At 32.4% G+C, this 72,089-nt stretch overlaps 1 protein-coding gene and 1 long non-coding RNA gene across 4 annotated transcripts in view; one reads left to right on the top strand and one right to left on the bottom strand.

The window, feature by feature from the left end:
• Window positions 1-755, top strand: part of LOC126744002 (uncharacterized) — a 1,778-nt gene extending 1,023 nt beyond the window's left edge. The window contains exons 3-5 of one of the 2 annotated variants that reach the window (XR_007663037.1): window positions 1-198; window positions 264-388; window positions 444-755. The exon at window positions 1-198 is cut by the window's left edge and continues 127 nt beyond it. This is a non-coding gene — a long non-coding RNA (uncharacterized LOC126744002). Of the gene's footprint in view, window positions 203-263; window positions 389-443 lie in introns of both variants that reach the window. The other variant, XR_007663038.1, reaches the window with a different exon arrangement.
• A 15,133-nt stretch (window positions 756-15,888) lies between these two features.
• On the bottom strand, window positions 15,889-66,912 carry LOC126743871 (ornithine decarboxylase 1-like). Of its 2 annotated transcripts, none has more exons than XM_050451110.1 (6): window positions 66,649-66,912; window positions 46,970-47,161; window positions 29,366-29,615; window positions 29,009-29,306; window positions 28,480-28,955; window positions 15,889-24,637 (listed from the first exon to the last, which is right to left on the bottom strand). In XM_050451110.1, exons 1-6 carry the CDS (start codon window positions 66,665-66,667, stop codon window positions 24,526-24,528), a joined length of 1,347 nt encoding a protein of 448 aa, XP_050307067.1. In that variant the 5' UTR covers window positions 66,668-66,912; the 3' UTR covers window positions 15,889-24,525. The 2 variants fall into 2 exon arrangements, with proteins under 2 accessions (XP_050307067.1, XP_050307068.1); XM_050451111.1 differs by having other exon boundaries at window positions 66,658-66,911.
• Window positions 66,913-72,089: the final 5,177 nt, after the last annotated feature.

Below are 72,089 nucleotides of genomic sequence, written 5' to 3'. Positions count from 1 at the left end.
GGGAAAATTAACGACAAACATTTTCTCCTTATCATTTCAAATGCTTGAGTGCCAGTAAATCCAACTCTTAGACGAGATAAACGATCGAAGAGATGCTCCATCAAAATAAGGACATGTGTGGTGATAATGAGACCAACTGAAGAACGAAGAACAGCAAATAACTGAGCAAAAAAGGAATGGGATTCGCAGAAAGAATCTGTGGGTAAAACAACAGACATTACTGGGTAATATCCTGACCATGTTCTATTTTGTTGATGTTCTAGCTAAAAAAAAAAGCAGTCTGCGCAGCAAAGTTCGCCAAAAGGAAGCGCAGCAAAGGAAGGACCAGATCCTCCTCACCAAAATTCTTCATGAAAAAGATGAGCAACTAATAGTGGTAAACCCAAAAGTAATAATTTAAAAAATAAATCTTCCTTTTTTAATTAATCTCCTCACTCTTTTAGATATCAAACATCAAACATATCACCAAAGACATTTCGGAACCGAGAGAAATGCTCATGAAAGAGTTGTTTTTTAGTGATAACCTCCGTAGTGGATTTTCATCAGAGGCAAATAATATGGAAAAAACATCCATGTACTCCTCTTGTTCCAACTGCTGCAGGAAATCGGAGTGTTACAGGATAAGTCACATATCGGCGAAATGTGATAATTATTATGATAGTTATCACGGGCGTGGGAATATCCAAAAAATTCAAGAGGAGCCTAGTAAGGATATGTGATGAATATTTTTGTAAATAGATGTTATTTTGTTTATATTATTGGTGTTTTCTGATTTATGTTTAAAGAGGTAAGTTTTTAAGAATTTCGATTGGAATTTTGAAATTATTCGAAAATTTTTCGTTTTTTTTTTTTAGTTAAAATTAAAATCTGCTCAAGAGAATTCCGGTATTGATATACGCGATTGATGTCGATTTCATATTATTTTTCAATAATTATTGATGAATTTCAAGTTTAATGGACTAATGGAATACTCCCTTTTTTCAAAATATCAAATTCTATAGTTTGATGGAGTGTTGATAAAGATGATAAACACAACAAAAATCTAAAAATAATCTAAATTTTCGATAATTTCTAGTTTAGAAGGGCTATTAATATAATAAAAAACCCTGGATTACAGCAATAATTTTAAAGATTTAAAAAAAAATCAAAAATTTATTTTTTAAAGTTGAAATATATTGTTACAATAGAAACTGTTTTTGCAAAATACATTAGTGGTTCAATCATACAGTAAATATTAAAAAAACTATAAATACAATTTTTTTACAGCATGGAAGGTAGAAAGTTACAATCAATAATACTTATAAATATACATACTTAAATATTTTCTTAAATATAAAGCATCATCCAAAGTAACATGAGGCAAAACACACGAATATTGTATTATGCAGGGTGTCAATCTGAAAAGGTACCACTCTCTATATTTATGCCCCTGTATAAAATTTAAAAATATCTAAAAACACGTCAAATTTATTTTTGAGGGGGACATTTTTTAGGTTAGTTCACGATCAAATTGCAGCGGCTCTCTGGCGGGGGTGGATATGACATCTAAAAGGCAGGTCGATTTTTACCTCCTTTTAAAGGTTTTTTTAATTACCCTTTCAAAGATATCACATACTTTATCTTTTTGTTTAACTAATATAATAATACTACTTTATAAAAAACAAATTAAAACCGTCAAGATATTTATTTTTTTAAGTAATAACCATTGTCATGAAACAGAACATAAAAAAGTAATAAAAGGTAACTTAATTTATATGTTCAAAAACTTCTGCGTGTATTTCTCTACACGCACCTGTGATTTTTCTTTTTAAATTTTCCAAATTACTAGGTTGTATTTTAAAAACTGTTGTCAAAAATAATAGTCCGGCAAAACTAACTATTTTACAAGGGCTATTTCTAGGGAGTTGAGTTTGTTCGACAGTCTTGATTTTAAGGTTTTAAACAACAATAACAACTCCCTAAATCTGATAAGGTTCCAGAAACCCTGTTAAATGAAATGATTAGAAAAAACCAGGCCGCATTCGTGGGTTCTCTGTATGGTCTCTCAGTCACACTCACTCACTCAGTAGTAAAACACATTAAATCAATTTAAATAGGGGGTTTATTAAAGTTTATGTTAATTGATCAGAGACAATAGAATTAATGAAAGTTAACAAAAAAAAGCAAAAAAAAAATTTATATATACATATATATATACTATATATATTTTATATATATCTATATGAATTTTAAATATATGAATTTATTTACCAAATTAAGTGGATAGGAATTATTCAACATTATGCCTTTTAATTGAGTTAGTGCTAAGTCTCTATACATCGGATGTGATAATTTACGTGCTCTAGATTTCATACCTACTAATAGGTTTATTTTTTGGTTTTTGTAGGATGGTACGAGTGAAAACTGATAAATCTGTTAGAGCAGTAAGGCTTTCCATACCATTTTGTTTTAAGCATGTTATTACTCGTTCTAATCACCAACATATCAAGAAAAGGAACAGAATTTTTGGTTTCCATTTCGACGGTGAATTGTATATGTTCATTAAATGAATTAAACATTTCTAGGGCTGTGTTTAATTGCCCTTGCGGAACGCTTAGGATTGTGTCAAGGTTTCAAAACTGTTAAAAAAATTAAATTACCAATTTGTTCAAGTGTCGAACGTTAAGACGTCATAAAGTTAGCATCCATCTTGTTGTAAAATTTTCAAATAAAACTTAACCAGTTCAAGCAGTGTATAATTTTACATGCTTTGAACCAGATAGTACATACGTCAGACGTTTGCGCACTTCGGTACCTATAAAACACTTGTGTCTTACATTTCTCTCATGCAGCATGATTTCACATATTTTTTCCGTCACATGAACGATTTCTATCGAATATCTGATCTCCAATGAAAATAACCGAGAAAAGTTAGCGTCTATTTATTTTTAAGCCCGCAAAAACAGTACGAAAGTATGTATTGGTGTGTAATCATGTAGCATTTGATGAAAAAACTTCCTATTTTTTGGTTGAGAATTTGATATGTTGTTGCGTAATGAAGTTTTGTTTATGATATAAACCCACATTGGTGAGTTCTCCTTTAAATCTTAACAAATAATTTAGCAAAAACAAAAAAAAAAGCCTTAATCTGTACCCATTGGCACTAACTTTAGGTTTTTAAATTGTTTGTAGTGAGTCCTGAAGAAGAGTGCAATGCTACTCGAAAGCTTGACAATACAATAAAGGGTTAAACCTTATCCAGGCATTTTAATTTACTGCATCCCCACTAAACTAAATTCTGTTTCTTAACGAGCCAGTCGAGACTACCTTCTCTTTAACTATAAAATTATATATACCTACATGAGTATTATCGTTTTCTCGACCGTACTGCGACACAAGTAGTTATTCTTAGGAATCGGTCTGTTTAAATTTATAAATAAAAATCCTTTATTCTAATTAAGGAACCTCTATATTTCGCTACTAATTTATCTTCTTTTCTATCTCTTTTATTCTTCTTATTTATTTAGCTTCTTCAGGAGGAAAGCAAAATACAAAGAAAAAATAATACAAACTATTAAAATGTCCAAATATATATACGTTTGTTATTCGTTCTAACGATAACAAAATTTTATTAAATTGGTATCAAAAACCAACAGTATCGGGTAGATATATTAATTTCCATTCGAATCATCCTACTAATCAAAAGATCAATATGATTAAGGCGATGGTGCATAAAGTCACACACATTTCCGATGAAACATTTATTAAAGAAAATCTCAGTAAGTTGTATAAATTATATAAAGTAAGTTGTTGTATAAAAGTAATGGTTACCCTACGCACATGCTAAAAAAACTTATTTATTCATTAACGTTTTTCGATGGCCCTACTGATGATGGTGCTCCTACAATAATTAAATATAAGAAACTCCCTTACATCAATGGTTTAAAAAATAACTTAATTAATACTCAATAGTCAATACCAAATATTAAGATTGCCAAATACAACACAACCACTTCAAGGGGCATTTTCTCTAAAACGAAGGATAGAACACCTATTTTACAAAGGTCTAATCTAACAATTTGCAACTTTCCTTGTACAGGTTGTGACTTGTGAGCGTTGCTATATTGGACAAACTACCCAAACACTGAAATAGAGAATTACGCAACATGAGAGTGATTGTCGCATAGCTAAAAAATCTTGTGCCTTGGCGGTTCATTTTTTAAATACGAACCACCATTTTGATTATGATAATGTAACTATATTGCATTCTGAGAGTAACTACCGGAAACGCTTGTTTATGGAAATGGTTCATATCAACAGTGAGAAGAAATCGATTAATTCTAGATCTGATTAGACCAACTGAGTGTGATATATTGCAATTTATTAAAATAATAATAATAATACTTATTTTTGTTTCATAGTATACCTTTTATAACTAACCTCGTATCTAATATTCTTATTGTTATCGGCGAAAACACAGTTCCTATTGGTCCCTAAAGTTGTGAAGTTTCGTTTTATTTTATTATAATTGTAACCGTTAAGATGTAAATGTAACCGTTAACTTCCAATAGTTCTTTTTTTTAATGTATATAATATATCTCTCTCCACATTGTAAGTATTTTATGACTTTAAATTATTTTCGTTTTAATTGTGATGTTATTTTAATTCTTAAACCATTTGGAAATTTTAATAGTGTGTATTATTTTTCCTTTGTATTTTAGCTTTCCTCCTGAAGAAGCTACAAATTAGTAGCGAAATGTAGAGATTCCTTAAATAGACTAAAGGATTTTTATTTATAAATTTAAACAGACCGATTCCCAAGAATAACCAAACTACTTGTATTTATATGTTTATAACCCAAGATACCGCATTACATAATAAAGCGTAACATTGAATTGTTTTAATTGATATAATTATAACATGAATATAATTTAAGGTTGAAAGAAAATAATTTATACCATAATATTAAGATGATGAGGTGATAAAATAATAATTAAATAATGTTAAATCATAATACAAATAAATTAAGCAATATAGTTAAGATTAATTAAAGAAAAAAATGACTAGTGGGATTACTGGTCAAGTTCCTTGATGTTCTTCTTTTGGGGAGGGCCCGCGATGGGCTATTTCTCACCACATAGGGCTTAAGGCATGGTGTAGGTTGACGGGGCTAAGGGCGGCGCAATTATGTGCTTTTTGGCTTCAGGGCGAAATCCCTACCACTGCTGGGTCATGACTGGCGGTTTACAACTTCATATTTAGAGAGATTTCTTAATGGAAACACGGAACACCAAATAAAATGTCACCAACGGTAAAAACTACTTACGAAGGTTCGAGAGGCATAGAACCACTATATACCACTATATTTCGGAAACTATCTTTTTTTGGATTAGATAACATTATATAAACTTAACCTTATTTTTAATTATCTTTATGAAAAAATTATAAAAATAAGGGGTTTCCATTTAAAAAAAAATGACGTTTAATGATTTTTTGATTTTAATTTTTATTGCAAGTTTTTGACCCCCCTGTATCGTTTTTTTAGTTAAATATTAAAATAGTTTTTTAAAGTGGTCCTTCCTCTCAAATAAAACCAAAACTAACCAATAAATAAAGGCTACTAAAAGGGAGTAATCGGTAATTATGTTAGGGCTTATAAACATAGGTTTTCACATGAAATTAAAAATATGTCAAAAACGGTTACACTTAGGTATAGGACATTATACATAAAATATACCTAGAATTTCACGTGGAAGCCAAAAATGTAAAAATATACAGGGTGTTCCATTTAAAATAAGAAAGTTGACACCTACTTCCGGTGTAACCGGAAACGTCACAACTGTCAAAATATTTTAGTTGTGTGGCCTCCATCGACTGTGCCATGTTGCCAAATTTTCAAAATTTTTGAAAAATTAGTTTCCGAGATATTGATCGCGTCTATTCGTCGTGAGACACCCTGTATATATTTTATATTTATTTATAATATATATATATATTATATTATATTATATTATATATTATATATATAAATATATATTATTTATAATATGCTGCATGAGAGAAATGTAAGACACAAGTGTTTTATAGAACGTCTGACGTATGTACTATCTGGTTCAAAGCATGTAAAATTATACACTGCTTGAATTGGTTAAGTTTTATTTGAAAATTTTACAACAAGATGGATGCTAACCTTATGACGTCTTAACGTTCGACACCCTGTATATATTATATATTTATTTATATATATTATAGTATATATATTTAGATATATATATATATATATATATATATATATATATATATATATATATATATATATATATATATATAATATGCATTTTATGCATTTTATGCATAAAAGACGTTTTTTTTTAAGGAACGATTACACCCAAACGGTAAGATTTACGGCAAAAGTCATGAAGGAATTTTTTGTTTATAATTGATTGGTAATTAAGATAAAATCATAATTTTTTTGCGTAAGTCAATGGCGTAGTATTTTTTTCGTAAAATTGTATTAAAAATTCATCATAGCTACGCCACTGGTTGCTAAAAAAAAGTAGGTGATCATCAATAAAACTTTAACACCCTGTATCTTAAAAACTAAGCATTTTAGGACCCGTGTTTATATGAACTTTTCGACTTAAAATTGGTCCAGGAATGTCCCTTTTACATTATGAATTACCTTTAAGTAACACCCTGTTATATATATATATATAACATATGCTGTAACATAACATGATATAACATATAGCACTATTATAGTGAATTTTCGTTTTAGGTGTTAATTTAATTTATTTATTTATTTAAGTACAAGGCTCTCCTGGAGATAGACTATGCAATCCAATAACAGGAAAGCACAAAATATCTTATGAATTTAAATACAAGTAAGCGCTTTGCCAAACATTAAATTTTCACCAAACCTAAGAAATATACCAAGCAATATAAACCTCTTACTTATTTAATAGTATCTCTTATAAACAACAAAAAAAAGCATATATACATATGGATAATGACAATAGGAAAAATAGGACAATATTTATCGTTCTTTGCGAAATTAGGTAGAATTTCTTCTTCTTTCTTCGTAGAAGTATCGCTTTAATGAAGCCATACTGGAGAAAAATATATCAATATATCATTATTCAAATTAGTTTCCTAATATTATTATTAAATTTTACTAAAAAGATGCTGGCGGAGAGAGATGATAATACATTTATTTCACGACTTAACCTCTCTACGTCACAGCAGACAGCACGTTTGACTTTCGCAGGACTTTCGACGGACGCAGGACCTGGAAAGACACCTCAGATGCGTCGCGGGACTGCTTAAATAGTAGCCTAAAAGATGTCCGGACGCAAGACCGGAGATTGAAGAACTTCTTTCATTACATCATGGGTTTAGCCATCATGGACCCAACCAAAACCCATACATAGATCACGAATAAGCAAACCATAGAGTGCCTGGTAGAAAATACAAATGCGGGACAAATCGGAATAATTCGACACGCGGCGCCACTGGTGTCCGCTTTAGTAAACTGGTTGACCAATTCACTTGCTGTGAAATCTTCTCCATGCACAGCATATTGTAAACGATAACAAAGAAGTAAAGCGGTGATAACATTGATAGTGGTTCAATGAAAAATATTGGCGAATTCCATTAAAAATCGAAGGCATTAGTAATTAAGGTGGGTGTCTCAGTTAGCAGTCTCGTACTTATGAAGTTTTGAAAGAAAATATTATAACAATGTAATTTTTAAATATCTTAATCAAATGAATAAAAGTTAGGATTCTCCAGATCCCGTTTAAAGTATAATTAATCCTTTAACAAAACAATTGATTTTAAATGCTAAAAATCTAAAGGTGATAAATCGGGTGATCGTGGTGGCCATTCAATTGCTCCCTGTTGACCAATCCATCTGCCAGGAAATCTGTCAAGAATCATTTAACCACTCTCTAATATCAGAAGAAAATAGGATGGTGGAACTCCATCTTGTTGAAAGTGTATTAAATTTTCTTGAAAAATCATATTACCTGCTGCATCAGTTTGATTTTCTAAGCTAGATGTTATTAAGAGGTCTATTGTGTCTTCCAGCAGATGAAGGTAGAGTTCACCGGTTAGATTTCTTCAATAACTAATTGTCAGCGACAATTTTGTTTGTTGACATTTCCATGTAAAAAAAAATTAACACTCGTCAGTAAAGGCAGTTTTGGTTTTCGTTTATGATATTAGTCATTATTTCACAAAACTCAATTCGTTTATCAAAAAGATCATCAAAAAACTGTTAAAGTATTTGCATTAATTAGAAATTGATGTTATCTTTAGTGCTTTTTTTACTGTTTCGTGAGAGACGATTACTTCTTTTTTTTGTTAGCAACTGAACCAGTTTCCATAAACTTAGCAATTCATTTTAAAATATATTTATGAATTAATTAGGATATCTTTCGTTAAACAATGCTGCCGTTCTTCTTTTACATCTTTGATTTTCCCCGTAAATAAGAATAATTTCCGTTCTTTGCTCAAGATTAAACACCATTTTTTAAAAAAATACTTAAAAGCGCACAACGTTTGACTTTTTTGAGTTTTGTTGACAACTTTTTAACTAATTTGTTAATTGTTACTAAAGTGATTACCACGCAAGTACTAGTTGAGGAAATATATCATGTTTGCTTGGTTTTTCGCAAATTTATGAATCAAAAGGTCGACTATATATAGGGTATTTTTGAAAAGGTTATTAAAATACCTTTAAAATGAGGTATCACTCAACCTCGCTTTCCATTTTAGATTTTAGAGGTTGTGTTTTTAAATTTTATACAGGGGCAGAAATATAGAGGGTGGTAGCTTTTTAAATGGATACCCTGTATAAACGAGCTTAAAAATGTTACTAAAATATATACATCAAAAAGAGTCACGGTAAAACTTCAAAAGGCTGTATACTTGAAAGGCCAATACTCTCTTTTACTGAAGATACTTCCTTAACCTAACCAGATTAAAGAATGTGGATTCCATGACTAACGTGGGAATAGTCTGATATTATGCGTTTTCTATTATACAGTTATGGGGATTTTTGTGACATACATAGTATTATTGTATATAGCCATAAAGCGTTAACCAAATAAGGCTTCAAAACATGAATTAAGGTATCTGGAGCCAAAAAGGTAAACTATTTAAACAAATATAGATTGAAAAAGAAAATTGATGCTAAATAATATCGATATTAATTATAAATAATTTTCAGTTATTTGCCACTTCTTGATCTCTTCTATCCCCAAATTAATCAAAGGAAATATATGATTCTAATAAATCAAGTTGGTTTGCTATTGCAGACATAGTACGCGTTAATATTCGCTCCTGTTTTTTCGGCATTTTTCTTTCGCGGTAAATGAGATAGTAATAAATATTGTTCTGTGTCAATACATATAGTTTTTTATCGTCTATCTTACGTGATACGTATTATAAGAATTGCATTTTTAAATTAATTGTGCATAGGGATTTTTGTGTCAACATAAGTAATATTCAGAACTTTTAATTGTAATATTGTTGCCACTGTGATAACAAAATTGCACAAATGCAAAATGTATACCAAATCGTTCCAAAATAACTGCTCTTTTAAGAAATTTAAAGGACAGACGATTGGATTGATTATTTTAATAGCCTTTTACACTTGTTCCTATTAAACTTGTTCTAACTAATTCCCCAATTTTGACTTATCAGATAGAAACAGATGCATCTAAAGATGGGCTGGGAGCATCTCTTTTGCAAAAAGACAAGCCTCTAGCATTTGCATCACGTAATTTAACCAAATGGAGCAAGCCTATGCTCAAATTGAAAAAAAGACATTGGCTGTTCTGTTTGCGGTGAAGAAATTTCACTATTTAATTTATGGTAAGCCTACTAAAATTTCCAGGGATCACAAACCCTTGGCGTCAATTTAAAAAAATACATTACAGTCAGCTTCTCCAAGAATTTTAAGAATGAGGCTGAAACTATTAAAATATAATTTAGATATTTGCTATAAGCCTGGAAGGTACATGTACATTTCAGATACTCTCTCTCGTGCTTCTCTAAAGAAAAAAATGCTGAAAAATCAGAAAATGAAATAATTAAATCTTAAATCTTAAACTCAAAAAAACAATTTACTCCTAAAACAATTAACGACTCTCAACAAAGTACTGTTATTAAGTTTATTAAGAACGGTGACCAAATCAAAAGTGTAAAATGCCAGAAAACATTTGACATATTTAAGGGAAATTATAAATTAAAGGAAAAGTGATTTGTATCTAAAAATTTGTTATTTTTAGAAGTCTTCGCAAGATTTGGACCCCCTGACATTCTTATTAATGTACTGTACCATATAATAGCGACAAATTTTTTAGAGTTTGCAAAAAATTGGAATTTTACTCTTATAACACGGAGCTCAGAATATCTACAATCGAACGGGCTGGTTGAAAAAGCCATACCAATAGCAAAGAACCTTCTTAAAAAAATCATTAGAGGAGGGAAAAGAAGCTTTAAATGGTATACCCTGTTGAATTATAGAAATTCTACCTTAAAAGGGACGAGCTAGTCTCCATCACAATTATTAAATAGTAGAAACTGTGACTAAAATTACAATTGTGTGGTGTTCAAAGCCTCTTAACAAAGGCTCATCGGTGTATTAAATCACAAAAATAAAATTTGACAATTAGCTAGAATTGAAGATTTACATGAAAGTCCAAGATCTTCTGTATTGCAGGATTGCAGAGGCAACGTTAGAAGAACACCAAATCATGGTCACAATCCAAAAACCAGTTGTCACATGAAAATAATATAAAAGTTTAAACCACTCGATCTGGACGAATTATTAAAAAACCAGAAAAATTTAACTTGTGAGGGGAGATGTACAATATGGTATTTTTAAGGTAATAATATTATTAACCTTTGTGTTTACGTGACTCACAACACACATAATGTTATGCGTGTTGCCTAAGAGAGTAATACATTGACAATAGTATTATCGATTACTACCCTAATCCCTCGTGTTAGTTAAGTACTATACATGTTTTTTATGGTTAAGTACCTCATGTTGTTGTAATGAGGCCGGGTTAATTTACTAATTTTTATAGAATAATCAAATGCAATTGTAAAGATAATGCTAGTGTTTTATTTTATAACTACCAACTCGACCAAGTTATACACTGTCTGTTTAAACATATCCTTTATGGCAACCTTCATGTGAGCAGGTTGTAGTACCTTCCAAATAGCTTCCACCATTTCGCTTACAATAAGCGACACAGTAGTTCTAAGTGTAGTTAAGTTCTAATTTATGTTTATAGTTATGCAGCCATTCCAAATGCGAAACTGAGACATTTAAGAGATGATGCGGTGACCAAATACCTGAAAAAAAATAGATTTTTTGTACCTTCCACTTCAACGAAAGGTTTATCAGCAAATAGTATTTCTTTTGTTACTCTGACTAATTTCTTAATTTAGTGTTATTGTTTTGCAGGAGATGTTGGTAGACCCAAATGGAAAACCCTGAGAGACACGTTCTAAAAAGAATTAGAAAAGAATCCAATTCCAGGTTCTGGAGATGTTTCTACTTGGAAATCATCTTCGTGGTATTTTGAAAGTCTACTTTTTGAAGAACCAGTTTACTGCTCGACCAAGTTTTTAAAATTTGCCAGATTTTGAACGTCCTAATATTGTAAATGAAGATACCAGTCAGCAGAAACGCAATTTACAGAAATTTCTGATAATAAATAGCATCATGTTGATAAACCACCGGTCAGCGAGAGAAACTTCACAGAAGAACAAAAGACTGAAGTTAATGAACAAATAAAACCTACTTCCACAACAGCTAAAGGAGGTATTAAACGAAAACAATAAAACAAGGGAGAAAACTCAAACTCAGGGAGAAACTTCAGAATTGAAGAAAATAAACTAGAAATGCTGCAAGAAGAGCAGAGAAAGTCGCTGGATGAAAATGAAATATTTTTTTAAAATCTTCCACCACATATACAATAGATTCACGGCACACATTATAAAACAAAAGCAAATTTATTATGCAGTAAATACAATAAAAATAATAAACTAGTACTAAGGCGTTAATGTCGATCCTCACAGGAATCTCCCGAGATCCCAAGCTACTCGTTAGCATCCGTATTTCGCAAAATTATAGTACGATATCGGGAGACTAACACCAACCAAAGAAGACCTGGACAGGGATGTAATCGGTTTACAACCGATAATCAAGACTGATTTTTGCGATTGCAGGTGTTACGAACTTGATTTGTTTCAAGCAATTCACTCCAGCAGGCATTTTTCCATAGGTATAATTTCCATATTAGTCGAGATACAATGCTAAGAAAGTTAAAAGAAGGCGAAATTACTCCCTATCGTGCTGCAACTGGTCCCCTTCTAACCGCAGACCATCGAAGACAGCGTTTTCACTTTGCCCGAGGTCATTTAAACTGGGGAGTTATGGAGCGTGAATGGAGCAATGTCTTGTTTTGTGATGAGTCAATATTTTGTCTTTTTAGTGATGTCCGCCGAAGAAGAGCATATCGACGTTGGAACCATGTTACACTGGGCATATCGCTAAATAGAGGTTTTTTTTTGACATGGAATCAAACCCAGGGGCGTATATCTAATACCAATTTTAAACCTTTTATTCCCTGATAATGGACACCGTCCGAAACATGTCGAGAGTTTTGAATAACTGAATGTTTAATAAATCAGTGGAGGGAGACTGCAGGATTTTCATTTTAGCTTAGCAACCTACGACTCCACTGCAAGTATGGACTATGGTTGGAACCGTTAGTTATGGTATAGGGTGGCATTAGTTTGGAGGCCCACACGGAATTAGTCATAATTGATAGAGGTCGTCTGACAACTGATCGATACATTTAAGACATTTTAGAACCGCTTGTAGTACCATACGCCCCGTTTGTTGGGCAGGATTTTTTATTTATGCACGATAATGCACGTCCACACGTGGCGAGAATGGTACAAAATTATCTCCAGGAAGTAGAAATTGCAACTTTAGCTTGGCCAGCAACAAGTCCTGACCTTAATACCATCGAGCATTTATAGGACAATATGGGTCGAAGTGTTCGAGCTTTACAGCCTCCACCGCGAGGCTTAAATGATCTGTCATTAAGGCTGTTTGAAATATGGGATCAGAAAGATCAGGATGCGATCAGAAACCTGATCTTAGGTATGCCAAGAAGATGTAAGGCAGTTATCAGGGCTAGAGGAGGCAATACACGTTATTAAAAACATTAAAACTGTTTTTAACAAAAAAACAAACATTTTTTTTTAATAAAATTTTAAAAAAATCCATACTTTTTATTTAAAAAAAAATGATTTTACTAATTTGGTGTCCCAAAATATTAAGAGATTAAAAAAATCCAATGGTACTCTAAGATCCATTGGCGTCATTTAAAACAAATTATATGGCCAATTTTTAAAAATTTTAAGTTATGCGTTAATTTTGCGGTGCAGTGTATACAGGGTGATTGATGGTTGATTGTACCTTAGACGTTTACGAAAAACGAAAAATAGATTTTTTTTGAAAATTTGGCATCAAGGTTTCAGCTAGTGATCTAACGATTAAAAATATTTTTAGCGATGCAGCGTTGCCGCTTATACCAAAAAGTAGTAGCAACTTTGTTATTTTAAATGGAATACCCTTATATTATTTTATTTTTTGATCCTGTCGCTTATGATTGTTTGTGTATAAGGTGTTCCTATACTTATTTCTAGTGGTTTTCGAGAAATTAAGTATTTTCTTAATTTTTTGACCAAAACATAGCTCCAAATAAATTTTTATTACTACGGCACTGGAACGCGCAGAAAATTAAAATTATTAGCGTAATTGACAGAAGTATTGTATACTTCTTATATTCATTCATATATACACTTCACTATAAAAATTTGTTTTACATTATACAAGGTTGGTCAAAATTAGTGATTTTACCGCTAGACAAAAATTGTGAAAAATGCATTTTTTTTAATGGAACACCCTGTATATTATAAGATATTCTAAAAGAAAATTGAAATCCCTTTCTAATGAGGTATCATGTTCCTATATCTAAGTAGTTTCTGAAATAAAAGCAAGTTTCTCTTTAATCGGAATATTTTGACATATTTGGCTTACGCGGCCATGAAAGGTCATGACCAAATAATGCTATGCTATTGACGTTTGACAGTTACAGCTAGTTGATCAATAATAGTAATACACGTGGGTGTTTCTTTAAACTAGTTAACTAAAAATTAATTGAAATTGAAATAAATAGTTATTCAAATGAAGTTTTGATGAATCGATTTATTATGGACAATGTGACAAAATTGTAGCAAGAACATGCCGAAAGTTCAACGAAATGCACCTTAAGTTACAAAAAATGGATAAAAGAAAATTTGTGCAAATACAAAATAACTTTATACAATTTGTTTCATAACTTAAGAATGATTTAATTAGTTATCCTAAGATTATAAGTAATTAACAATACATTTTCAAAATGATGCCATGATGATTGACTTCTAAGCACCTTAAAATCCTGCGTTGTATAGTATGTGTTATACAAATTGTATAAAGTTAGTTTGTATTCGCACAAATTTCTGCATATTCTTGCTACAATTTTGTCACATTGTTCATGAATAATAAATATGTATATTCTTAAAAACTTCATTTGAATAACTATTTCTTTCCATTTTAATGAATTTCTAGGTCACTATTAAATAAGCACCCAAGCGTATTTACTATTAATCAATAGCATTGTTGCGTCATGACCTTTCATAGCCACCTGAAGCAAATATGTTAAAATTTCCGATAATATTCTACTTAGATATAGGAACATGATACCTCGTTACAAAGGGATTTTAATTTCCTTTTAGAATATGTTATACAATGTGTTCCATTTAAAAAAATGCAATTATCACAATTTTGTATCTAGCGGTAAAATCACTAATGTTGAGCAACCCTGTATAACGTAGAACAAATTTTTATAGTGAAAAATAATGTACAATACTTCGGCAAATTATATTTAAAATTTCAATTTTCTGCTCGTTCCAGTGCCGTAGTAATAAAAATTTATTTGGAGCTATGTTTTGGTCAAAAAATAAAGAAAATAATTAGTTTCTCAAAAACCACTAAAGATGGGTATATGAACAACTTATACAAAAACAATCATAAAGTGAAGCGGATCGGAAAATAAAATAATATATAGAGTATTCTATTTAAAATAACAAAGTTGCTACTATTTTTTGGTATAAGCGGCAACACTGATTCACTAAAAATATTTTGAAGTTTCAAATAGAGACAACTTCATGTTAGCACGTTTTTCCGGATATGAACGGTGACCACTGTTTTATCAAAGCGACATCCAATCGCCACTTTGCTCTCTGCATTGATTCCAGTGAAATGTATTCAGCCTCACATTTGCTACGTGATTATTTATAAACTACAAATTTCAAACTCAGAAAATAGAAATTTCGTTTAATTATGAAATTCATTTATTCATTTCATTTATTAGCTTATAATTAATTAAGTATAGCGGGTTGGGAAGAGCGGGATCGGTTAAGAGTTATGAATTTCGATGAGTTTACTCGTCATCATCAGACTCTAACACTACATAGCTGTGATGTTTACACGAAAAACAATAATGAGAAAAGTTTTCCCGCTCTTCCCAATCCGCTATATTATAGCCACTCCACTGCAAGAATAGACTTCTACTTACAAAAAAAATTAATTATTTAAAGCAAAATCATTCTATTTGACCTGCCTTTGGTTGTAAAGGGAGCAAAATGCCGGCTCGTGGGTTTGCGCAACTGGTTTATAAGGGCGGTAAAAACCAGAAACCTATGTCGTTCATAAGGTCAAACAAAAGAACTCTCAGAAAAAGCACAGAAGAACTCGCAAAAGAACAGAAGAAATATATCAAATATTGTAATTTTAATCAGCTTTACCGTTAATTAACATTAATTTACAAGAATCTAATACTAAGATTTTTAAAACATTACTAAGCTATTACATGTTGTACATACATTGCCAGTATTCTAACCTTTTGTTTCATAAACCGTAATTTATTATTTGAGTAAATTGAGAAAAATGGGCAAGGAAGAACAATGAAATACTTAAACTTACGAAAAAAAATTAAAGAAAAGTTCGTACGAACATGGCTCCGGAAATGCTTTCTCAGAGAGCTACAGCTCTTTGAAGATAGCCTTTAAAAACTAGGTTTCGTTTTATAGCTTTGGAACTACTTTAGCAACCGCAATCAATTTTGAGACATAAATTATTGTTAGTACGTTTATCCTTTTTAATCTATTAAACAAAAATTATTTTAACCAGAGGCGTGCAAACCAAGGGGGGTATTGTCCATTTCTCTAAGCATTCAATTTCTGCCCGTTTGGGCATCAATTATGAACTTATGCATTTTGGATAAAAAAGGTGCTCTTAGTAAATATCGCTAAATATCAGCATTCTTATGAAAATTGGCTAAAAGCAAGTAATAAAATACAAAAAGCAATTATACTTAGAAAATTAAATCTGTGCCGTAAATAAAAAAGAACTGTCTTAGAAAAGTTAAAGTAGCACTTGATTAATTTGGTAATAAATTAACTTACTTAAATTATTTTAAGTGTAATAAAAAAAACAACAAATCAACAATTTTATAAACATAAACAAATTCTTACAATTGGAATTAAAAAAAACTTAAAGTAATATTGCTCAAAATGCTGGCCTCAATGCTTGATACGTTTACCTACCTACGCAGCAGATTAAGATTAAGCTTGACGTAGTTAAAAACATCAGGCATGGTTTGTATTACTCCAACAGCTGCGGAAATTCAAGCCACTAAATCTTCCTCTGATTCCCCTAGAGCTTCATAAACGACACTTTTCATATGCCCCCAAAGAACAAAATCTAAGGGTGTTAAATCAAAGGAGCGCGTTGGCCAGGTGACAGGGCCTCCGCAGCCAATTCAGCGCCATCCAAAATTTTCATTTATAAACTCGCGAACGACAAGTGAAAAATGAGCTGGCGCTCCATCATGTTGTAGCCATAAATTTTGTCGTATGATTAGAGGCAAATCATCTTCTGTCCTGGCAGTACGTGTCTTAAAAAAATTAGATAATTGTTACCGCTAGACGAGCAGTCAACATAATTGGACCAAATAATCGTTCTCGAGAACCTATGTTCATATCCCCTTAAATGTATAATACCATGTAGGTATTCCTCGGCCCATAAATGATTATATTTCAAAATTAAAAATGCCTTCTTTCGTAAATATAGTTTCTTCAATCAAAATGACATATATTGGAAATTGAGTTTCTTCTTTACACCGGTCAAGAAACAACTGGCAAAAATTTACGGGGGGGCATGAAATCATTTGGTCCCAATAATTGAACTTTTTGCAGGAGGTAGGGCCGAAAAAGCTGTTCATGAGCTACGTTCCATACTCTAACATGATTTACACCCATGGCATCAGCTACTGATTGTGTACTACAGATGGATTATCCTCAAATCCTTCAAGTACTTCTTCAGGGTTCGGATATTCCTTTGCGATCATTATCTGGCCGTTTTACTTTTACGGGGCCAGTCTCCCTGAGCCGTCGATTGACCCTTTCAAAAAGTGTGCGAGCTGGAAAGCGCTCTTCATATAATCGAGAAGCAGCTCTACCATTGCATCCAAATTCCCCATTACTTAATAGTATAACGGCATATTCAGCAAAAGTATATTACTTAACTTCCATTACTTAACCATGATAAAAAAGGGAATTAAGACCATGTAGAAATAAAATGTTATTCCACTTGCCGAAAAACGATAGTAATAGGATGCGTCCTAAAATATAAATCTTTTTACGGGTTGTGGCTTGTTTCTACTCTAGGATTATATTATTAAAATTGAATTGAAGCTTTATATGGGTAATTTTATTTAATTTAAACATGAAATTTTATAGAGGTTAAAAGATTTTTTTGAAATGGTAGATATAAATGTATGTAATTTTTAAATTACTTGATTGCACAGTGTTGTGGGACGTCCAGCAGAAAGTTTGAGTTCAGTCCTGATTAATTCTCAAACCTTGTTAACATGCACTATCGCTTTTGGGCAAATCAACTTAAAAAAGCATTATTAATAAAAAAAGCTGTATCTTAATTTACTTTTAGTCAATACTTGCAAAAACGGTGATATATAGCAATTTTTGTTGAGAATACCTTTTTTTGCAAAAGGCATAAGAGCATAATAATCTGACACAATTGAGCAGAAATTTTAAAGAAATGGGGTTAAATTTACCAAATATCCCTCTGGTTTCACGCCACTGGTTAAAATTATTTTTGTTTAGTAGATTCAAAAGAATAAACGTTCTAACAATAATTTATGTCCCAAAAGTGGTTGTGGTAGCTAAAGTAGTTCCGAAGCTATAAAACGAAAACTAGTTTTTAAAGGTTATCTTCAAAGAGCTCTAGCTCCCTGAGGAAGCATTTTCGAACCCATGTTCATATGAACTTTTCTTTTTTTTGACGCTTTCTATCTACCCTAAAAGTTTGTAACTTTATACCGGGTGACTCAGGAAAAAGAGAACACTTAATAACTATTTTACCTTCAAGATAATTAAATAAAATTTGATATATTAATGGAACTGCTATAAGAGCATCTTTTGACATTTTCAGTTGTTTTCCATAATTTCCTGTTTAACCGGAAGTGACACTAACTTTCTTATTTTGAATGAGACACTTGGTATATTATTATGAATTTGTTAGAAAATTTTATTCTGAGAACAATAATACTACATTTGCTACTTTTTGTTTTATACTTAAGTATAGAAAAAAATCACAATGAATATTATTTTTCCGTGATTACTTGATCAAAAATTAAAATTTTCAACGCATTTATGGCACCTTATTTCAAAATTTAAAAAATTGATTTTTTCTATGAGTATAAAATAAAAAGTAGCAAATGCGATATCATTATTTTCTATCAAAATACGAAATAATATACCAGTTTTCAATAAAAAAGTTTGTGTCACTTCCTGTTAAACCCGGAAGTAACAAAAAATACCAAAATATGTCAAAAAATGCTCTTATGACTATTCTACCTATATACCAAATTTCATTGTTTGAAAAGTTTTCATCTTGAAAAGTAAAAAAGTTATTAAGTGTCCCCTTTTCCTGTGTCACCCGTTATAGTTGATACTATTAAACGGTCAATTAAGAAAGTGGTTAATTAATGTGGTGCTTGCACGTTCCTGCACTCCGTACTGCATTCCAGGTTGGCCTTGGTGGTAATAGACAGAGGAGTAATATAGCCATATTACCATTATACTAGTATATATAGCTATTATCAGGCTTGGGGAAAATGCCAGTTACATAGAGACTTTCCTGGAGCTGGTTCTAAGCCTCTGGAGTAGGATTACTAAGTTGGGAGAAGCTTGACACCACAAAAGACTGCGGAAAATCGAAAACTAGATAAAAAAGCCCTTAAGAAAAGTAAGCTTAAGTAAGGCCTGGGAGTGAAAGTTTATTTTTAGCTCTAATGGACGAGAGTTTTAAGCCTATGGTTTAGTTATTAAGATTAAGACCTGTTTTCAGGCAGAGACAATATTTTCAGCAATAAGTTCTTTTGGACTAGATATAATAAAATTTAAGACAAGTTAATATACAGCCTTCAAGAGATAATGTCATTAAAAAATGGGTAAATTTCACTTACGTAGGGAATAAATTGAGTCTCGCCAAGTGGAATGAGTTATGGCCAATATCACAAATGCTCAACAGCAACAAACCTTATACCCCATTAACAAAATTAAAATCCCACTCAGGGTGGTTAATTAACCTTAAAATACCTTAATTTTGCTTTACCACGCGTATCGATAGAAGTTAACCAACAAACGTCTTTCAAAATGGCTGGTGAAAAGAGACAAACGATGATTGGTTGTGCGATCTAAACAGAAATACGGTAGTACAGTGATACTTTGCTCATATGATTTTATGATACCGATTGATTTTACTGTACAACATTTATAGGTACTTAAATAGATGACTTGAATTTTACTATTTGATTTAATCTTTTCTAACAATGAATTGATAGATGATAGTGGAATACGAGATATAAATATATCGGAGCATATGTTAGTTTATTGCTCTTTTAGGTTGGAGGCACCCAAGCCAATTCAATGTAATTTCACTTACAGAAATTTAAATAACATCGAAAATAATCGATTTCAGATCGATATGATGTCTATTCCTTGGCATTTAATGTATAATATGGAACATGTAAATGACAAGGTGGATTTTCTGGTTCAATCTGTTTCTGGTTCATTTCAGGTTAGGAACTTGCACGCACCTTTGAGGACCGTAACTGGAAAAAATAAACCTTATAGTCCTTCGATTACTCCCAACATTAGACTTCGTAACATGGCTTTAAATAAATTTAGAAACTCGAAAGAACAAGGAGACTAGCAATATCGCAATTTTACTACCAGTGCAATTATAGCAGAAAAAAAACGTATTTGACCTACAGATTCGAGAACTCTACTAACAAAGAAGCCTGGAAAGAATTTAAAAAAAATAACATTTCTCATAAAAAAATAAACAATTGCCTATATCCTTACAAAATGTGGATGAATTAAATAAATTTTTTTCCAGCATAAACAATAACAATGCAAATAGTCCAAATGAGGAGTTTATCAGGTTCTTTAAAGAGCATAGAATTACATTAAACGAGTTTCAATTTAAGTTAATAACACAAGATACCTTTATAAGTATCTTAAACAAAATAAAAAGTAAAGCATTTGGAGCTGACCATCTAAATATAAATCTTATTATGCTATTCTAGATCCACTAACTCATATTATTAATGTATGTTTGAAAAAAAGCTATTTCCCTAATTTAATTAAAGTTTAATCAAATTCGTTCTATATCCATTCTTCTAGTATTCTCAAAGGTACTGAAGAAGATTGTGGAAAGCCAAATATTGGAATATTTGAACCAAAATAGTCTGTTACCCAAGAATCAATCTGGATTCCGTAGAGGTTATAGTTGTGCCACTGCTTTGTCATAAGTAACTGACGATATATTTAAGGCCCTTGACAATAATCAGGCTACAGTTATGGTTCTCATACACTTCACAAAGGCTTTTAACATGGTAAATCATGAGACGTTATTGGGTATATTGGCATATATCGGATTTGGTAATTCAGCTTTAGCATTGGTCGCATCTTTTTTATCTAACCGTAAGCAAAGGGTTATACTTGATGGTAGAGTATCTGATGTACTTGCTGTCACATTGGGCGTGCCTCAAGGTAGCGTTTTGGGCCTGTTATTATATATCCTTTATACATCACAAATCACTAATAATTTAACACACTGCAAACATCATTGCTATGCAGATGACACGCAGCTTCACTTTTCATTCAAAAGTTCTGAGGTAGTTAATGCTAATCAATGTATTAATGAAAATTTAAATATGCTATATCTTGAGGTCCAAAAGCTGCTCTTAAAAATTAACCCTACTAAATCAATTGCCATTCTTTTCTGTAGTGATAATCACCGAGCATATATCTTGAAAAATTAAAATTTGCGTTTAAGCAAGAACATGTCACTTTTAAGTTAAGAAATGGATATTCTGCTCTAAAGTCTATATTTTTTCTCAGGCATTCTTTAAGCCCTAAAATTAAAAAACTGCTACGTGATTCGTTGATTTTATCACCATTAAACTTTTGTGACACCATCTATGGCCCCTGTCTAGATTATTCTGATGCCAGAATTCAGAAGCTTCAAAACTGTTGCCTAAGGCTTATTTATGGTGTAAGGAGGAGATACCACATATCTCATAAGTTAACTGAAGCGAACTGGTTAAGTATGCACTGCCGACGAAACTTACATGTTTTTATTCTGTTTTTTTTATAAAATTCTTAAATTTAAAACACCTCTATATTTATTTAAAACAGTCAAATTTCGTACGGATGTGCATAATCTTAATATTAGACGGAAGGATCTTCTAACTATTCCGTCGCACAATAAAGAATTATTTAAAAGGTCTTTTTCATATTTTATTACTCATTATATAATCATATTTCATTAAGAAAGAAATCACCCTTAACGGTTAAGCAGAGATTTGGTTCCCCAAACATAGATTTTTTGTCTTCAATTTAAATTTTAAATGTAAAAGATCTGTATCATGACGCCCAGGTTTTCAAGACTTTGCAGTAGATGCTATTAGCATTTGTTGGTCAGACTTTTTCTTTTATGGTTGCCCTCCATTCTCCCTTATTCCAAGAACATATATAGGGTAGTTTCAGATAAAGCAGAGGGTATTATGGTGGTACCAAATTGGGAAACTCAACCATGGTACCCTTATTTGTTTAAAAGCCTTTTAGTGAGCGAACCTATATTCTTCAATTCTGAAAAGGTTCTAATCCTTTTTTCCAGGAGCAATTTACCCACTGGACTCTCCTTGGTGGTAGGGCACTTATCAAGAAAGGGGATGCCAGCATGCAGCATTTTGAAAGCTATGGAATCCCTTTCATCATCTACAGTAAAGAAATATGAAGTGCCTTGGTGGTAATGCTACTTGAAAAAACAATTACCAATGTTTGAGATGGAACTAAGTAACGTAATTGAATTTCTTCAATCGATTTTAGAATCACAAAGCATTTCCGACGGATCGTTTAACTTATTTAGAAGTGCTATTTTTTTGATTTCTATTGACAGTATAGGCAACCACAAATTAAAGGATTCTTAAAGGGAATCTCCCGTATTCGACCCCAAAGAAGAACGTATAATTTCACTGGGAACCCAGAGCTAGTTTTAAATTTCCTAGAGCATCTGAGGGAAAATGAAAACTTGACATTAAGGATTCTAACATCGAAACTAGCCACCCTACTTGCACTAGCAAATACTTTAGCCAAACAGACGACAGATTTTAGCCAAAATTAGAGTGCAAAACATTTATTTTACTACAGAAAGAGTCTTTATATCGGACGATATCAAAACTACGCGGGTGGGAAGGACACAGCCGTGTATTGAATTGCCTTATTTCAATCAGAGACCTACTATGTGCGTCGCATCAACCTTATGTTCTTATAAGTAGTAGAAGTACAGAAGAAGTATTAAGAAGTACAGAACAGAAATTCCTGCTGCTTGGGACTAAAAACCCGTACCTTACAGCTACAACGAGGTAGGAATAAATACTAAAGTATTTTCTTCCTACTCAGTAAAACATGCGCCTACTTCAGCCGAGGAAACGAATTTTGTTAAACACATTAAGAAAAACTGCCGGCTGAAATCCGTATTCTCAGATATTTGCTAAGTACTACCAGTGTCCTTTAGAAGCAAAATCGTTCCAGGATTTTGCTCTTTTAATTTTAGATTCATAATCCTTTTTAAACAAATGTTTTTAATAATCATGATCTGTATTTCGTATTTTAATTTGGATGTAGACCAACCTTATCTTTGTGGATTTACCTAAGTGAGAATAGGTTATATCAATGTTAGAATACTAACTTTTAATTCTAAGTTTTTACTTATGTTTGGTTCCTTTAATAAAGTCAAGAACGAAACATCTTCCTAAAATTGCATTTTTATGTAATTTTTCAAACTGCTACATAGTTCCCTAATTTAGTGATCTCGAGAACGAAGCGTAAAATATATTTATTCGATCAAACGAACTTATCTGTGAAGTTCGATCGTATAATATGAGGTGCTTCTTTCGAAGAGATCACTCCCCACCCCTACCCTAATAAGGTTCTGAGTAAAGGTATGCTTATTCTTACATCGGAATGAAAAGAACATAGGTACTAACGACCTTATTAACACTTTTAAAGACCATATTACAAAATACATCTTTAAGAGTGCCCCTCGTATTCAACCGACGACGTTGTTATACGAGGTTAGAACTTTAAGATATGAAATTGGCATGTTACAGAATGTAGATAGATCAGCGGATAGACACTACCAGAAACATTTTGGTTAGTCTATGAAAACTTGTGGCCTCGAAACTTGTAGCGTACGAAAGCCGTACTACACAGTTCTCTAACTGAGTGATTTCTTCGAACAAAGCGCCTCATATATAATTACGATTGAACTTCATAGGTAAGTTCGTCTAATCGAATAATATCTTGCGTGCCTTGACACAAGCCATTGTTGGTCTTCCTCTAAAGAAAGCATTTCATGCTGAGCTTTAACTTCCTGGAAAAGAAATTTCTTCCAGGCAGTGAAAATCTCAAAAAGCAAATTTGTTTTCAGACCTCCACTGTCGACGAGAACAAAATTATATCTTCTAGTCAGAAAAATTCATGGAGTCAGTGTAATTTCATTAAACGTATTGTAAAAGTTTTAATTTTCTTCATATTTAGTCGGTCTTAAGATCACAATATTAACGAAAAACCTTAAAACTAGAATTACAAACGTTTTCACCAATTTTAGTTTTGTTTATCAAACGTTAACCCCAATAGATAAATAATAAATAAAACAGTTTAACAGTCAACAAAATGGACAAAAGCATCAGCCCAGCTTCAGCTCACATCTTAAACAGCCACATCGACCAACATTTCTATGATGTTTCCACTGTTTTAGATCCGACATTTGTCGTAAGCAGATTCAAATGTTTCCAATTTTGGCTCTTTCTCATTGACGATTATCAGTTTTGCTTTTGGCAGAGAGAGGGTGTCTTTAACATTTAGCCTGGAAGAAAAAAAATATGTTTAATAAATATTAAATAGGCACGTAAAAAGTTGTGTATGGATTCATTGTTCAAATTCCCCTGATTGTAGCGTTATTTAATTTGGAAGATACCCTTACCCGTCTATTGCCTGAATACGACTATGATTTTTTTGGTACAGATTGTAATAAAGTTTTGCTCGATGAAAATAATTTTTATTTTCTTGTTTTAATAAATTTGATTGATAAATATGGACTCTTCCAGTTTTCTTTTATATTTTCTCGTAGCAATAATGTAGCAATACTTTACTCGTTTCCCTTGCAACTACTTTAGATATTGACGAGATATCGAACCACACGTTGGTGTCATGAAGATAAGACTTTGTAAAACTAAACGTGAACCTATTCCTAAAACTTATCGTAATCTTAACACTTTTAACTATAACTGCTTTCTGTATGATCTAAGCGTTAATTGAGAACAGATATTTCTTTTAATAATACTAATAATATGATTGCAATTTTTAATTCTGACTAAGACGTTCCCTTTAAAACTTTAAAAATTACAAAACAACCGTCACCATGGATAACAGAAAATTGATTTGAATTTGATTGAATTAACGCATCTGCTAATGCCTTCAATGATTCTTTTTTAATTCCATTCCACGGTGTGCCTATTTGTTCTATTTAACAATCCGGAAAAAAAAATTTTGTCACATGTTCAGGAATATTTGCAAATCTCGAAAATGATAAAAAAAAACTATTGAGAAAAACAGAACCACTAAAAGTAGGCAGTTCATTTTCTGATATGTCGTAGTTTATTAAACTCTGCACGAAAAATGTCTATTATTTTTTTGCTACACCGCGTAGTTTAACTGCAATTTCAAGGGAAAGTAATTTGTACAATCGAAAGGAGGAGCTAACATAAGGTGAGGGAGGGGAGCCTAGCTGCTTCTGTTAATCCTCCCCTTCCGACCTCGGTCTCATCATTCTAAAAATATTCTGTCGTCTGTCCTTAAAAGCTTTGGCGATTTACGAAACACTAAAACGCTTCTACTCTCCTCGAAATTTAGGTGGCGCTAAGAATACAAGACAATTTACCGCTTTTACCGAGGGTGCACGGACTACCAAGCATCAAATTATGTCATATAAAATGCGGGTATTTTCCATAGTTCTCTAGCCTGCACAGGCTCTCTTTTTACTTCTACCGAAAAACTAACTTTCGGTTATCAAATTTTCTGAAAAATCTTAACAAAATTGATCCGTTCTCATATTTCGCACAAAATTTTTCCAGTTGTTTAGTTCAGTGTTTTATGTGTCAGCTGTGAATGATTTTCATTTGGGTGTGCTGACACCTGGAATACAGGAAATTTCTAAAAAAGCAGCTAATTATATTGTTGTAAAAGAACTGAGAAATAAACAGCAAAAACTATGAATATACTATAGACATTGAATTTGCATAAATAGGTAGTTATTGCATTACATTTTTTTTTGTGAAAAGTGCAAAAGTAAACAACAAAAGGGAGAAATGAATTCTAAGAAGAAGATGTTGTGTTAAACCTACAGACAGCAAAAGATACAGATTGTCCGTTTTTTTTAACAGGTCCAATTTGTTTAATCCTTGATACGTATGGAAAGTTTCAAGTTTGTCAGACTTTTAGAAACCAGTGAAAATTAAAACTCAAAGATTTCGATACATACATACCTAAGATACAATCCAACCTAATAAAAGCCTGTTTAAAAACAAATTTCTAGTTTCAAAGTGTCAAGCAAATAACCCTCTTTTTTAATAAAGGTATTGTAATAGAAACTTTGGTCCGAAGCAAAACTATTTAAATGTTCAAAATCTTTCCTTGTACTTCCATAACTCTTCGAATTTCTTTTCAATTTCTTGTGTAATTTGGCTAGTTTCATTTGTCATGCATTGTTTTAAGTCATCTATATATGCATTTTTAGTGACAAATATTCTATTTTTCAAATAGCCCCAAAAAAGTATTCTAAAGAAGAGAGATCTGAGAACCTAGCTGGCCATTCTATGGTAAGCACTTCCCGCATCCAATGTGGTTTTTCAGTGGTCCAGTACCTGCAATTTCGGCGGTTTAAATTGCCATGAAGCATTAACGTAGCTTCATCGGAAAACACAATGTTATTAAATAAGTTCAGCTCTTGGTCTAGTTTTGCCCTGATAGTGTTACAAAATTCGATCCTCCGGTCAAAATCATCTTCTCGCAACAAGTGAATTTTATAAGGACGGAATTAATTTTGTTTTAAAATTAAAAAATTCAAAGCCAATTTCTTGAGCAATGAACCCTGGGAATTTTCACTGAAACATTGTAAAATTACCAAACTTCTTTAATCATTTGTTGAAAATTTTGGCCGACCAGATGTAGTCCTTTCTTTAATGCTGCCAGTTTCAGAACAGAGACGGCCACTGTATGTCTTAGAGATGGAAATTAATCCACAAAATGAAGAAGGATTTCTGGAAAGTATGGTCCACAGAATATCTAAGTAGACTACAAATGCGGTACAAACAGAAAGAAGAAAAAGACAACCTAAAAATTGGGACAGTCGTGCTAATCAAAGAAGATAACGTTAATCCATCAAGATGGCCGTTAGCAAAAATAACCAAGGTGCATCCGAGTGAGAACAACAAGGTTCAAGTAGTCACCCTCCAAAAAGGAAATACTGAAACGACAAAGGCAATAACGAACTTAATCCCGTTGCCCTGTGTGCCCCAGTGTCATACACACTTAAAAATGTCAGCAGAATAACATACTAAAAATGAAACTAAAAATGAACTAAATCATGAAAAGTTCATCGATCTTTCGACATGTGGGGGGCATTCTGCCACCCACTCGGAACCGCCCAATCGATTTGCCAATGTTACCTCGTTCATTGAGAGCTACTAGAGTAGGACCACTGAAAAAAAGTTCAGCCTTAACTAAACCATGAACAGATGCTCGTTTTTTTACATGTTGGGGGCATTCTGCCACCCTTTTGGAACCGGGCTGAGAAGCTAATCCTCATAGATTGCACTTGGTTAGGCTCCAAACAACCTTCTCTTAAAAAATAGGCCTTAACTAAATCATCACTGAAAAATATCACTGGCTCTCCTGCTATTTATTATTCAAAAAACTTAAACTAAAACTTCTGTACTTGCATCAAGATTTTTTTTGACGATGAATTCAAACTTAACTTATCTGATGAGTCATTAATTCCACATTTTTGGATTTCTTATTCCATATTTAATTTTCTTGCCTTGTAATAGAAATTAAGTTTTTTCCTCCATTGATAAATGAATGATGTTAATGCAACAAAATCACTTTCAAAATTACTCCATTTCGCGCGGAATATGTACCACATTTTTCTCCCATTGTCTGAGCACGAGGCGTCGAAGTATTTGTACGAGAGAAACGACAGTGATAACAAGTAAATTTTTAATTTCGGTACTAAATTAATTTTTACAAACAATATAATTAATTTTCGGTTTAAACCATTGCAATGGCGGTGAGCCTGGATTGCAACTAAAAGGGATCCCCGTTAAAGGGACCACAACTGGCTTAATCGGTAAGTGCCAATTTGAGTAGTATGGTGCATTCGCTTTTTGACAATTTTCTTACTTGCGTCAGCAACTACTTTCAATTTTTCTAATACAGTCCACAACCTTTTCAAGTTTCCATTTATGCGTTGACAAATGAATTCTAAGAATAAAAATGTAAGGGTAAAAATGATAGAAAGTTGCATAGTCGTTCTAAATACCGCTTATGTGCCTTAATTTTCGCTTAATTAACGTATATCCATAACCTTAACCTTTGATGCGCTCAGAAAAACGTCTTTTATCACCAGTCCAGGCTAAAGTACCCACTCACCATTCATTCTGCGTAATGCAGTAATGCACCTTCGGTAACGGGAAACCATTGAACGCACAGCCTGCAGATAACGTATATGCACCCATATCTTCAAAAACCATCCAGTCTCCAACTTCCAGATCGGGTAGCTCCATGTCCTCCACTAGCTGATCCAGACCATCGCAAGATGGACCCCAGATGCTACTCGACATATGTTTGGACTTGTCCAGATCTGGTTTTTTGCTTAATGTTATCGGATCGAGAGTACGATGCGCACGTAAGATCCGATTGAAACTACCATAAACCCCTTCGTTGATGTAGTACATCTTATGAGTGATTTCGTTGTTGTTTTCGTCATAAATGTTTCTGATTGAATAGATGTTGCAGGTGAGCGTGTAGGCGGAAGTGACGAAATATCTTCCGGGTTCCGCAATGTATTTTACGTCGGGCAGGTCATGAAAGTATGTGTCCAGGGCACTATTTACTATGCCGGCAATCTATAAGACAAATTCAGGAGTTGTTTAAGTTTCACTTCTTAGTTGATTCATACCTTTTTAATGGAAGTTCCATGTCCACCAGGATACCCCCCACCAATATCCAACAATGTAAACTTATACCCAAAAGTACTGGCGTAGTTAAATATGTTACGAGCCTCACTGATGGCTCTCCAAAAGACTTCTGGCTCCCTACATCCAGATCCAACATGAAAACTGACTCCAATAACGTTCAAATTAAGCGATTCAGCCAGACGAAGAAGCCTCGGCACTTCTTTCACCGGATCACATCCGAATTTCTTCCCTAAAGGGCGCACCGCATCTATAGCTTCACATTTGATCCGAATCACCAAACTACAAGTAAAAACTGTTTAATTCACCAAACATGCTTAGGTTAATCGATCAGGATTCACCTGGCAGAAGGATACAATTTCTGGATCTTCACCAATTCACTTTCGTTATCGAAAGTCATGGTGTTAACACCAACTTCGGCTGCAAACTTGATATGACCGATCGGTTTCGCGGGGTTGGCAAAGATGATGCGATCGGTACTACATCCCGTCGAGAGAACTTTGCTGATTTCCGCTTTGGATGCACAGTCGAAGTTTATTCCTTTGCTAGTCATTACTTCCAGGACGTGTTTGTCGTCGTGGCATTTCACAGCTGCAAGTAAAGGAAGATGTATTCAGAGGACGAAGAAATTAATACAAAGAGAGAAGATCATGCAAATAATTGGTAGGCAGAAGAAGATAGATCGTCAAAGGGAAATAGTGATTACATGACATGCTAACTGGCTCCAATATCCATTGGTAAAAGTCAGTCTCATTATGATTTACAGATACTGGATAGAAATCTTTGCGATTTTCGAAACTATTTAAGAATTTCTTACTAATATGATGATGTTTGGATTTACAATTCAAAAGTCAGCTTTTGAATAGCCCACCAATAATACAATTTCTTATAGGCCAACTTTAATCCTAACACAATCATAACTTATTATACTTCACGGAAAACATCATAGAACTGTTCTACGAGTATTTGACGTTTATAGGATTTATTTGTGCCTATTAAGAGGGGTAAAATAGAAATCAGATGCACAAAACATATCCCCCTAGAACTATATCAGCAATGATAACACATGCCTATGAATTTCAGCAAAAACTGGATGGAACAATGGACTAAAAAATGAACTTAAATAAAATATTTTCCTGATGAGGTGGTGGTCCCTTCTATATTACAGTGATATTGATTCCAATTTCTTAACGCATTACATTTATTTTGATTTTAAATTGTGACTTAGAAATTAATAGATAATAAATACGTCTACTAGGTCTTTAGTTGACGCTTATTGATTAGTTGGATTCATGCAATTTATTAATTTCTAAGCCAACATTTGAGATCAAATTAAATGCAAATACGCTATATTTTAAGAAATGGCTAACTTGTTTTGTGATTGATATAAAACTTTTTGCTAAGCCAAATTGTTTCAACAAGATTTAGCAGCTCTTAAGATTTGTTTTGGCCAGTTGTTGTGTTGCTTTGCTCCACCACAGCACAGAGCAATAGGATATCGTAGGTCTGATGACCTGTATGTACTGCATCTGTTTTGGGTTCATTCCCCAGGTTTTACCACATATCCTGCGACAGTTCCATAAGGACAGTTTTGCTTTCTTAACTGTTTTCTCAACATGCCAGTTCCAATTAAGCGTCCTAAGGTTATCCCAAGATGTTTTGCCACCGTTGCAAATTAGATGGTTTCACTTCTCAGGATTGGTGGTTTGAGTTCGCCCATATTCCTTTTTCTGGTAAATGGCACTATTACCATTTTATGCGGATTAATGGACATTTCCTCCCTCTTGTACCATATTAGAATGATGTTCAGCACTTGTAGTGTTTTTGAAATTGCTTTCTCATTTTTTCCTTTTAACAGGATCATTAGATCATGTGCGTAAGCTTGGGCTTCGACCTCCCACAGTCGGCCTCAGTTACATACACAGTGTTTTCTTTGACTTACTATAATAGGGTGCGAAACGCGTGTTAAATTCAGATATCGACGAACTGTCTAGTAAAAAAAAATTATTTTAAAAACACTAAAAGGGCCTTAAACTAGGTGACCAAAAATATGAACAGCAACGGTATTGGCTGAGGCTTTGGTACTATACAGGGTGTCTTAGATAAAATTATATGCATGGGAAATTCGTAAACGGTAAGAGCTGTAGTTTCGGTTAAATGGGGAAAGAGTTGTACTGTTTCAAGCCCAATCAGGTGCGATATTAAGACCCACGAAATCTAGTTTTCAAAATATCGGGCTAAATCTAAAAATTATATTTTTAGAAAACCTGCAAATCGTCGCCGTCTTGAATCCGATCCTGGAGGCCAATCGATTGACGTTAACGATATTTTTCTAAGCATTTTAGATTTTTTGCAACAATAGTCAACTTTCTTATTTATTATGAATGCCATACTGGATTTATACGTCATTAAATAGCATGTAAAAAGACCTTATCAACCATGTATAACAACCTTATCGTATTATGGCGGAAAACATAAATTTATTTAAAAAAAGACATTTTCACTTACGTTGCATGTGAAAACGAAGGGACGGCGATGTTATCGCTCTGTTAACACTTTTATTTATCATTGACATTGGTTTATTTTATTAAGATTTATATTAATCAAGTGTTTTAAAATACGTAAATAATTTCGTTTTTGAGATAAACTTTCTTTACTCAACATAAGATTAAGATAGAGCTTAGTGACTTTCAGTAGATTGTGAGATACTGTATTGAAGTATCGTTCAGTTAACAAGACCAACAGAAACAGAAGTAGCGACGAAAATTTAGTACTGCAAAGTGTTCTGAAAAATCCACGCACATCTAAAACTCGAAAAGGAGACTTAGACAGACGGTCAGTATTTTGCAACTGGTTCCTCAGAAAATGCCAGAAATGTCCTAGATTTCCTTTTAAAGTGTTGTGGTTGAACGAAAGCTGTGTAATGTTGTGAATGTTTATTGGGCCGATGAAAATCTATTTAGAAACCATGAAGTTAATCATCAAACAAGATGGGACTTTAATGTTTAAATAGGTATTTTAAATGGACATGTTTTATTTAACATTTTTAATGACAACCTAACAAGATACTTAGGAATTCTTGACAATTACATAGATCTTAATTTAGAAAAGTTGTCTCTTCACAGCCAACAGGATGGCGCCCCTGCATACAATTCTGCAATTATTCCTAATTACCTAAATAAACAATATGGAAATAATTGGATTTTTTCAATTGAGGTCCTATTACATGGCTTGCTCGCTTACCAGATTTGACACCTTTTGATTTGTGTATGGGGATACCTAAAAGATGAAGTGTATTACTCTAGTCATACTACAGTTAAAGCACATGCAGCAGCCGTTCGACAAGCATTTCAAGAAATGCCACGACAAATAGTCACAAATTCTTGTTTGGCTATGATTGAGAGGTCTACATTCTGTATTAATAACAATGGAGGTCTTTTTAAACACTTTATTAACTAATTTTATTTTAATTAATTGTTGATTGTTATTTGTTTAATTTCATCTATCCTTATAAGTTAAAAATAGTTTTTATTTCAATTTTTTAAAATTTAATTTTCATATTAATGAAATGATTTTCTTGTTTGAATAAAAAAAACAAAATAATTGATTAGCAGCCTTTATTTTCACAGCCAACCAAGTGAAATAATGTTTTTTTTTTTAATAAATTTATGTTTTTTTGCCATATCAAGATAGGGTTGTTATACATGGTTGAAAAGATATTTTTACGTGCTAGTTAATGACGTATAAATCCAATATGGCGTCCATAAGAAATAACAAAGTTCACTAGGGTTGCAAAAAAATCTAAACTGCCTAGAAAAATATCGTTAACGTCAATCGATCACAGTAGATAACCCACAACTTCGAAATTTTTTTAAAATCGAATTCAAGATGGCGACGATCTTGCGGGTTTTCTAAAAACCTAATTTTTAGATTTAGCCCGATATTTTGAAAACCCCTGTAGATATCGTGAATCTTAATATTGCATCTAATTGGGCTTATAACAGCACAACTTTTTCTCCATTTTAAACGAAACTATATCTCTTACCGTTTACGTAATTCTTTAAATATAAAAATAGTCCTAAGTTAAGCATCTTATAATGTAATATAAACAGTTTATGGCTTGAGGTAACCAAACTCATAGACACTACATTTGTGAGAATTTGTGAGAATTGTCTATAAATCTAAGGTAAGAATCTTAAGGGGATTATTCACCCATAAATTTCTGTTTCCTGGATAACTTTTTTATTTTACAATATTTTTTAATGCGGTTTTCACTAATAAAATGTACATATTTCTTTTCAAGGTGCTAGTTTTTTTAATTTCTAAAATTTTGATTTTTTATTTAAAACCCAAAAAGATAAATAAAAAAATCTTTCCATACGTCTCTAGATACATCGATTTTAGAAACATTATATTGAAAAACCATTTCAAAAAAATTAATAATAAACATTTGAGAATGGAAATACAAAATTCAGGCATTTTTCTTACAATTTCTTGAATCGCCGATAAGTTTAGTATCATATGGCAACAAAGCACGGCCGGGCTAGCATGAATCAAATCAGGAAACGCGCGACGCTTGTTCGGCCCGATATGTGCAAACGACGGTATCGGCTATGGTCAACAGCAATTCAATATTATGTAAAATTGAAAATTGAAATGTTGATGGGTGTTCACTGTAGAAGTATTTTATTGCGAAGGTGTTCCAATTTTGTGCACGTTGTTCTTTATACTATAAAGTTTTTTATGTTTATTTTTAAAAAATAGGAAAAATAGGAAAAGAAGAATATTCAAAAGTTTATTATTCTAAACGAAAAAGTAGGGAAAACAGGATCACTTTAGGCCTAGAATGGCTGCAAATATGGAGTAAAAATGCCACATTGCTTTTACTATTAATATATAAATGAAAATAAATGATTCATTTTGGAAAGAAAAAATGATAGAAAAAGATTTTTATTTTTTTTTTAATTTTAAATGCTTGCTGCCTGAAATCATAGATCCTAGGCATAATAGAGGCATGGAAATTCGAAAGCCATCTAGAACTTGAGCTTTAAATCACAATTTTTGTATTACATTTGTTTGGTTTTTCTATTTTCATTAAAATATACCACTTCGTTATATTATATTTTTCATTTTTGTATACTTACTTACATAACTGTTAATATTGTCTTGTGTCATGTTATTATTGTCTCTGAGACATGTTATTTTGTTTATTATTTTCTCTCTACATATTCATTTTTAAGTTATAGCATGTTGTATTTGAAAGTGAGACACATTTTTTTTTAATTAATTAAACTTTGGGGTTTATTTTATGCCCCTGTGATGAGGCTCACGCGTGTGTCTATAATTAATTTTTTGTATTCTGATTCCTAAGAATTGTTTAAGGCATATTTAAAGGTGATTAACATTTAAAAAAAAAAAAATTTACGTTATACGACTGATTCTACCTCTCTTTGACGAGAGCTGTATTTACAGGGTGGCTAAACGAAAACGAGACGGCGGCCATGTCGGGCTTGTAAAGATTTTAAAAAGAAAACGCTCGGACACGTCAATTTAGATTACCAGGAGGAAACATTTTCAGAGTATAATATCACCTCCATCCATCCCCTAGCCAGGGTGGAACTAACCTCAAAAATTTTAAATAGAATAGTGGGTTGAGTTATACCTTGTTTGAAAGGTCTTTCGATTTTCTTTACGGCTACACCTAATTTAAAATTTTACTTAAGTGGTTCTTAAACTATTGACTATTTTAACATTTAATATAGTTTTTTGGAAAATCTGTATAAAATGTTGAGTGTTTAGAAAAACTGGATTAAATCGCAACTCTTTATTAAACTATGAATTTATAACAATTATACATAAACGTTACTCCAACAAATACTGAAAATGGCCATCGTCACAAACTCCATGCAATAATACAAATTTACATTAACGTTTAGGAGGAAAAAAATAAGAATACCAAAATACAAATAAACAATAAATAATAATGTTACTTAGAGGTCAATTCGACTTAATCAGAGTGAAATCGGAACATTGATTTTTAGTTTATCGTATTAAACAAAGTAATAGTTAAAATGGTTTATACCCTACAAGAAAAAATAGAAATAGTATACAAGGGATTCTAAAAACTCATGATTTCCACCCCTATAAAATAAATCTGGTACATGAAATAAATGAAGACGATGAAGATCGGCGCTTGGAGTTCTGTGAGATAACTAGTGAAAGAATATTATATCCCAATTATGTGTTTAATGTTTGTTTCTCGGATGAATTTTCGTTTTTCTTAAACGGCACTGTCAACCGTCATAATTGCCGTTATAGGTCGGACCACAATCCACACATTTATCACGAAGCACATACTCAACATCCCCAAAAATTAGACTTTTGGTGTGGTTAAAAATTAAACCTTAGGTTATTACAAGAAGCTATCGATCTAGCAATCACGAACATGATTGAAAATGATAATAACAATCAATAAATTGAAGACGAGTTGATGTTTCAGCAGGATGGTGCGTCTCGTCAATACGTAATAGCTGTCCGCAGTTATTTAAATGAGACCTATCCTGATCCCTAGATTGGACGGAGAGGCTCTGTTGAATGGTCCGCGCAGTCGCCTGATCTTTCACCTCTGGATTTTTTCTGTGAGGTCACCTAAAGGGTAAAATCTATGCTACCCAACATATGCTACCCAAGATTCAATAAAAGAATTGCGCAAAAGGATTACATTTGAATGCCAACAGATAACACCTGATATGCTACGAAATATGCGACGTCGATTTAAACAAAATCTGTATTATTGTTAAAAATATTGTATTAAATGTTAAAATAGTCAATAGTTTGAGAACCGCTAAAGTAAAGTCTTTTAAACTAGGTATAGCCGTAAAGAGAATCAAAAGACCTTTCATCCAAGATATAACTCGAGTCACTGTTCCATTTAAAATTTTTGAGGATAGTTCCACCCTGGCTAAAGGATGTGGTGTTATGTGTGATTTTTTCTCATATAGTTGATTTTTGTTATGATTAATTTATTTTGTGTTTTATTATCTTCATTTGGTAATTTTTATTTAGGTTTTTATTTTTAGGCTGTACATTATAAATTAATTTGTAATATTAATGTTGTGTTGTTGGTAATTAAAATACATTACTATTATAATTTATTTTTTATATTTTGATTGCTAACTAACTGCTTAATAGGCATACCTGGAAGTGAGACAATTTTCTTTTCAATCTATGGGGCTGCTTCTACGTTTTTTTTGACGGGAGACACTCACATGTCTATATATTTGAAAGTGAGACAAAATTATAAACATTTTTATATTTCATTCCTCTTGTTTGTGATACTAATACCCTCCTATACAAGGTGTCTTCTATAAAAACCGCCAAACTTTAAGAGGTGATTTAACAAGTCATTTGCAACAAAAAAGTCGTATAACATTTTTTCGAAAAGTTGTTAGTTGTTCTGGTATTTAACATCTTTTGACTTTATCAAATTTCATTGTTTTTTTTTTAATATAAACAAGAATATCTCCGTTATCTTTACTACCACATAAAATTTAGATATACCATCTGAAAGAGATTTAAATTTGCTATAAAATAGGTATATTTAAGTTTTTGAGTAATTTTTTTATACCGGGTGTTATCAGAAGTTAAATGTAACATTCGGGAAATGTGCAAAGTTAGTGGTATCTTCTTCGTTGTCGTTTTTCTAAAATGTGGTAAATAGGGACACGTTTTTTTCAGCAAAAACTGCTGTATTTAATATGCTTTCCAATGATATACTTACTTTTGTGATAGCTATTTGTTTTCACAGTAATATCATGGGCAAAAGATAGAAAACCACAAAAAATGAAAATATTCAAATTTTATATGTTCTGATTGACCAGAATTAAAAAATCAAAATTTCATTAAACAAACCTAAAATTATAACAATTATTCAAAATGTCTTCCCTCTTGTTCAATACGTTTAATGCATCTTCTTCTGACACTATCAATAACCCGTTCAAGTTCAACGCGTTTTGTCGCATTTCATCAGTGCAACACACACTAATTCGATTAATTGGTTCGTCTCGAGTATTAATGTTAATACTATAAACATTAGATTTTAATGTGCCCCAGACATAAAAGTCAAGGGGCGTAAGGTCAGGGCTTCTGGGCGGCCATCTTACCGTACCGTATCTTCCGATTCATTTCTCCCCAAAGCATTGATTCAAGGAATTTTGCACAATTCTGCCATTATGGGCTGAGCATCCGTCCATTTGAAACCAAAGTTCCTGTCTAGCGGCTAAGGAGATTTCTTCCAGAAAGTCAACAAGGTCATTATTAATAAATTCGAAAACTCATTGGAATTGAGCCGATCAGAAAGTATTACAGGCCCGAAAAGGCGACCTTTCATTAATCCTATCTATACGTTGATCTTTATCTCATGCTTTAAATGTGAAACAACAGTCGCATGAGGGTTTTCTGTATGCCATATATGGTTATTTTTTAAATTCATTATTCCGGCTCTTGTAAATGTTGCTTCATCTGTCCAAAATATTTGATCTGTTGTTCTCCACTCTTGCAACTTATTCAAGTACCACCTACAGAATTGAAGCCTCACCTCACCATCGACTGGCAATAAATCCTGGACTTTTTTCAAATAAAACGGATGCAAATTTTTTTTTTTAAGAACTCTATGTACAGTGGAATGGTGAATCCTTAATGCAGCACGAATGTGGCGAGTACTTCTAGATCTATCTTCTGTAACAGCTCTCATAATCGCAGGCTCTTGTCTCCAGCGCTGACCATTTTGACCACCTTCTCTAATCCGCAAACCTTGAAAGAAACCAGTTTCCCCACAGCGTCTGAATACTTCTGCAAATGTACTTCTATGGGGTTGCCGTCTATTAGGAAAACGAAGCGCATACTCCATTGCTGCCTCTCGCGAGTTTCCATTTGCGACACCGTAAATAAATAAGATGTCCCGATATTCAATGTTTGTGAAACTAGGCATTATTTTTTTAAGCACGTTTAAATCAAATTACTTATTTAACTACTCGAAGTGAAAACTTAATGACAGTTCTTGTCAAATTGTAAATATCTATGCTTTTGTTTTAAAATCAAGTAATACATGGTTTGTAAATTTCCTTCTTTTGCGGATTCATTGCCATTTACAAAAGAAGGAAAACCTGCCTTTTTTCTTAAAGAATGAATATCCCGATATGTTATTTGTTTACGGCTCTCTAAATGCAGTAGTTTTTGCTGAAAAAAAAACATATCCCTATCTAGCAAATTTTAGAAAAACGACAACGAAGAACTTTTGCACATTTCCCAAATGTTACATTTAACTTCTGATAACACCCGGTATAAAAAATTACTTAAAAACTTAAATATACCCATCCTATAGCAAATTTAATTCTCTTTCAGATGGTATATCTAAATTTTATGTGGAATAACGGAGATATTCTTGTTTATATGTGTTGGAAAAAGACACTTTATCGCTATTCTTTCCCATTCTTATAACCCATCCCTATTAGCGGTGTGGAACTGTCAGCGGCCGCGTCGAAAGTCATCGAGTGACAGTGTATCATCGCGGTCGGTGCTTCCCTGATGTATTGGTTTTTTTTGTTGACCGATCCGCGTTTATGTTATTGTAAAATACAGTCCATTTTTTATTGGTTATCAAAATTTATACGTAGTAAAGGATATGTTATAATTTATTGGTGGTTTAATTTGCCTTTACTAAAACTAAAAAATTACGTAATCAGGAATCTCCTGTACATACAAAATGGTCCATCGACACCGGATGTTTTGCAATCCAGTGAATTGTGGTTTATTGTGACTATTGAAAACTGTTGGCCTTGGTAAAAACAGATCGTGTTATTGGAGCACTGATTTGTTAAACGTTTTACGTCGTTTTATTTTGGGACGTGTGTTAATTGGACGTGATTTTATTGGACTGGTATTTGGAAAAACTGTGTTTGGCGAAGCTGTTGCTTATTGGAAAAGCAGTTGGAGATTGGAAATACTACTGGATTTGAGCTCTGTGTTTGTATACCAGCTGGTTTAGTATAAAAAAAATCCTTGTGGATATTTGTGAGTATTTCCTTTCAATATTTCCTTTTATTCCTTGTTTTGTGTCTCCATTAGCGGAAGAAAATGGCTGAAGAAGTAAAAGCGTTAATTAAAAAGCGCGGTAGCTTAAAATCTAAGTTGACAATGTTTAAGAATTATTTTGATAAGTTAAATGCTTCCTTGGACACTATAACAGATGGTGTTGACAAGTCGTTTTTTGTAGAATTGGATATGCGTTTGCAAAAATTGACCGAATTGTTACCGGTGTTTGATGAAATTCAGAATGATATTGAGTTTTTGGTGGATGAGGCTGATTTGGAAGCCCAGTATACAGAACGTCAACATTTTGAGGATAACTTTTATAGTTTTTCATCAATGGCTCGTAATTTACTTACAAAATATGATTTTTATGAAAACGCTACTGAAGAAAAATCTCTAAGGTCTGTCTCGATAGCTTCTGGTTCGGGCCACAATAAAAAAGAAATTGTGTCTTTAAAGGCGTTGCCAAAACTTCCGCCAATTCCAATTCCTACATTTTCAGGAAAATCTGAAAATTGGCTGGAGTTTAGGGATACTTTTTCTTCTTTAGTGCATAAAAATGAAAGGTTGGACAATATTGAAAAATTCCATTTTCTTAGGGGTGCATTGGACGGAGACGCAAAGCAGTTTATTGGAACACTTGAATTTTCTGATAGTGGGTATGATGTTGCTTGGAACTTGCTATTAGAAAGGTATAATAATACTTCATTATTGGTGAATAATAATTTAAAATGTTTGGTTAATTTGTCTCAAATGCAAAAAGAAAATGCTTATGAGCTGAGAAGAATGTTGGATGTTTTGGTAAAAAATCTCAGGTCACTTAACTCATTGGGGGTATATACTGATAATTGGGATGTAATAGTTATTTTTTTGATAAGTTCAAAGCTAGATTTGCACACAAAAAGAGAATGGGAAGAAAGGAAAAGTAAGGATGCATTACCTACCCTTGAGGAGTTTAAAAACTTTCTAAAAGTCAAAGCTGATTTGTTAGAGGGCTTGGAGGTTAATAACTGTGTAGGTAACATTAAAGAAAAGGGGGTTTACAGGGCAAAGCAAAGATCTTTTATTTCTGTGAACCAAAAGTGCTCCTTTTGTGATGGGAATCATTTTATCCAGAATTGTAAAGTATTTTTGGAAATGGGTACTTATTATAGGTTCCAAAAAGCTTTGCAACTAAAGGTTTGTTTAAATTGCTTAAGGCCTGGGCACATTAGTAAGAGCTGTACCCAGCGGGGATGTAAAAAATGTGGGTCTAAGCATAATGTTCTTTTGCATTATGATAAAAATAAAAATAGTGGTAATTTAAGTGGTGTTTCTAGCCCTGTAAAGAATGAAAATGATTTGGCAAAGTCAAGAGAGGAAGAATTATTGGATGAACCTAAGGATTCTTCACCCACAAGCTTTAATGTTTTGACTTCTTATTGTAACTCGAGTAATGTTTCTGATGTTTTATTGTCAACTGCACTGGTACAAGCGGTAGACATTAATGGTCACTATCAAACATGCAGAGTTCTTTTAGATAGTGGTTCTCAATCTAATTTGATTTCTGTGAAAATGTTTACAAAATTGGGCTTGAGTTCTATTGGGGTTAATATATCTATGGCAGGGGTTAATCAACTGGTGACTAATATAAAATCTAAGTGCAATGTGAAAATTGTTTCTTTCCATAATAATTATGAGACAAGCATTTCATGTTTGGTGGTTTCACAGATTGGTGATAATGTTCCTAGCCAGCCTATAGATATTTCTCACTTAAAAATCCCAAGTCATTTAAAATGGGCAGATCCCTCTTTAAATGAACCAGGACAAATTGATATTTTGATAGGAGCTGAAATTTTCTATAGTTTGCTTTGTATTGGTCAAATAAGTCTTGGTGAAAATCAACCTGTTATACAAAAGACTAAACTTGGATGGGTATTTTCTGGCAGCATTTTGGGTCCTGGTAATACAAAAAGGTTATGTAATTTTGTTAAATCAACGCCTAATATTGAAAATGAATTAGAAAAATTCTGGCAAGTTGAGGAACCTCTTCCAATTGTAAATTCTCTGGTATCTGAGGAAGATGTTTTTTGTGAAAATTTGTTTAATGAGACAACATATAGACATGCTGATGATGGAAAATTCGTTGTGCAGCTTCCTTTGTGTGATTCTATTAATAAATTGGGATACTCTAAAAGCCATGCGTTGCACAGATTTTATTCTATGGAAAGAAGGTTAAATAAAAATTCTGTTTTAAAGCAAATGTATTGTTCTTTTATGGAGGAATATGAGCAGTTGGGGCATATGACACTTTGTGATAATACATCAAATGATAGCATGTCATATTTTTTACCGCACCATGGAGTATTAAATGAACAAAGTAAGACTACTAAACTAAGGGTGGTTTTTAATGGTTCTGCTCCTACAGATACTGGCGTATCTTTAAATGACATCCAGCATACTGGACCAGTCATTCAAGATGATTTATTGGATATTTTACTTAGATTTCGGCAGTTTAATGTTGTTGTTTGTGCTGACATCGAAAAAATGTACCGCATGATCTGGATAGATCCAGATCAAAGATGTCTACAAAAGATTCTGTGGAGAAAATCTCTTGATGAGGATGTCCATGAGTATACATTAAATACTGTTACCTATGGGACTAGGTCAGCAGCATTTTTGTCCATACGTTGTCTTAGGCAGTTAGGATTGGATAACGTGGAAACTCATCCAGAAGCTTCTAGAATTATAATACATAGTTTTTACGTTGATGATATGTTGGCAGGAGGAGCTTCTGTGAGTGAAATGGTTAATGTGTGTAAAAAAGTTAAAGAAATTCTCTTTGAGGCAGGTTTTAACCTGAGAAAATGGATTTCAAATAAACCAGAGGTCATTGATGGCATTCAGGGATCTGCTTCAAATGATAATGTAGTTTTTGGTGAAAAGGATTCCAATAAGACATTGGGATTATATTGGTCTTTTAAAAAAGATGTTTTAAGCTATTACATAAATTTTCCTACTAATGTTTCAAAAGTTAATAAACGTAGTATCTTATCGGATATTTCAAAGATCTTTGATCCTCTCGGATTACTAAGTCCTAGCATAATATTGGTTAAAATTTTGTTACAAAGGCTATGGGAGTTGAAAATTTCATGGGATGAATCTTTGCCATCCAACCTTGATTTCTATTGGAGAGATTTAAGAAAAAACTTCTTTATGTTAGATGATTTTGAAATAACGACAAGTTGTATGTCTAGAGCCTATAGAAATTCAAATCCACGGATTTTGTGATGCTAGCATGGAAGCTTACGGTTCTTGTGTCTACATAAGAAGTGTAGATAAGAGTGGCAATGTCAAGGTTTCTTTAATTTGTGGGAAATCAAAGGTGGCACCTCTTAAAACGTTAACGATACCACGTCTGGAGTTGTGTGGTGCTTTAGTATTGGTACATTTAGTCGAAAGAATCAAGAGTTGTATGTCTCTTAAGTTTAATGGTGTGTTTCTTTGGTGTGATTCCACTGTGGTGCTTAATTGGATTGCAACATCTCCGCATCTCTTACAAACTTTCGTTTCAAATAGGGTTGCACAAATCCGAGAGAAAACTAATGCCAATGATTGGTTTTATGTGAAGTCTGAGCAGAATCCTGCTGATATCTTGTCACGTGGGTGTGAACCTGGAAAACTAAAGAATTTGGCATTTTGGTGGGAAGGCCCTCCGTGGTTACATTCTTCTCAAAATTCTTGGGATATTGTTCAAATTCCTACGTTATTAGATATTCCAGAAATCAAACGATCTAAGGTTGATATTTATAGTTTTAAAAATGTTTCAGTTGATAGGTTGGTTGATTTTGAAAGATTCTCTAATTTCAAACGACTTACAAATTGTATAGCATATGTTTTAAGATTTGTTAAAATAACAAGGTCAAAATGTGCAAAATTGGGTCAAAGTAAAACAACTTTCCTTGAAAACCAAAGTGCTTTGCAACTTTTAATCGGTTTGGTGCAAAGAGAGTGCTTTTCATATGAAATAAATAGTTTAAAGGCCAATACACCTTTAAGGTCCTCAAAACTAATTGGTTTAAGTCCTTTTTTGGACTCCTGTGGCATCCTCAGGGTGGGAGGAAGATTGCAATGTTCTGATTTGCGATTTTATGAAAAGCATCCAATATTGCTACCAGCAAAGCATAAATTTACTTTGTTATTGGTTTTATATGAACATGAAAGACTCTTACACGCTGGTCCGCAACTTTTATTAAGCTCTTTACGTGAAAAATATTGGCCTATTGGTGGTAGAAACTTGGTGCGTAAAGTAACTAGAAATTGTATAAAGTGTTTTAGAGTTTGTCCTAATAAGGGCCAAGCTAGTCAGATTATGGGTGTTTTACCTGAGTTGCGTGTTCGTCCTTCTTTGCCCTTTCAAAATGTAGGTGTGGACTATGCAGGTCCATTAATGATTAGAAATAAAAGTGGTAGAGGCTTTCGTTTAATAAAATCCTATATAGCTTTATTTGTATGTTTTAGTACTAAGGCCATACACCTTGAATTGGTGAGTGATCTTACATCAACCGCTTTTATTTCATGTTTTAGACGTTTTGTATCCCGTAGGGGAATTCCAAGTAATGTTGTAAGTGATAATGGCACTACATTTGTGGGAGCTTCTTCAGAATTGAAAGATCTTGGAAAATTTTTAATGGGTCAAGCCTCTGAGTTAAAAGAGCTTTTTAAAGGGGAAAATATAAACTGGGAATTTATACCAGCTCATTCGCCAAATTTTGGAGGGTTGTGGGAAGCTGGGGTATAGTCTTGTAAGCACCATTTGAAGCGTGTCCTGGGAACTTATTCATTAACATTTGAAGGTTTATGTACTCTTCTTACGCAAGTGGAGGCAGTTTTGAATTCCAGGCCTTTGGTTCCCTTGTCTCCTAATCCTAATGATTTTGATGTCCTAACCCCTGGCCATTTTCTTATTGGCAAACGACTCACATCCTTACCAGATGGTGATTACTCTGATTTAAGAGAAAACCGCCTTGATAAGTGGCAGCAAATCCAGAAAATGTTTCAACATTTTTGGCAAAGGTGGTCTAAGGAGTATCTGGCTGAGCTGCAGAATAGGTGTAAGTGGAAGTTGGAGCAACCAAATTTGAAAGAAAATCAAATGGTGGTTATAAGAGAAGATAATTTGCCACCATTTCTTTGGAAACTTGGGCGAATCGTGAAGCTGATCCAAGGACCTGATGGGAGATGCCGAGTAGCAGAGATTAGAACTCGAACTGGAATCATTAAACGTTCTTTATCTAAAATTTGTATCTTACCTGATAATGACTTTGAAAGCACATAGTGAAACTTTGAGTGGGGTTGAAAGAAATTCTTCCAAGGTGGGGGGTATGTTGGAAAAAGACACTTTATCGCTATTCTTTCCCATTCTTATAACCCATCCCTATTAGCGGTGTGGAACTGTCAGCGGCCGCGTCGAAAGTCATCGAGTGACAGTGTATCATCGCGGTCGGTGCTTCCCTGATGTATTGGTTTTTTTTGTTGACCGATCCGCGTTTATGTTATTGTAAAATACAGTCCATTTTTTATTGGTTATCAAAATTTATACGTAGTAAAGGATATGTTATAATTTATTGGTGGTTTAATTTGCCTTTACTAAAACTAAAAAATTACGTAATCAGGAATCTCCTGTACAATATGAAAATAAACAAAGAAATTTGATAAAATCAAAAAATGTTAAATACCAGAAGAACTAACAACTTGTCGAAAAAATGTTATACGACTTTTTTGTTGCAAATGACTTGTTTAATCACCTCTTAAAGTTTGGCGGTTTGTATAGTAGACACTCTGTATAAAAGCATTTTTTATGAATACATTAAATCTAAACTATTTAATATAAACTGGTGCCCGTTTGGTTTTACCTGAACCGAAAATTTGCGAATTTTGCAATTACATTTACTTGAATAATTCAATATTCGCTTATTAAAATTTGAAACTTTGCACAAGGGTTTGCCAGATTGGTCTCTTCAAAAAGTTATCTCAAATTTTTTCTGTCAAATGTACAGGGAAGCCAATAATTGACCCCCTTAAAATTGACATGGGTTTTCCTATGTTCCGCTCGGCGACGCACCACCCGGTATATATAAATCTGTATTATTGCATGGCTTATAACGATGGCAGTTTTCAGTATTTGTTGGACTAGGGTTTATGTATGATTGTTATAAATTAATAATTCGATAAAGAATTGCGATTTAATACAGTTTTTCCAAACACCCAAGATTTAATACAGGTTTTCCAAAAAATTATATTAAATGTTAAAATAATCAATAGTTTGAGAACCGCTGAAGTAAATTCCTTTAAATTAGGTGTAGCCGTAAAGAAAATCGAAAGACCTCTCAAACAAGGTATAACTCAACCCACTATTCCATTTAAAATTTTTGAGGTTAGTTCCACCCTGGCTAAGGGATGACAGATGGGGATGGTATTATACTCTGAAAATGTTTTCTCGTGGTAATCTAAATTGACGTGTCCGAGCGTTTTCTTTTTAAAATCTTTACGAGCACGACATGGCCGCCGTTTTGTTTTCATTTAGCCACCCTGTATATACAGCTCTCGTCAAAGAGAAATAAAAAAACAAATAAATATTAATTTCTTTTAATGTTAATCATCTTTAAATATGCCTTCTTAAACAGTTCTTAGCAATCAAAATACAAAAAATAAATTATGACATACGCGTGAGCTTCGTCAAAGGGGCATAAAATAAACCCCAAAGTTTACTTAATTTAAAAAAATGTGTGTCTCAGTTTTGAACTCGTTACATTAGATTACACTTATTTTTTTTGTATTTATGGATGTTGTGTGTACTTGTAATGACGTAGGTACATGTTTTGGAACAAGCTGTATAAAATATAAGACAATATTAAACAGTTATGTAAGTATTATACAAAAATTAAAATTATAATATAACGAAGTGGTATATTCTAATGAAAATAGAAAAACCAAACAAATGTAATACAAAAATTGTCAACAATTGCCATACAGCTCAAGTTCTAGATGGGTTTCGAATTTCCATGCCTCTATTATGCTTAGGATCTATGATTTCAGGCAGTAGACTTTTAAAATAAAAAATCTTTAATTTTTCTATGATTTTTTCTTTCCAAAATGAATCATTTATTTTCATTTATATATAAATCGTAAAAGCAATGTGGCATTCTTATTCCATATTTGCAGCCATTCTAGGCGTAAACTGATCCTTTTTTGGCTTCCTACTTTTTCGTTTAGAATAATTAACTTTTGACTCTCCTTCTTTTCTTTTTCCCATTTTTTAAAATAAACCTAAAAAACTTAATAATATAAAGAACAACGTGTAGAAAATTGGAACACCTTCGCAATAAAATACTTCTTAGTGAAATCCCAATCAACATTTCCGTTTTACATAACATTGAATTGCTGTTGACCAGTAGCCGATACCGTCGTTTGCACAGATCGGGCCGAACAAGCGTCGCGCATTTCTTGATTTGATTTTTTGAAATGGTTTTTTAATATAATGTTTCTAAAATAGATGTATCTAGAGACGTATGGAAAGATTTTTTATTTTATTTTTGGTTTTTAAATAAAAAATCAAAATTTTAGAAATTTATAAAACTGGCACCTATCAACTCTTGACAAAAATATGTACATTTAATTAGTAAAAATCGCATTAAAAAATATTGTAAAATAAAAAAGTTATCCAGGAATCAGAAATTTATGGGTATAATCCACTTAAGAAAACTTGTGGCAATCGAAAAAATTCATTCTATCTTACTAACAGTTTAGGGACGACGGCAACTTGGAGTCTTGTCCTAATTACTGCTAAGTACAAAGCAGTGTTTTCCTTGACTTACCATAATAAGGTGCCACGTTGGGTAAGTAGTATTTCCACATGTCATGCCTCTCGATGATATCGTTGAGGTTGCATATGTAGAACGCTTCCTCCTGGTCAACTTTTTCGGTAAAGTATTTAATGATAGATAGTACGGCAGGATCAGATTTTAGTTCGGTAAGTGCGTGCTGGGACTTTGGAAACTTCATGGTTGCTGGTTTTATGGAAAAAACGTGGAAATTTATTTAGAATAATTGCGGCAAAAGTTAGAAAAAAACAGTGAAAACAATATATTAAAAATTCAAAAAACAACGAAAGTCAGAATTGAAATTATAATTAAAACATTATATATACACACTTTAAGTTATTGTATTATATGTGGCAAATCATGTCAAAATCTGTTTTATTTTATTTAATTCAAAACCATTAAGAATTAAGTCCAAGTATAGTTGTTTGAGCGCTTATTTGAAAATGAAGCGAATGTATGCAGTAAATGATATAATATTAAATCAACAGCAAAAAAATATATTTATTTCACACATTGATAAATATACCATGATTCACTTAGTCAAACGCCTGAGAGAAGTCACAAAATACCCCAGCGACTACATCGCCAACATTTAGATCCAAGTATAGTCGATTGAGTTGTGATTTGAAAATGAATATACTAAATAAGGCTCTATATATTAAATATAAAATAATACAAAAGTTGACTTCCTAAAATGTTGATGAGAAACATTCCTGTAGTACATAATATGGTTTTGTGCTTTCTAAAAACTAGATCAGAGATTTATTTTTCTTGAGATATTTAGGCCACTGATTATTAAAGTAGAATTTTTTTTAAAGTTTCTTTATACAATTATCTCAATGATATTTACAATTGTTTATGTACATTTATATGCTCTAAAAAATTTGTTACGTCCGAAAATATATTTCTTATATAATCTTCTATAATTTTAACATATTGCAAAATCAAAGATACTTAAAGTCAAGTATCTTTGATTTTGCAGTCAAGTTAATGAAAAGACCTTCAGGTATTTTTAAATGTTAAAATACTTTTTTTTAATTCACTTGACAATTCGCTACTCTGCCATCAGAATATTGTTCCCAATCAGGGCAAAGGGTTGTTAAACTAGACCTTTACCTTATTTTTTTGTAATTAATTAAATAGAGATATTCCTGAATCAAACAATTTGATTTAATAAATAAAAGAATAAATTTGAAATAAAATTTAAGCAATTTGTTCGAGCAAATTAAAAACCAGCGATTTTGCAAAAAAAAAATTTGCTCAGTAGAAAGGGTACAAAAAAATTTTTGGCCGAACCATATTTTGCCCTAAAAAATCAAAAAAACTTCTTATTAAATGACCCATTTCCAAAACATTGCTATGCGAAAAGTCTCCAATATGACAAAAATCCATAAAGTTTAAGTAAAATTCGGCAGTTAAAAGTTAGTGGAAGGAATAAATTTCGGTTTTCACTTGGAAAACGTTAGTTGTAAGTGAATTTTCTATTGTTCAATGTTTGTATTTTAGCATGAAACATCTGTTTATATTATTTCTTTTAATTAAAAAAAAATATTATTATTTTTTTAAATTAATTGGTAAGGATCCCTCATTTGATATATAAAATTTAAGAACTGGTATGTGTTTAACCCAACTCAACCAAAGCCAAAACAACCCAACCCAACACATCCCATCCAATTATGTCATACATAATTTTAATTTATTTATCGCATTCGCCTGTGTCTCATGCAACAAAATATAAGATGGTGACACATGTTAGTATAAAGTCCTTGTAGTAAAAAAATCAATATGGAAATAAAACTTTAAACAAAGTAAACCAACTGACCTGATACCTTTATGTAATAAAAGAATATATAAGGAATGAAATTCAAAATAATCATCCATCATTCCCAAAGAGACTTAAGTATATGAATAAAGGGGAGGAGAAAGTAAACTCAAAGTCCAAGTCTCATCAATCAAGCGTCTATTTAAAGGTTACGCGTTTCGCCCCATTAGGGCATCATCAGACCTAAGTAAAATTAACAAAATTAAATAATACGGAGCAGAACGCTAATTAACAGAAAAGACATACCTATAATAATATATAAATACAAAAAACAAAAAACTACACACTGACTCACACTAACATAAACTTATTTTATTTTTATGTTAGTGTGAGTCAGTGTGCAGTTTTTTGTTTTTTGTATTTATATATTATTATAGGTATGTCTTTTCTGTTAATTAGCGTTCTGCTCCGTATTATTTAATTTTGTTAATTTTACTTAGGTCTGATGATGCCCTAATGCGGCGAAACGCGTAACCTTTAAATAGACGCTTGATTGATGAGACTTGGACTTTGAGTTTACTTTCTCCTCCCCTTTAAGGAATGAAAGCTAAGAAAATAGCTTTACAGTCCGGCAACGCTGCAGTAATTAGTTTAATGCTCCTAAATAAGGTGTGTGTCAAAAGTCAATAATTTGACATTTATTTATAAAGGTCAACGTTCCTAAATTAAAGGAGGCAATTTGGTAAACAACTTTAAAAAAGTGTTTGTTTTGAATCGTTATATTTTTTTTATTTAATATAGGAATAAAGTAAAAATATCTTAGATCAATAAAAGTGATTAGTCCGCGATAATACTCTAGTATACTTTTAATATTTGTGTCTATAAGTAAATAGAAGCATAGGAAAATCGTGGGGTCCGGTAAAGTTAAAGGGACGTCTAAAAAACGATTTTTTTTTGAAAAATTTTACATAGAATGTTGAGTTTGAATGTTTTATTGATAAAAAAGTAAAGGCTACCGCCCCGTGTTTGTGCCGATAATTCCTGTTTTCCTAACTATTATCCCAGTCCCCAAATAGGGCTCAAACGACTACCTACCCACTATTTAGCGCCAACCCAAGGTTCCAATACCTTTTTGCAATCCCAGCTCCACATGTGCACCAACCACATAGTCCCATATGCCTAGTATGTACACCTTGTATGCGATTTATTATCATTATATAAATAAACAAATACTTACCTATAATGAGACACGACAGAAAATTACGATAATCGTACTAGTACAGTAGCCACTCCCAATAAATAATAAAATAATAGTTGTTCACGTAAGTGACATTTGACAGTCTCTTCTAGTCTATTTAGGAATTAATCCGTATTTAGTATTTACATATTTAATATTCCCGATTTGCGTGTGGAAATTTGTGTATATGACCTAAAGAAGTAATCTAAATCCGTAAAGTTACAGAATGTAAGCTTCCTAAACATACAAAAAAATCTAAAAATCGTTGGGGTCTTAAATTGCTCAATCACCAAATCTAAAAATTCTGGTTCACCTACCATCAGAAGTATTACGTTTAAAGAAAATCCAAAACTGCTTAATTTACAAAAGCGAAAAACCGTTGATTAAATATTTGGGAAGATACGCAAACCTGTGTTAAAAAGTGTACCCAGTCGACTATCGGATTGCCGTTCAGTTTCGTGCACCGTGTGGTGCTGCCGCGAAGCGTCAAATCTAGGAACGATTTATTTTAGCTGCGTGGACTTGGCTTTTGGCCTCTTTGAGTCTTTTTCAACGACGCTAGAATCTCCGGTTACGCGGCCGTGTTTGATATTTTTTTAAGACATGGGATGATGCCGCCAACTATGTTTTTATTATTTTTTTTTAACATACGACACAGTAGTGTCATCTAGGTGGTGACCTTGAAATTTCTTAAAAGTTAAATTTTATAAACAAATAATTACTTACTTAAATAAGTTTTTGAGACAAATATTAATACAAAAATATATATATAAAAAGCTATTTTTACAAAATTATCAACAAAGTTTAATACAAGTTATAATTCCAAACATTATGTTTTCTCCATTTTGTGTTCAAGAGGATCAAGTTTTTAAATAAAAAGTCTGTTGCACTTAATTAACTAAAAACTAATATTCAAAAAATATGTGAAACAAATTTTAAGATATCAGCAGGCTTCATGTAAATATTATAAAGAATAATTGAAATAATTCATAATACTTAATACCTAAGGTAATATAACTTCTTGATCAATAATTTTTTCTAAAAAGTAACCATTTTGTCATGTGATTCAATATCTGAAAAATTATTCAGCGTAGTGAGATCTGTAAAATCCAAATATTTCCTAAATTTTGCAAAAAACTGAAATTTGGGAAAATCATTTTAATTTTTTTCTGGCGTTATTAAAAAATATATAACAAAAGTATTTATTAAATGAATAAATTATTGTGACCACTTTTTCTCGCCTATACGATGACACCATTAAATTTAAAATACGACGTTCTGTCTTTAAAGAGCCATCATCAACTTTGTTTTTCTTTTTCGGCTCCACCGGTTATCTTATTTATAATTTTATATACTTTTTTCATATCATTCTTGTTTCTATTTCTATTTTATTTTTGTAAAATGTATACTTTGTTATATTTATTAGTTTATTTAAATGATTTCTATAAGCTTTATAAGTGTTTGAAATTCATGATCGTAATGTTTTTGTAGGTTTTTCTGCAGTCTATCCCTGTACGTGTTTAATTGAGGCAATCAGTCCTCTTGTTATCCATTCCTTGCTCTCTTTTTGGGTTCTGCTGCTGTTATTCGTAAAATGATGAAAAATGCTGAAACACAAGTTATATCCCTTAACAAGAAACGTAGCCAGTCTTTCAAAGTTGGTGATGCTGTCTTGCGAAGCCGAGGTCAAAGAGCAGAGAAATTTTCATGTGAATTTGTTGGTCCCTACGTTATTAAGCAACTGTTAGCCAATGACCGATATTCAATCAGGAAGTTGGGCTCGCAAACAACCCTTAAATGTTCCAAGGATCAGTTGCGCCAGTGGCCAATTGATTGGACTTCTGAAAATTTTCAGAATTTGATAGAGATAAATAATTGTAAGTAGTCTAAATGGTAATATTTTTATGCCGTATTAGATTGTTGTAAAATACAGATCTATATCATGACCCATCGTAAAAATGTACATATTGCAATATTTCCATCGTGTCATTCGAATACGTTTGATTTTAAACGACCTATCGTGCATACGTGCAATCTGCAGTATTCCCATTGCGTCATACCATAAATTGTTTTTACAAAAGAGAAATAACGTGACTTAAAGTGGGTAACACTTCTCTTTTGCTTATTTCAACAAATACCAGTGAATTAGGCCAGCCTGCTGAAACTATGGCCACGATCACGGCCTCTGAAACATGATCCATACTTGATATACCGTCTGTAGTACTTTGTACAGTACAAGCCTGAGAGAGAAAAATGGGTCAATTTTTGTTTACTATTGATTAATTAGATAGTACCTACTTACTACTTATTACATTATTATGATAATTAAGTTCTTCATATGTATTTTAGATACTAAAGTGTGTATTCTTATTTGCTTATTTTAAAACAAAAGTTGCTGAAAAAAAAAACTGTTTGAATATAAAAATATATTTAGGGTTCTTATTATCCTACTTAGAGCATTCCGAGAGCGGAATGGTGTCAGTTTGGCCGTGTTAGATTCCTTTTTTAAATATTTAAATTTGGCGCTCTTTTGTATATTTATTGGTCTCACGCATGTGCGCCGAAAGAAGCGAGGCAAACAGAAACGATGTCCGTCGCCGCGGAGGTCAGTAGTCACTGCCTGACACTGACCAAGTTACGGTGCCGCGAGTCACTGCATCCTGCATAGACAATCACTCGCGGTTAAGAAAATGCCACCAAATCTAAAATTGGTTTTTGATGAGTCAGTAAAAATAATTAATTTTGTCAAGGCACGTCCACTACAATCCAGATTGTTCTCAATATTATGTGAAGATTATGATAGCGATCATAAAACACTATTGCTCCATACTGAAGTGAGATGGTTGTCTCAGGGTAAAACTTTGCCAAGGCTTTTTGAACTAAGAACAGAATTAGAAGCTTTTCTTACAGATGTTCCTTTTAATTTAAAAGGCCGTTTGTCCGATAAAAGCTGGTTATTTAGACTAGCATTTTTAGCAGATATGTTTGGAAAACTTAAGGAATTAAACCTGTAACTTCAAGGAAAACAGACAACAGTTTTCAATGCTAACAACAAAATAACTGCCTTTAAAAGAACATTAGATTTTTGGATTACTTGTTTTGGTAAGAGAGAAATCGAAAGCTAAGTGAGTTCCTTAGCCACCATAGTCTTAGTGATACAGAAATATTTCAAAATGAAATATTTGTTGAATTGGTGCAATATCTCACTGATCTGCAAAGGACTTTTGAATCTTATTTTCCTGAAGAACAGAATACAAAACTGCAAATAAACTCATGGATTCAAAACTCTTTTTCATCTAAATTGCAGAAGCCTGAAAATATGTCATATCAGATCTATGAATCATTTCTAGAAATGACATCGGATACAAGCATGGAATCATTGTTCAAAACAATTTCACTAAATGATTTTTGGTGCTGGATTCGTGATGAATATCCACAACTTGCCACAGAAGCTTTGAATGTTCTTCTGCCACTCCTAACAACGTATTTGTGTGAAACCGAACTTTCATCATATACAGGGTGTTACTTAAAGATATGTCATAATTTAAAAGGGACATTCCTGGACCGATTTTAAGTCGAAAAGTTCATATAAGCATGGCTCCTAAAATGCTTAGTTTTTAAGATACAGGGTAATGTTTTTTTTTCGTTTTTAATACATTTTTCAAATACGGTTTAAAATATTGAACTGAATTTTGGCACAGGATATTATGGCATAAAAACACATTTTTTAGATGTTCACCTACTTTTTTTAGCAACCAGTGGCGTAGCTATGATGAATTTTTAATACAATTTTACAAAAAAAATACTACGCCATTGACTTACGAAAAAAATTATGATTTTATCTTAATTATCATTCAATTATAAACAAAAAATTCCTCTATGACTTTTGCCGTAAATCTTACCGTTTGGGTGTAATCGTTAATTAAAAAAACGTCTTTTATGCATAAAATGCATCTTTAAAAATTATGGAAATAAATCAAGTTAGCTTTGCTCGTTGCCAGAAATTGTTTTTTGTTGTTTTAAACATTATGACACTTGCGTTAGTGATTATTCTTGACAGTTTGTTTTTAGTACCCTTTGGATCTTAAAACGTGAATTGTACTATTTAAAAAATGGTAGATTATTCTAATTTGGAAATGCCGCAAATGCATTTCTTTTATGGACTTGCCAATGGTAATGCTATGGAGGCGCGGCGTTTGTATCAAGAAAGGTATCCTAATTGCGCTGTCTCAGATAGAAGAATATTTATAAACATTCATCGTCGTCTGGCTGAATCTGGGAGTTTTAAGGCTAATTCTGCCGAGGGAAGGCCCCGTACAGTTAGGACACCGGCAGTTGAAGAGGCTGTCCTACATGCAGTCGAAGAGGATCCGACCACAAGTACACGAAAAATTGGTATGGTATTGAACATCTGCTACAAGACGGTATGGGAAATTTTAAGGGATTCTTTGTTATATCCTTTTCACATACAAAGGGTTCAGGCATTGCTTCTTAGAGAATATGAACCGCATACACAATTTTGTAGATGGTATCTCCTAAAAGTAACACAAAATCCTCAATTTGGTGCGAACATATTGTTTACGAAGCTAATCTCTCCAGAAATGCAATAATCAATTTCCATAACAATCATTACTGGGCTCAAAAAACCCTCATGCGATTACAGAGACACATTTTCAGGAACAATTTTCAATAAACGTTTCGATCGGTATCGTATCCGATCATTTAATTGGACCATCTATTTTACCAGGACGCCTTGACGGACAGAATTATTGTAATTTTCTCCAATATGATTTGCCTTTGCTTCTCGAAGATTTTTCTCTTCAATTACGGCAACAACTTTGGTTTATGCATGATCGTGCTCCAGCCCACTTTAGCATATTGGCTCGTGAGCCTTTAAATAGAGTCTACCGAAATAAATGGATAGGCCGTGGAGGACCACAGTTTTGGCCACCTAGATCACCTGACTTAAATAGCCTATATTTTTTTTGTGGGGACACCTAAAAACTTGGTTTATCAGACACCAATTGTGACATTAGAAGAACTAAGAAATAGAATTATTATTATTACGGATGTGAAACTATATGAAACACGCCTGGAATTTTCGAAAGAGTTCGTGATTCTATGAGAAGAAGAGCAGAAGCCTGCATAGAGGCAAGAGGTGGTCATTTCCAATATTTGTTGTAAATTATGTATGTATGTATTGTATTTAATTGTTCTTGCAGTTTGTAAAAAATGGCTTGAAAATAAATATTTGAAAAATGTACCTAATAAAAACTGAAAATAAAATCAAACTTAACACAATCAAAAATAATCATTAATGTCAGTGTCATAATGTTTACAACAACAAAAAAAACAGTTGCTGGCAACGAGCAAAGCTAACTTGATTTATTTCCATAATTTTTAAAGATGCATTTTATGCATAAAAGACGTTTTTTTAATTAACGATTACACTCAAACGGTAAGATTTACAGCAAAAGTCATGGAGGAATTTTTTGTTTATATATTGATTGATAATTAAGATAAAATCGTAATTTTTTTCGTAAGTCAATGGCGTAGTATTTTTTTTGTAAAATTGTATTAAAAATTCATCATAGCTACGCCACTGGTTGCTAAAAAAAAGTAGGTGAACATTTAAAAAATGTGTTTTTATGCCATAATATCTTGTGCCAAAATTCAGTTCAATATTTTAAACTGTATTTGAAAAATTTATTAAGAACGAAAAAAAAATAAAACTTTAACACCCTGTATCTTAAAAACTAATCATTTTAGGACCCATGTTTATATGAAATTTTTGACTTAAAATCGGTCCAGGAATGTCCTTTTTTAAATTATGACATACCTTTAAGTAACACCCTGTATAGCTACAAAAACAAAATACCGCAATAGACTGGATACCGAACCAGACATGAGAATTCAACATTCTTTTATCAAGCCTGACATTACCCAGTTGATGGGGAATAAAAAACAATTACATGCCTCGCATTAAATGAACTTAGTGTTATCATTTGGTTACTAACTCACTACTTACTGTACCTATTTTTTTTGTATGATTATTAATAAACAATTCACATATAACTGTTTTTGCTTTTAGTTTAGAGTTTAGGGTTCCGTTAAAAATTTAGTTTTTTAAAAAGGTTCCGTCACGAAAAAAGATTGAGTAACACCTAGGCCGTTGTTACAACTCATTAGTCATTATTTGAAAACGTAATATTCCTTAGGTATTTTAATTAAAACTTTAATTTAACAAATATATTATTGATAGTATAAAACTATATAACTAACAATAATATCTAGATATTTTTAGCGAAATTAGCAGCTTATTTAAAAGGAATTTTAAGATATTTTTAATTAAAAAAATCATAAATAATAGATAACTAACTTCGTAAATGAAGTCTGACAATCCCGCAAATGCCACATTTTGTTTTCAAGATTCTTTCAATTCTTTTCGTCCACGTCTAATCACAGGGGGAATTATAGATTGCCAACTGTGTTACCTATAAATTTTGTTTATATTCTGCATTCTTAACAAATTTCTTAGTGGAATGTCTATAAATAAATTATATATTGCTATTGTGATAAACAACTATAATTTAATACATTATTTTTAAGAAATTTTGAAAACAAATACGTAGACTTAAATGGAATAAAGTATATATTATACTGAGGAGACTTGGTTAAATAAGTGACGCACCTTAAATGTAAGTCCTGTTAAGTTCACGGCAAGCATTTCTTGACAGATTTACGACAGGCTTAAGATCTCTTCCTTCCGGTAAGAGCCATCGTTAATATTACTGCGCGTGGAAGCCGGTTCTATAAACGTTATAGACAATGGGTCGTCTCACAGTCGCCAAGTATAAAAAATACCCACGCCTGCTCGGCGAAAAGCTGACATAATAGAGTAACTGGATAAAGTCAAAAGACATACAGTTTGAAGAAAACATACTAAAGTGCAATTGCTTATTACTTATATTATGAAAAATTTTCTTGTTTCTTTGGTAACGAAGATAAACTCATGACGTGAAAGGTTTATTTTAAGAAATTAGTATTTCATGTGATAAAATTGAATAAAATTGTTTAAAAGCTGTTCTATTACACAATGCGAACTTTCGTCTATTCCATTTACGAATTCCCTACATCTTAAGGAAAATTATGATAGCGTTAAAATGTTATTAACTGCAATTAAATGTATGGAATATAAGTGGAAGTTTTTGGGGACTTCAAGATAGCGCGTTTTTTTACTGGAATTTAAGGTGATTGTACTAAATACTTCGGTTTTTTTTGCCTGTGGGATAGTAAAAATGATGCTGCTCAAAAACATTGGGCCGTACGTACGTACCCAGTACAGTACGATGTGGGAAAATACAATATTAAATTGTCGATCCTAAAAATATATTAATGTTGCCATTGCATATTAATTAAATCGGGTCTTATTAAACAAGTTGTGAAAGATTTTAATCATGAGTCTGAAGCTTTCAAATATTTAAAGAATTTTTTTTCCGCCGAGACAAAAATTAAAACTGGATTCTTTTTGGCCCCCAAATAAAAGAAAAAATATGAATTGTGATATATTTCCGCAGTTACTTGGTAATGGAGAGAAAAAATAAGAGAAGATAAGCCTAGAATAATTTTAAGGTAGTAGTTTATGTTTTTCTTTGAAACCACTATGGATTTTTCCATCATCGGATGTGGCATCTCTCTAAAGACGAACATGTTACATTCCCATTTAAATTGATATAAAGATAATATGGTACCTTATTTGGCAGGCTTTTTTATAATAATGTGTTTTAAAAATAATAATTCAAATTAATGGTTAGGTATGTCTAAAAATACTGAATCACCTCTAACCTACCTGAGAATTACCTTCCTGTATGTATACCTTCATAACGGATATTTTATAGATACACAACCCTTTTACTTGCAAACTATACGTACCTTACCTACATGATAAAGTTTTAGGGTTTGCGACGCTAAATATTTACTTAGAAATCTACCCGTATTAAGATTGTAACGAATTATATATGTTATATCACTAATTTTAAAATTACTTTTAAAAAATATTTTGATTATATAAAATTATATGTTTCAAAAATTACAGTATCGTGACTTAACTTAAAGAGTCTAATCTAATTAATTCTATACAATGGTTTTTGTCATCCTATTTATATGTAAAATATGCCGATACAGTGGGAACAGGCATCTTGGTTGACCGTGTGTGTGGGTGTCTGCTGATCCGGCGTCTGGGAAGTGACTTATCTGGTTTAGATAAGTGTTATTTGATCCGGTGAGAACCAAGGACTGGCTGACTTTGTGAAGGTGACATTTATTGTGGGAAAATTGGATATAACAGCTCCCCCATTAAGAAAAAAGTTAATGCGTGACAGCAACTTTTTAACACATCTGTTTGTTCGGGTTGAGCTCTAGTTCTTCTCCCTCTTCTACGAGATCTCCAATATGGATGCTTGGTCTTCTTCTGGGAAGCATCTTCCTCCATTGTCTGGTAAAAGTATTGCCTGGATGTTTAGGTGGTGAAGGAGGATAGTCATCGCTGGAAGTGGCGATTCCTATTTTGAGATTTCTTCGTTTTTTGCATTTACAGGTGATTTAGAGGGTGAGCAATACTACAATCAAGATTATTGTTACAATAGTAAACCAGCTTATGTGTTTGTTAACAAAGGGTTGCTTTATGAGTCGGTCCAGTTCATCAGAATATTGGTTTAACTTATGTTGTGCTATGTTGAGGTCCTCTACGTTCAATTTATTCAGTTTAAGTGGTTTCAAATCGGGCAAATGTATTTTTTCTGGTAGGTGGTCACAGCAGCTGTAGGGTATAATAACTGGATGACTGCTATAGGTGATGTTGTCATGTGCGTCAATCTGTTTTTGGGCGTGGATTCTCGTGCTGCCAACAAATGCATTACATTCAGGTTGGAGTTTGAAGAGTGTATTGTTGTTAGTGATTTTCGTGACGATGTCTCTGGTACCACATTTGATTGGTATGGGACGAGGGTCAGCAACGGCTATTAACCATAAGTTTTGGCTAATTTCTTGGATGTTGTAATCTTTTGCAAGTATTATGGAAGTCTGGCATGTCCTGGGTAGATGACTTAGTTGTCTGAGGAGTTGGGCTTCACAGATGGCGTCTGTGTCTATTGGCAATGGAAGAATATTGGAACATAGTTTTGTTCTTCCTCCAAGAGATTTACATGCTCCTAGGTTCCGGATTGTTACATACAACAGTGAATCATCATTTCGCGCAATGTGTTTATATGATGTAGTTAAAATAGGCTGAAGACCTGTTCGACTATCCAATATTGAAATTGGATACAAATTAAACAAAGTATATTTTTCAGGATCTACCAGTGGTATGTTGAGAACAAAAATTATTCTAGAATCTATTTGGTATGCTTGTAGTTCTATTATATCGAGATATTGAGCCACACTAGAAGTGTAGATTGGTAATGGAAGGTTATTGGTTTGTAATGATTGTGATATGTGCTTTAAGGACTCAATTAAGTCTTGCGGGGTGATGATTGAACGATGTAGTATTTTTAATCTTGCGAAAGTGATTGCATTTATGACATCATTAAGATAGTTTTCAATAAATGAATAGCTCTCCATTAATGATTCACAAATGTTTAAAATTGCGATTTGGGATGAGTAGTAGTTAAGCTGATTAGAAATATCGATTATTGAATTCTAATTTCCTCTATATCTTTATTAAATGTTTCCTCGTCAACTTGAAGTTTTTGGATGGTGGCGTTAAAGTTCTTTATTACTGAGGTTGTTACGGAAATTTGATTTTTTAAGAGGTTCTCTAGTTCATGTTCGTCACGTGCTAGTTTGTCTATCCATTCATTAAAATATTCACCGTCTGAGGCATCTAGATTTCCAATTATGGATTTCCAAATTGATCCCATACCGTTTATTAATCCACGTTTTTCTCTAAAAATGTATTTGCGTGTGTCAACCATAATGTCTGAGTATTTTTGATTTATGGAGTTTGATATTTGTCTAAGGAAACTAACATGAGTTTGGACTTCCGTCTTAAAAGCTAACATTCGAGGTACGTCTTCATCGAGGGTGTTTAACAGTGAAAACATCTTGTCGGACTTGCATTGTCTTATTTATTTAATGTAACACGACGTTTCGGTTGGTAAGTATCTCCAACCGTTATCAAGTGTAAACTGACAGAAAAACTACTATTCTATAGGCTTATATACTAGATGTGTGCAGCGATGTGGAAGGGTGGGGGGAGGGGGTTGGAGATACTTACCAACCGAAACGTCGTGTTACATTAAATAAATAAGACAATGCAAGTCCGACAAGATGTTTTCACTGTACCATTGTCTACCACCTTCAAAAACGGTGTTTAACAGGTTGTTTAGTATTTTGTCATTATTTTCTATTGTATTTTTTATTAGTTCTAAATCTTTATAAACAAGAAGGGTCCATTTGTTATTAGAAATTTTTAATTTTGATTCTTCGTGAAAGAAGGTTCCAATGGTATTGTTGATCGGTGTTATGGAATATTGGCAAAGGATGACTGGAAACAGTCCGAGAGTCTGAAAGAGAATTTACTCATGATAGGATTTTATTCTATCAAAATTTATTTTTGATTTTTGATTTGTTTGGGGGTTTAATACAATTGCTGAGTTTTTAAGAATTTCGAGAATTTCAAAGGGTCCGTTAAACTTATTCGCTGCTTTATTTGCAATTTGAGATTCTTTAATATATACTTTATTACCTACTTGATAGTTTGGAGGGTTTTGGGAAAGATGTTGATCAAAACGTTCCTTAGCTTTTTCTTTTTTCCTATCAGTTTTAGATCGTGCAACTTTATAGAAGTATTGCATTCGATTGCTTAAGTCTCGTACATATTTAGATATTAAAGTTTTTTTATTATAGATGGTTTCAGAAGGTCTGGAGGACGTATGCCCAAAAATAAGCTCGTATGGTGTGAATCCGTGTATTTTATTTTTTTGTGTTGTTATAACAAATAACAGCATATGGTAATATGTTGAAAGGGTGATCGTTTGGATTTTCGGATTGATTAGCCCGAATCATTTCTCCTAAAGTAGCATGGAATCTTTCGATTGAGCCATTGGATTGAGGGTGGCTTACACTAGAAAATGTTAGTTTTATCTCATAGAGTTCGCAAAGATCTTTCATAGGAATGTTGTCAAATTCACGGCCATAATCTGCATGGACCCTTAAGGGAGTGCTATAATGTTGAAAGAATAATAGAAGGGTGTTGATGACTGTTTTGGCAGTTTTGTCACTTAAAGGGTATGCCTGCGTAAATTTAGTGAGTTCATCTCTTATGGTCAGTGCGTAATTTCTAGTTACGTTCAAATTACGTTCAAATGGTGTTTTAGGGGTTTCAGTTATTACAAGAGGGTTGTTTAAGTTTTTCCTACAGGCTTTAACTTTTTGACAGGTTTCGCATGATTTTATAAGATTTTCAACGTCTTTTGAAAGACCTGGCCAATTGTATTTCTCTTTTATTCGACGTGTCGTTTCATTTATGCCACGGTGTAAGTTAGTTTTACCGCGATGGTAATGATCTAGAATTTGGGGAATTTCGTCAGCGTCGGGAGTTTTAATGAGATTTTGGCAAATTTTGATTTTAATAATCTTTGTCGGCGAAAACGTAAGATAAAATTTCTAAAATAGGTAATTCAAGGCGGTTTTCGATGTAATAAGTGATTGACATATCAAATTTATTTTGTCCCGTATAAATCACGTAAAACAAATGCTGAACTACCATTTCAGGGTCGAAAGGAAGGGGAATTATTAAATAATTTCGATTTTTGACAGATCTGCTAGAAAATATATTAATTTGGTTTGCTCCAAAGTTAGCGTCTTCTTCAAAGATATCATCTAATATTTTATGATGAAGCTCTTCTAGTTTGTTTTGCCAAAAAAAGGTGACTATTCTTTTATGAGTATTTTCTAAAAGTTGTTCATTTGAAATTTCGATTTTAGAGTAGTCAATTAAAGATGTTGTTTCGTATAAATGGGCAAAATTATTATATTCTTCAGTTATTTTTTTATCGTCTACTATTACTTCATCTGATTTTTCATCAGCACTTAGGGTTGAGTCAGAATCGTCTTCGTTTGAAGCGAAAATTGAAATCTTCTTTTGAAAATTTGAGCAATCTTGAAAATGATTAATTTTAATTCTAGAAAGGGCGTCCGCGTTTTTGTCTACTTTTCCAGGTTTATGAATAATTTTGTAGTTATATTCTTCTAACTTTAAATGCCAGCGTGCTAATCTGCTTCCGGGGTCTTTAATTGAAAAGAGCCACGTGAGAGGGCGATGGTCAGTGACGAGAGTAAATTTTCTTCCATATAAGTATGGACGAAATTGCTTTACTGCCCACACAATTGCAAGGAGTTCCCTTTCAATGGTGGAATATTTTATTTCAGCACTGCCTGGTGTTCTTGACGCAAAGGCAATGGGTAAATCTTTGCCAACGGGGCCTTGAGATAGAACAGCGCCTATTGCATATGCACTCGCAGTGGTTAGAAGAAATGGTTCATCGAAATTTGGATATATTAAAATTGGGTCTGAAATTAACGCATTTTTGAGCTCGTCGAAAGCATGTCTGCAATCTGCATCAAAGTCAAAAGGTACATCCTTTTGGAGTAATCTTGTTAATGGTTTAGAAATTTTGGCGAAATTTGGGATAAACCGTCGATAATAGCCAGTAAGACCAAGGAAGGACTTAATATCTTTCGGAGATTTTAATTTTGGAAAATTTTTTTATGCATTTAATTTTTTCGGGATTTGGTTTTACTCCTTCTTGTGTTATCAAATGGCCAAGGTAAGCTACTTCTTTTCGAAGGAACTCACACTTGTCTGGTTGAATTTTAAGGTTGGATTTCCTTAGGCGTTTGAAAACATCGGTTAGTCGATTAATGTAATCGTGAATTGTGGATGAGTAAACGATTATATCGTCCATATAGACAAGACAGCATTCATTTAAAATGCCAAGGAGGATATTGTCAATGACGCGTTGGAAGGTGGACGGGGGATTTTTAAGACCAAACGGCATTCTGATGAACTCATAATGACCGTTTTCAACATTAGCAAGCAAGGAAAATGCTGTTTTCGGAATGTCTTTGGGGTCGATTTCTATCTGGTGAAAACCAGATACGAGGTCAAATGTAGTGAAATAATGACACTTTCCAAGTTGATCAAGTAAATCGGAGATGTTGGGTAGTGGGTATTTATCATCCACGGTAGTTTCATTAAGTTTTCTGTAGTCGATGACTACTCTCCACTTCTGTTTTCCAGAAGAATCCATTTTTTTGGGCACAACCCAAACTGGGGAGGACCATGGGGAAATAGAGGGCCTGATAATGCCTTGATCTAGCATTTTGTTTACTTGGAATTTTACTTCCTCTTTATGGACGTGAGGGTATCTATAGGACTTAGTGAAAATGGGCCTGGCATTATTTGTTTCGATTTGATGTTTTATTTCATTAGTGAAAGAAAGTATATCGCCTTCGAGATAAAATATGTCTTCGTATTCAAGACAAAGATTAGTAATAAGTTCAGTTTCTTCTTCATTTAGATGTTCTGTGCGAAGTTGGTTTTTGATATTCTTAATTCGATTGCTGGGAAAATTGGATTGAATTTCAGAAGTATTGTAATTTAATAGGGTATGTGAAACAAAAGGTTCAATTTGAATATCGGAAAATACTTTTAGGGATAGCATTAGCATTGACTATTGACATAAAAAATTCACCATTTGTATTTATGTGAACTAAAGCATTAGGGATGTGGACTTTTTCGATTTCTTGTCTAGATAAAATAGCGTCTGTATTTGAGAGATTGCATTTAGGTTTGAATATTTGTTCTGTTCTGGCTGGAATATTAATTTTATTTGGATAATTTCTTTTAGAGGGTTCTTCCTTAAGTTCTGTAGTTTTCTCAATTTTGTAAAGTGGCACGGTTTTAAAATAAGTTTGATTTAATTGTTTGTTGTTTAAATCAATAGTGCATTTATAATGTTCCAAAAAATCAAGACCTAAGATTCTGTCAAAATCAATATCTAAATTGTATATATAGACTTTATGTGGGTCTCCGACTTTAAAGGGTACAAGGGTCGATTCTGTAATAAGAAGTTTTTCAGCGGTAATACCTTGGATAGAAACTTTTTCGGGAAAACGTTGTTTAAAATTTTTCACGGCATTTTCTTTAAATATTGAAATACCTGCACCTGTATCGATTAATAGTTTTAAGGTATTTGTCGCGTCTGTAATGTAGTATAAGTTTTTACGATTAACTGTTAAAAGGGGGTTTACATAAAATTCTGTTCCGGGAAATTCAGTAACGGGTCGAAATCGTCTAGATTCAATGTCTGAATTTGGTGTTGGATTTCTGTCTTTTCCGACTGGTTTTCTGATTCGTGGGTCATATTGGACATAAGGTCTGGTGGGTGGTTTTGATTGGATAGGGATAGAAAATCCTGATAATTTTGGATATCGATTTGATCTGCTGATTGATCGTATTGGTTGAATTCTGAGGGAAAATCATGTCTATCGTGTGATTGATAATAGTTATTAGGGTAGCTATTTTCATAGTTAGGATCGCGATTGAGAAAATGGGCTCTAAACTTGTCGGGATTTAAATTTAGATTTCTTTGTATTACTGAAGGACGTGATTGAAAATTATTTGGTTGTGGGTTAGAAGATGAAAAGTGGGGTCTTTGTTCATTGGGTTTATTTTGTTGAATAGGATTAGGCTGATTGTTATTAAAGAGGGGCCTTTGGAAAATGTTGTTGTTGCCATTTTGAAAATAATTTGGTCGTTGTTGTGAGCGACATTCATTAGCATAATGACCAAGGCGGCCACATGAATGACATTGATTAGAAATTGGTTTAGGAGGGTTCGGTTTAACAGCTTTTTGATTTTCAAAGTAAGACAGTTGAAGTTCACGTCTTATGCGAACCTGGGCTTCTAAAAGATCTCTTGGGTTACTTGCTCGAATGATATGACCAATTCTGGGTTCTAATCCTGTTAGTAAGGTACTGAGTGCCATTGATTTAGGAATGTTAAAGGAGATTCGTTTGTTATTTATTTAATGCGTTGCAAGTCCTGAATAGGTGAGTCTCTAGTATCACCAAAATGAGAGTTAAGTAGATGCTTTATTTCTAAGTATGATAAAGGGTTTCTAGAGCTTATTAGCTGAGCTGCTCTTCCGCGTAATTTATTTTTGATGTGAATTACTAATAGATGTTTCTGATTTCTGGTGGACATGTTATAAGCACAATCGCAACCATTAAGAAATATTTGAAGAAAAATTTGATCTCCTTCAAACTCAGGAATTATTGAGAAAATTTCTGATAGTTTATATGGTTCTATTTCTGCAGCATTATTTGCAGCATTATTATCGTTGTCTGTCATGATGATCAATAAATCGATAGTAAATAAAATAAAATTACAAGCAATTTGTAAATGTTTTAACTTAAAAAAAAATTATTGTAAAAGTAATTATTTGTTATTACAGATAAATGTATTGTTATTTGTGTAAAATTAATATCTTTTCTGAAAAAATAAATACTTCTTTTATTGAAGTTTCTCTTTTTCTGATTAACAGAATAATCAAATCATAAATATTAAATAGTCGTGCAGTTTGACTAACTTTGATTAAATATTCCAATCAATAAAATTATAAAAACAATAAAATACAAACACGTGATGATTCAATATTGTACTTACAGTAAGGAAATCATCTAGTTGATCGTCTTGTTCTCTACGCCGATTTAACTACCAGGGGCTTCACCAGGTGTTCCTTCCGTAGTTCGCCGTGAGTGAGGACGTCAGGACGTGAAGAATTATGACTTCGGGATTCTTTTATGGTTCTTTTTCTGTTAAAGGATAGGGATCCACCGTTACTAGTTAGAATGCTCGTGTTCTAGCAACGTTGTCAGATCCTACTATCGACTGCGCCAATTGTTATATTACTGATTTTAAAATTACTTTTAAAAAATATTTTTATTATATAAAATTATATGTTTCAAAAATTACAGTATCGTGACTTAACTTAAAGAGTCTAATCTAATTAATTCTATACAATGATTTTTGTCATCCTATTTATATGTAAAATATGCCGATTCAGTGAGAACAGGCATCTTGGTTGACCGTGTGGGTCAACCAAGTGTGTGGGTGTCTGCTGATCCGGCGTCTGGGAAGTGACTTATCTGGTTTAGATGATAAGTGTTATTTGATCCGGTGAGAACCAAGGACTGGGTGACTTTGTGAAGGTGACATTTATTGTGGGAAAATTGGATATAACATATATATTATAGGAATGTATAAATATTTTCTAAAAAGGAATTAGTACATTACTAATTTAAATTACGGTATATTTTAAAAACAGCAAATCTTTGTACATAATAAGCTGAAGATCCGAATATTATATTTGCCTAAGTCTTTGTATTACTATTCCATTATAATAGGTATAATAAAATTCTTTTATAATTCTTTCCCTCTTCCCTTGCTTCACTTGGCGCATCCTAATGCTAAGAATGAGTAATTCACTGACTATTATAAACGAGTTAGACTATAGTTGGTTTTAATTTAATTTAAAGAACTGTAACATAGAGTTTTCTTTTAAATCGATTTTAATAAGTTGTTCATCACTGTATCTATATTGTAAATACCTAGTTTACCTTCATCCATTGCGAGGTCTTGGAAAATATCACAAAATTGTCTTGAACGCACAATTGTTTTCTTGTCGAGATTACAATAAAAAAAACTTGTTTGTAAAATGTAAATAAATAAAATTATTCTCTAAAAGCCTTCGCGGATGACCTAGATTCCAAATTAGTTCGAGATTAAACATATACGAAATGTAGTAATATGTTAGGCAATTCGGAATGTATTCTAAACTAATTCAGGATTTATCCCGCGAACAAACTTATTATACGTAAATAACTTCATAATTTTAACCTGCGTCCTAATTGAATGCACCAACCTATTTATACCGTATGAAAGAGTGCTTTTATAATGTAAAGGTATATTTAAATTTTCTTTTTTAAATGTATATTTTTAGTTCTCGAAAAATTGATATAGACCAGTTTTAAAATAGAAATAGTAAGATATTCATTACAGGAATAATTTAGCAGCTATAGGTGTGCCAATGTTATCGTTTACTAATATTAATGTAAGATCGCTAGTTAGCTGCTTCAATAATTTTCGCGATCATGTACTTAAGCCTGATTATGATGTGGTGGGAGTGACGGAGGTCTGGTTGAGGGAAGAAATTGATTCTGTATCTGTCAGTATACCTACATATTCTTTCGTCCGCCAAGATAAAGATAGTCGAGGATGGGCTTTACTTGAGAGAGTCTTTTAACATCCAAGTTATAATTCACGAATGTAAACATTTTGTAGAGCATATTTGGGTAAAAATTTCTCTGCCTAATCAGACGTTTTTAGTAGTGGGTAATATTTATCGACCCCCACAGGGTAATGCAGAGCAGTTTTTAACATATATGGAAGATATCTTATTGGATTTCTATTCTCGAACCATAAAATTTTATGCTTTGGCGATGTTGATATCAATATGAACAATCAATCCAGTCTTAATCACATTAATGAGTGCTGCACTTATTAATGTGATTAAGATTTTAATTTTTCAGTTAACTGAAATATTCGACCAAAGGGGGAGAAAGTAAACTCAACGTCAAAGTCTCATAACTCAAGCGTCTATTAAAAGGTTACGCGTTTCGCCGCATTGGGGCATCATCAGACCTAAATAAAATTAAAATTATTAAAATTAAATAAAACGGAACAGAGCGCTAATTAACAGAAAAGACATACCTATCTAAATACAAAAACTACACACTGACTCACACTAACATAAATAAAAATATAAAATAAAATATGTCTGCACCATCGTGTATCGTTACTGACTAAAATATGAACTTTAAAACGCCAAATATCACATCCAGTACATTTTATACATATTATCCTATAAAGAATCAAAACAAATACAATTATGAAACGACAAAATAATATAAAAAAATATTTTAAAAAAATGAAAAATCTTTTTTCCATATTTGAAAACGCGTTTTTATTTTTAGAAAATTTTGAAGTTTTTGCATCATCTGATACCGCTTGCCATTGTAATACACGCTCATATACACTAAATGGAGCTTGAATACTGAAAGGCAAGCAATTACAAGCGACCAGCTTGGTTCAAAAGGTATTTAAACTGCTTGCCAATTAAAAAAAATGAAAGTGCATATCAAAATATTATGCTACCAAAATTGGCAAGCATCGGGCATTAGATTAACGGTACGAAATTTCCGGGACATCTTGTTTTTGCACATAACTTGCATGATCCGAAACTGCTTAAAACAAAGAGACACATTAATTTGGTAATAAAATAATCTCAGAACCCGAAAGGCAAGCATGTATAATAAAACCATTTTATTATAAATAATAAATGAACGTAAAGTACGTAATAAAAAAGGCAGGCTTCGGAGTGCTGTATAACATAAGAAAAAATCGATTTTCAAAAATGGATTATTTTTTAGAGATGATAGAAAAAATTCGCATCATTTCGCATTTAATTAAAGGGCAATAAGATAAATATGTTATAAAAAAACGCAAGCATTAATGTGTAGCACAAAATTTGAATTTTTCCTGCGTATATGATTGGAGTTTAATAGACCATACAGGTAGAGACTATATATGTTGGATTTGATGTGAATAGGAAGTTTAGGATAAATGTGACTGTTTGTTTTGGCAAGCATCTCAGCATTGGACTCATTCCCTAAACGTTAATTAAGGTGGATACAAAAGGTCATCATATGTCCTTGTCACACCATATGAAGAGAATCATCCTAGAAAGGAAAATATCGATCTGCCTATAAATTCAAATAATTCCTACAATATTTGTAAAACAAAATATAACGCCTTCTCGAGAATGTCCTCGAACATTCATGCTTGCACTCTGCCCCCAAGCAAGCGTGAACTTCTGCAGCAGCTTTTGCGAACTTCATACATTAGCCATTTATGGAAAAATTCATCGGAACCAATTCCGAATAATGGTCTAGTACCAAGTACCGTCTAGTATTCCGATTTTGATCACAATTAATGTAATTTTGTTTTTCTGCTACCGTGCGTAAGGTACTCACTTTACACACTCCCAGGGCTTATAAAGTTTGACTTTTTATGCACTAGTGCCTAAAAAGACTTTTTACGCACTAGTTTCTTAACTAGTGCTTTCACTAGTGCGTGAAAAGTAATTTGACGTTTATTTGACATTCATTTTATAATTTGTCAAAAATTTTTTTGACATTTTTTTACGTTTTTCTACGCACTAATGCGTAAAGTAATATGGTATTTTTACATTTTTTAAATGTTTTCGTCGGTGGGAGAAAACATTTTGTATGTGACGCGTGTGTAAAAAAAGGATCATTTTACACACTTACATAAATAACTATCTTCTACTACCGTGCAAAAAGTACTCAGTTTAAGCACTTTCCAAGGTTTATAAAGTTTGACTTTTACGCACTAGTGCCTAGAAATACTTTCTTATGCACTAATGCGTAAAGTAATTTGGTATTTTTAACTTTTTTTAAGATTATGTGCAGATTTATCTATATTATCTATATATATCTCATTATTATCCTGCTTTATATTTTGCGGAATATCCCACTAACTTTTTTCCTTGTATATAACATACTGATATTTTGACGAAAACTGACCTCACAGGCAATGTTTGAATGGGTTTCATAGGTTAAGGGTTAATTAGTTCAGTGCTAATATAATATTGTGGTGTGGAATTTAAATATTTTAGGTAAACTATGCCAATAAATTCTTGTTTTTAGAGTTAGGAGGGTTATGTAGCTTGTGGTTTGATAGGAATTTGTAGGGTTTAAGGGGGCTTATCTCAAAAACCATGGGGTGTATCGTTTTATTTCGACACTGTTGCACTTTTCGGTTTGATTTTTTTTATATTTCAGATAAATAATTGATACATGCCTAAAACTATAGGAGAAGTGTAATAAAAATTAAAAAATATATAAATTTTTCAATTAAATATAGACTACTTGAAGGCAGTTTAAAATATAATAGTACACCTCACATCATATTTTACAGTAGTTTTAGGCATCCAGCAAAACTTTTTCTCTAATTTGGTACAAAAAATACCTAAGAAAAAATTACATTCGCAAAAAAAACAATATATCCTAGACCCTTCAAAGTGCATTTTTAATCGCCGCGACATGGCGTCCTCTACGGACTATTTAACTACTTCGTTTTTAACGTAGTTTTTTAGCGTTATTTTCAGTTTCAGATTTTAAGGCCGTTTTCATTATTTTTTTATTGAAAAGATGCATTTTTAAACAATATATTGATGGCGAGTAAAATAACGAAGAATATAGAAGTGTCTTTCTTTTAATAAAGTTGTGAACTTAATAACAATGGTACCATTGAAGTCATGCGTGAAATTTCTTTGGCATACATTAAGTAAAGTGTGAAGTGACGTAAAGACCTAACATATTACTTAGTTACTTCATTTCTAATGTAGCGAAGGTTTTCAAGTCAGTATTTTATTTTATTTATGGACATTTTTTAAGAATTAATTTCATATTTAGCAGAAAAAACGGTAAAGTTCTTACATTCTAGTATTCTGCCAGATATGGTATTTAGTTTAATTTAAAATTTTAATTTTTTTTATTCGATTTAATTTTCGGGACAGCCCTTATATTTTGATGTTATCTATTTAAATCTTCAATTCTCAATTTGATATAATATATATTTCTTAGCCATTTTTTTCCCTAAAAATCTCAAATTTTAAACATCACTTTAAGAGACCATCTTCAATAACTAAAATTTAATACCTTTAGTTTAATATATAACATTCTTCTACCTAAAAAAGTAGTAAAATAAGTAGCATAAAATCTGATAATTTTAAACATTTTTATTTTTAAAGTTGTTTTCATAGTTAACTAGGTAACTAAAATCTCACAATGGCGTAATAAATGACAGTGAAAGTTTTAGTTATAGTATTACCATTAGTTACAAAGTTTTATAATAAACTTAATTTAAGAAAGTAACATTATTATTAACTACTCAAATGAAGTTTTGACGGGACTTCATGGACAATTTGCTCAAATATTAGCAAGGATATGTAAAAAATTTAACACATTGTATCTACATTTACAACCAATAGATAAGAAAATCTTATTTATACTACAAAATACTTCGTTAGTTATACTTAAAAGTAACAAAAGAAAAAAATACTATTATAGAAAATTTTCGAAAAGACTACCATTATTCTCTAAACATTTATATAATCTTTTTCGGGTGGATATATTTATCGCTCTTCTAAACGGGTAATAACTCGCTGATGTAGCTCTTCTTTAGTGTTTACTGGTGTTGCGCACACCCTTTCCTTTATATTACCCCACAAATAAAAATCAAAGGGTGTCAGATCTGGCGATCTTGCCGGCCAATTCCATGATCCCATATGCCTAAACCATCTCATTGAGCAGCGATTATCAAACATGGCGCGCAGTTCTCTTGTTGCATTGTCTCTGCAGTAAGGCGGGGCTCCGTCAAGTTGAAACCAACAAGTGCGAAAAATCTTGCAATGGCAGATTTTCCAAAAAATTACTGACAATATTTCTAAAATGGCGGAATTTAGTGGTTTATCATAAATTAAAAATTTTACTTCATTATCGTTTAAAAGACAAAATACATTGAAACCGATTTTTTTTATGAAAACCCATTTTATGATTGGCTAATATTTTTTTAATTGAATAATAAAACAAAACTAAATCACCCTTAGTACTATTAATTGAAGCTTGCGGATATAGAGTAAAATATGCCAATACATTCATAATGTTATCTTTTTCATTGGTAACTGACTTTGTTTTATTTAATTCAGGTTTTAACTTAGAGCCATAATAAACAAAATTATTTTGTAACCTTAGAAACTTTCGTCTATTTATTGATCACATTATCCATGCAAAATAAATAGCTTTATCAAAATTTGCCTTAAGTAGTAATAACTTCCATTTTAGATATTATAGATAGTATTACGTATATTAAACTAAAGAAATTTTAACTGTCCATGAATATAAAA

Source organism: Anthonomus grandis, chromosome 13, assembly GCF_022605725.1.
Source record: "Anthonomus grandis grandis chromosome 13, icAntGran1.3, whole genome shotgun sequence".
NCBI classification, from domain to species: domain Eukaryota; kingdom Metazoa; phylum Arthropoda; class Insecta; order Coleoptera; family Curculionidae; genus Anthonomus; species Anthonomus grandis.
This window is presented reverse-complemented; position numbering and strand designations above follow the sequence as displayed.

Bases quoted from the DNA above. Each gene is read 5' to 3' on its own strand.
- LOC126743871 (XM_050451110.1), bottom strand. The intron at 29,616-46,969 runs GTAAGTCAAGGA...CTTTACTTGCAG, and splicing joins CAACGTGGCACCTTATTATG to CTGTGAAATGCCACGACGAC. The intron at 24,638-28,479 runs GTGAGTGGGTAC...TTTTTCTTCCAG, and splicing joins TGCATTACGCAGAATGAATG to GCTAAATGTTAAAGACACCC.